This window comes from Panthera tigris, chromosome A1 (assembly GCF_018350195.1).
Source record: "Panthera tigris isolate Pti1 chromosome A1, P.tigris_Pti1_mat1.1, whole genome shotgun sequence".
In the NCBI taxonomy this organism is placed as follows: Eukaryota; Metazoa; Chordata; class Mammalia; order Carnivora; family Felidae; genus Panthera; species Panthera tigris.
Window position 1 is genome coordinate 116,121,721 of NC_056660.1, and position 69,409 is coordinate 116,191,129.

The following is a 69,409-nucleotide window of genomic DNA, read 5'->3' on the forward strand; positions in this document are numbered from 1 at the left end:
GGAGCACGCAACGCAGCAGCTTAAGCGTGCGCTTGAGGTGCTTGCTGTCCAAGACCCCGCGTATCAAATTCTCGCGGTGTGGGGCTTTCGCTGCTGCAGGACTAACCTAGAGGCCGTCCATGGGCTTCACGAAGCCACGAACTGCTGGCGTCCCCTTCTGCTATCTCGAGGGCGGCAAATCATCCTTTATAGTTGCGGGAGGGAGTACCCTACCTGTCAGCATCGATCAGGATGAGGGGAAAGGACTTAAAGGCAGTTCCCAACTTTAGGTGATTTGACCAAGGAGAGCAATGACGGTTGTGCCGTCTACCTGGCCAAAAAAAAGGGCCACGGCAACACGGGGAACTACAACTTGAGGACCAGGTCCCTGGGATGCACTACACCCACGATACCTGCAGCCTGCCGGGACTTTACGCGTCTTAGCGCCACTTCCGGCCCCGCCCCAAAGGCGGAAGGGGAATCTGGGCCCCTCCTCCAGCCGTGTGGAAGGGTTTTGGGCTTACCGGTGCACTCTTGAGCGGTCCGGATTCCTCTGGTGCATGGACCGCACGTGTGAGGAGAGGCCTGTGGAGGATGAGAACGACGAGGAAGACCCCAACTCCACGGAAGCCCCAATCCGCATCCGGGACACTCCGGAAGACATCGTGCTGGAAGCTCCAGCCAGTGGGCTGGCGTTCCATCCGACCCGCAACTTTCTGGCGGCGGGGGACGTGGACGGGGACGTGTACATGTAAGTGCTGGGCAGGGCTGGGGTCTGCCGGATCTGGAAGCTTCCCAGGGATAGAGGTGGGACGAGGAGAGAAAAGTTGCAGGGAGACAAGTTTTAGAAGACTGAAGTGGTCTTATTCGTTCAACAGCATTTGGTTTTAAACCAGTTAGTTACCTGACCCTGAAACAGGCTCAATGCGGTCCCCCACTTTGCTTCTTGCCTGTTTTAATCTTTCAAAAACACAGAACCCACCACCTCTCTTTCTTGATTAAAACCCTTCGATAGTTTACCTTGTTTTTAGGATTAGGTCCAAACTCCTTAATCTGGCTTTTAAAGTCTTGACTACCTGGCCCTCGCTCACTTCCCCCTTAACTGTGTTTTATTCATCCTCTTATCTTTTAAATGTATCTGTTTATTAATCGTTATTGCAGGCACACACATAAAATGCTGGTTGCAGCTCATTAATGGGTCATGAGTGGAGTTTGAGGAACACTTTTCTGTATTCTGTAGTCCGTTTTGTTCTCCGTTATATCTCCTGCTTCTAGACAAGGGTAGGTGCTCAATACGTGTTTGATTTTGAACTAGAAGTAGGGTGGAAGCAGTGAAAAGCCACTGAAGGTTTTAGCCAGAAGAGTTGTGCTGTCAGATTTACTTAATGAATTTAAACCTCAGCCTCCTCATTAGCTTCAGTCACCTTGGGCAAGTTAACTTCCATATTTTCGTCTTCAAAAATAGGAATAATAATAGAGGCTTACCTCTGAGATATTGCATGTTTGGCTCCAGACCATTGCCATAAAGTGAGTCATAGGAATTTTTGGGTTTCCCAGTGCGTGTAGTTAAGTTTACACGATAGTGTAGTCTATTAAATGTGCATTAGCATTATGTCTAAATAACAATATACATACCTTAATTAAAAAATATTTGATTGCTAAAAAAATACTGACTATAATCTGAGTGAGTCATAATCACGATCACAGATCATTATAACAAATATCATGAAAAACTTTGGAATTTTGCAAGAATTACCAAAATGTGACACAGAGACACACAGTAAGCAAATGCTATTGAAAAATGGCATGGATAGACATACATACCATAGAGTCGCTGCAGACCTTCAGTTTGTAAAAAATACAGTATCTGTGAGGCACAATGAAAGGAGGTATGTCTGTACCTATGTTGCAGAGTGTCAGGTGTATATACTACAGCACCGGAGTTCAACAAATGTGGGTTCTGTTCTACTGCCTTTCATACTTCATGCCATACACTTGGGAGTACCTCTGGACCTCCAGCTTTACTCACACCCTCATTGCGTCAGGTTTTTCTCCTCTTCTCTACTCCCAGCCACTGCCTTTTGGCAGGTTTCTGACTTCTCCCATGACCATTCCAAAGAGGTTCCTTTTCCCATAGGACTAAATTCATAATTCTGCTTGGCCTATGATCCCAAGTCTAGTCTAACTCATTTTTCCAGATTCAGCCATTCCACTCCTGCCAGTGGAACCCACCTCATTCCTTGTCTCTACCCTAGAAGAGACATTGATATGTACCTCCAGTATCTGCCAGGTGAATTGCTTTACATGACCCAACTCATTTCGTAACCTTAGCTTTCCAGGGCTCTCATCTTTAAGGCACTGGGACAGAGCAAACAATAAGCAGATACAGTTCTGCTCATCTGAAACTCACTGGCAAGCACTTAGTCATTGGTCCTTTTTGAAGATCTGCTCTGAGGTAGGCACTGGTAATACACTGTGGACAAGTATTTGCCTCAAAGCTGAGCTTTCAGTCTTGTGTTTCTCTGCTCCACCTCCATTTTGATCCTACCTCCTTTTCATCATGTGGCCATGTGGCCACAGTGTCCTGTAATCAGTTGTTACCCGGGGTACAAGAGCCCTGTCTTGTTGATTTTTACATTTCCAGCTCCTGGGGCTCTTCTGATTTCAGTAAATATCTCATGCTCTCCATAGTGGTCCAGATCTAGTATTTCCTGAGGCTGGGGCTTTGCTTTGTAATGATGTTGTGGGGTCAGCTTACAAAATCCTGAGCAAATACACTTTGAATTAACGTATATTGAATTAAAGACAGAACATTTGAAGCTCACTGAAAGCGGAAAAATGGGATGGCGAGCTCTTTGGGTTTGGTGGTGTGCAAGTGTGAGTTCCTAGGTATGTTGGAAGGTTGAGTAGTCTTTATGTTCCATGCTGCCAAGATCTGGGGTCATTCAGTCTCCTCCCCCCTTCCCCCCCCCCAGCTTTTCCTACTCCTGCCAAGAGGGAGAAACCAAGGAGCTCTGGTCTTCAGGTCACCACCTCAAATCCTGTCGAGCCGTGGTCTTCTCTGAAGATGGGCAGAGTGAGTATTGGGGAAGGCAGCCAGGGATACGGTGGCAAGGGATCAGTGAGCAGCACCATGACCTGAGCACCTTTTCCCCCAGAACTTGTTACTGTCTCCAAGGACAAAGCCATCCACGTTCTAGATGTGGAGCAGGGCCGACTGGAAAGACGCATATCCAAGGCTCATGGGTAAGGGGAGCCAATTGTGTGTTGAGGTCAAGGGTAAGTTGGTTAAGTCCCTACTGGAACAAAAATGGCTCAAGAAGCTCCGTACCTCTAGTGCCCCCATCAACAGTCTCCTGCTGGTAGATGAGCATGTCCTGGCCACTGGGGATGACACAGGTGGCATCCGGCTCTGGGACCAGCGGAAGGAGGGCCCCTTAATGGATATGCGGCAGCACGAGGAGTATATTGCCGACATGACTCTGGACCCAGCTAAGAAGCTGCTGCTGACAGCCAGGTACAGCCTCAAAGCTGCTTCCCCTTCCCTGTTAAATGTCTCCCTCACTGGGAGCTTTGGCCAAGCCTGCTGCTCTGCTCTCTCTACAGTGGGGATGGCTGCCTTGGTGTCTTCAACATCAGGCGACGCCGGTTTGAACTGCTCTCAGAGCCGCAGTCTGGAGACCTGACCTCGGTCACCCTCATGAAAGTACAGATGGGTATGAGAGTTTGGGATTATGCTAGCAATCTGGTCTGAAGGAGTGCCACAGACATGTTTTTCTCCATTTCCCTACAGTATGGAAAGAAGGTGGCCTGTGGCTCCAGTGAAGGTACTATATATCTCTTCAACTGGAATGGCTTTGGGGCCACAAGTGATCGGTTTGCCCTAAGAGCTGAGTCTATTGACTGCATGGTTCCAGTCACTGAGAGCCTGCTGTGCACTGGCTCCACTGATGGAATCATCAGGTGAGAGAAACTGGAGAGTCCTAAGATCACATGAGGGTCAGACCCAACCAGCCAGGACCCAACACTCTTTTCTCTCTGCCCAGGGCTGTCAATATCCTTCCAAACCGAGTGGTGGGCACTGTGGGCCAGCATGCTGGAGAGCCTGTGGAGAAGCTTGCCCTTTCCCACTGTGGCTGCTTCCTGGCCAGCAGTGGCCATGACCAGCGCCTTAAGTTTTGGAACATGGCCGAGCTGCGGACTGTGGTAGTGGATGACTACCGCCAGCGGAAGAAAAAGGGAGGGCCCCTCCGGGCCCTAAGCAGTAAGGCTTGGAGCACAGATGACTTCTTTGCAGGACTCAGGGAGGAAGAAGGCTCCACAGCTCAGAAGGAAGGGGAGGAGAGTGAGGATGAAAGTGATTGAGGGGATGAGGTGAATCTCAAGATGGGTCCTCCCTGGGGAAGTCTTGCTTCCTGGGCTGGATACCAGAGAGGCTATTTATTTATCATACTCTTGTGCAGCGCACAAGATGCATAGCTAGAGATGCAGGACCGAGGGCGCGCGTGACAAAGCACTTGCCCTGTAGCGGCTACTCTACCAGTGTAAGAGAAGCCCGCAGCTGGGGCAAGACAGCACGGACACAGGTGTACACCAACCAGGCGTTTAATATAAATACAACCAGCATAGAAAAACCCAACATCACACATACAGCAGAATGTAAAGTACTGGGGACATAAAGCAGATTTCTGAACCTTTGGCTCAGCCAGCCCCCAAATAAAATCAACAAAAATGACAAATCAACAAAATAAGAAGTGAGATTCATATTAAGCTGTGGGAGGAGGAAGGTTTGTGTATGTATCACACAGAACGGCCAAGGAATACCAAAGGGCCAAGGTTAGTCCCTGGGCTGGGAGGGGCATGGCAAGGTCCCTCACCACAACTTAGCCAAACCAGAGCTGTCCCAGGTGTACTGGGGCCCTGCCCCAAAGGGGAGGCTGTGTCAGAGGTAGGGCAGAGCCCATCTTCCTCCCCCTTTGAAATCTGATGGTGGCTGCCCAGGCCTGCTGGGCTGGGGACTGATGCAGGCTCTGTCAACTCGTTTGGGCTGCCTGTGAAGAGGACATGGTCACTGCTTAACCACGGTACCTGCCTCAGCCCCACCAGTCGGTATAAGACTGGCTCTAGAGGCACTCAGTGCCTCTAGCAACCTTGCAGACACAGCATCCTTAGCCATCTCATGCCCATTCTGCACATCTGGGGCCAGCACAACCCAGATGAGACCACTGAAGGGCACTGGATGCCCAGGGATCACCACCTGGTACCAGAAGCGGTGCCAGCCAGCAGGGCCCATGCCCAAACACTTGGTGAGGAACACAGGGCTGCCCAGCTTCATCCGCTGGCACAACAGTTGCAGGGCACCCCGAGCCCCTTGGGACTCTAGCTTGTCCCTGGCCAGGGCTAACCGACTGCCCTCTGGCTGTAGGCACTGCAGGGAGGGGCCCACCAGCTGCTGGCGGAGTCGCTGCTTCAGATCTGGCTTGAGCCACTCCACGGCCACCTGCTCTCCACAGAGGCGTGATTGCCCTGCAGAAAAAAGGCAGAGACAAGGGCAGGTCGAACCCCTGGATCCTGAGCCCCCAAGCCCTATCAACACAAGCCTGTTTAATTTCTAGCCTCCCCATTTCCTGGTAGTGTAACCTTGAGCAACTTCTCCAGGCTTCATTGTGTTTCTTTGTAAAGGGGGTGTAGTAACTGCTATCTCCTAAATTTCCTTGTTGGAATGCTGGTTGATGCAGGCTTTGTCTACCTTATAACCATCATAATAGCTAACCTTTACTGCAAATACCTGCCAAGAATCAGGGAATGTGCTAAGTGCCACCTAATTCTCAAAACAGCCTGAGGAAGGAAGTTCTACAGTAGATAAAAGGTAGACTCGGTAGGACTACCTTGGGCGAATCAATCTCAAAACTGTCTCTTTTCATATCTAAAGAGGAAGATCAGTCTGTGTGTGTCACTGGGATGCTGATTAAGTTACAAGATAATGCCTGGAAAGCTTTAAAGTTACCATAGATGGTAGCTGGTAGGTAGCACAAACGTAAATTTAAAAATCTCAGGTTAAATAGCATGAGGTCGAAAACTCAGGGATTCTTAACGCTATTATCTTGCTCTTTACACTATATGCTGACGTGTAAAAGTGCACGGCATAATGTGTTTGGCCCCAACCAGCGGCCCCCCCACCCCCTAGCTCCCATACCTTCCACTAGGGCTTTTTTGGCCATGGCGGCGGCGCGGTGCGAGTTGAACTTCAGCAGCGCAATTTGCGCGGGCGCTGGCCCAGGGCTGGGCATCAGCAGCGCCTCCTGCAGGCCGGGACCCAGGGGCTGCAGCGCGAGCAGCAACGCGCGGCGACTCAGCCCCGGAGGCAGCCCGTCCACACTCAGCTCGCACTTCTCAGTACTGCGGCACACGAGCAGCGGGCAGGAGGGCCGCAGCGGGTGATTGTGCAGCGTGGCGATGGCGGCCTGGGCGCCGCGCCGCGAACTGTAGCGGGCGTAGGCGAAGCCACGGTTTAGGCCGCTGAAAGTCATCATCAGGCGGAACTCGTAGAGCCGGCCCACGCGCTGGAACAGTGGGATCAGCTGGTGCTCGTACACGTCTTGGGGCAGCCGCCCGATAAACACCTCTGAGCCGGCCGGCGGCGGGCTGCCCACCCAGCCTGGGGGAAGTGGGTGGGAAAGGAGCACCGTCATCCTACCGCATGGTTCCAGGTTCGAACCCAGGAACCCAGCGCGAGAGAGCCCATGTGCAAACATCTGTGAAATGGGCGCAACACTCGCACCCCGACTCGCGGGCATAACTAGGCGCCCGAACTAACAACGGGGCTAGCAGAGTGGGTGCACCTTAAGACCGGCACCCTCCCTCGAGGGGGCGGACGGGCGGGGTGGGTGGAGAGCTACAGACAAGTTTTCTCAGCTTCTTGGGTGGAAGGGGTGCAACGGGTTAGAGGTTTCTGACTGCACAGCCCCGGGATAGAACACCCCCCCCCCCCCCCGCCCCGCCCGCCCCCAAGAGGGTGCCAGCCGGGACCATCAAGGATGGCGTAGGGTGGGACTACCGTACCTGGGGGTGGCCCGCCATACTTCCTCTGCCCGTTCACCTGCACCAGGCGGATGCCCGTCTCCCTGACCCATGCCTCCAAAGCTGCCTTGTTTTCCGGATTCACCCTCTCACACCACAGCTGAAGGGGAAAGGGCTGGTTGGAATGGCGGATCACCGCGCCGCCGCCACCTCGCCTGTGGAGCTGCAGCCCAAGGAGTCCCCACTCCCAGCGCTGGTGGCGCTTGTCGACCCCATCTCGCTAACCACCTTACCTCACATTCCCGCTTGGACTGCATGGCTATCCCGCCAGCTACTCTGTACTCGCTTTATAACCTCCTCCCCCGTCTGCCTCTGGAAGCTTCCCTACCCCTCCACCCCCCAAGCTCTCATTGGCTCTGAACACGACCCCGCCTCCCAAGGGGGTGGGGGTATCCACTGCACGTGCGCTGCGGAAACCTACCCGCAGGTGAAAGCTAGGAACCTTAGCGGGTGGATGTGCTCGCAGTCTCACCTCCTAGGGCATGGATGTGCGCTGGCTGGCGGCACCCTTCACCCTGGGGAAGAGCTCGTGGCGCCTAATGTAAGTTCTTCTCCCCATTTTACACCGCTTAAGTGGTTGAAATGGGAGGCCCAGGCTCCCACAGGGAAAGGCAGGGCTAAGCAATAGTGACACAAGCAGGCTCCAGTGGTTGAGTCATTTTATTGGACCTTTGACGGTTGGCTGTGGAGAGCATTCCCTCCATTTGGTTAGCATCCTGCAGGGGAGACCTTAGGATGGGTCCGTGTAGCGCAGACTGGACTAAACCCCCAGGACCTCCTATGAAAAATGGTGTAATACCTGACCATTTTGGCCTGTGATTACCAATAAAATAATGATAATAAAAAGTCTGTGTTCTGACCATTGTTCAGGTCTTCCTGCTGGAACAGAAATGTGCAAAGCTGCTGATGTACATAGGTAGAGTTCTGTCTTAGCTTCAAATAGTGCCAGTCCCACTTTCTCCTGATAGTGTGCTCAACTCAGCAGATGCAAAGGGCCGGGCTTGTTCTCCTTTTGATTTCTTCCACAAGGTCTTCTCTTCGGACATCCACCTGGCCAGGATGAGGTAAAAAGGTGGTATGAGCATCTGTGACTCCACTACTCCTGAGGGCCCACTCCTTCCTCTGGCCATCAGGCTTGGGTCAGCTGGATAAGGAAGGTAGGCAAACACCTCAGACAGACAGTGCTCCTTGGGGGGAGCCAGAGACATGGTATAGATGGAGATGGGATTAAGTTAAGTTAACAGGTTAAGTTCATTCTGAGTAAGTACTAACGGGAATGCCAGGGTTTTGCTCAGGTCTTCAATGGGCATTGGTCTGCCAAAATGGCATACATTCCCTGTCCCTCAGCCTTCCTGCCCACCTACGTACCTCTTCCCTACTGGCCACCGAACGAAGCTTGATGACCCCATCCTTGAGCTCCTGCTCACCAATGATGGCCACCAGTGGGATGCCTGCCTCCTCACAGTACTGCAGCTGGTTCAGCAACTTTGGGTTCTTCTTGTAGAGCAGCTCTGCCTGCAGGGGACCAGGGCAGATGATAAGAACTGGCTTCTATTGTCCTCAGGGACAACCTACTTGGGGCCCAAGTGCTTAGCTCTACTCCCAAGAAGTCACTATGGATGAGCTTTTACTTAGTCTGTGCCCAGCACTCCCAAGTTTGTTGCCTCCCTGGGGCTTGCCTCCTCTACCTTGATCCCAGCATCCCAGAGCTCCGAAACGAGTTTTAGTCTTTCCTCCAGCAGCCTCTTCTGTGCGGATGCCACAAGCACCTGTGTTTCTGTGGTCCGTACTTTTTCCTCCAAAGCCTGGGGAAGGGGCAGATAAAAGTCACAGAGCTGGGCTACCCTTTACAGTACTTTCAAGAAGCAAACAGAACAGGCTGTTTATTGTCAGGATTCTGAGAGACCAGGCCCAACTCTGGGAGCTTCATTAACACAGGGGCCCAGTCTTCTCTAGCAATTGGGCATAAGGTAGTGTTTAGAAGATGTAGAAAGGAACTGACTGGCTTGTACATATGACTTGCCAGAATAGATAATGTAGGGCAAGAGTAAAGGTAGTTTACATACAGTAACTTCAAACTTGTCTCCTTTTAGTACCTTAAGTGTTCACAAGAGCATTCACACAGAAGTGACACTGTGAGCTCACCTAGTTCTAATTCTCACTTACTATGTGCCCAGTCAAGAGACTGTCCCTCTTGTACTTCGGCCATAGGGCCCAACCCAGGGTGTGGGTGGTTGGGGGGAAAGGGAGAATGCTGCTGCTGTGCCTTGTCTTTTTCTTTTTCTTTTTTTTTAATGTTTATTTTTGAGACAGAGAGACAGAGTGCGAGCAGGGGAGGGTCAGAGAGGGGAGGGGAGACACAGAATCTGAAGTAGGGTCCAGGCTCTGAGCTGTCAGCACAGAGCCCGATGTGGGGCTCGAACTCATGAACTGCAAGATCATGACCTGAGCTGAAGTTGGATACTTAACCAACTGAGCCACCCAGGCACCCTGTGCCTTGTCTTTTTCTAGAAAACTATTTTCATAGTTCTTACAACATCAGATGACTACAAGATCAGGAACAGTGATCTCAACTGGGAAACATGGGTGGTTTCCATTCCAGAGAAAAGGATGGGAGCAGTGGGAAGGTTATTGCCAGAGCATTCCCCAGGGGAATGCAACCAGCCAGTTAAGAGCAGCAGCAAAGGAATGCTTGAGGCCCTGAGGGCCTTCCCTTGATTCTAGCAGCCAGAGAGTCAAGATAGCCACCTGGGGAATCCCAAGGTCTCAGACACATGCTTACCACTTGGAGACAGTATCAGAGTGGTTAGGAGTAAGACTTTGGAGTCATGCTGCCTGGATTCAAACTGTGACTCTGCTGCTTAAAAGTTTCACAACCTTGGGCAAATTATGATCTATAATGCTTTAATTTCCTTGCCTAGAAAATGTAAATAATAAAAATAGCTACTCTCAGAGGGCTGTGTAAGAATTTTACTAGATAATGCACAAAAAGCACCAAGCACAGTACCTAGCAGAGTAGTAAAATATTAACTGTTCTGTATTCTGAAGAAGATCTGGATCTTTGGATATACCAGACATGACTCCTAACAGCCCTGAGGGAAGTAGGGACCCAGAGCAAAGAATTCTGTGAAGAAAGAATGATCAGAGATCCATAAAACTGGCCTCTACTGGGGTGGGAGTGTATGAAGGACAGCAACCACCTTTTCTCCAGCTCTTTGCAAAGATGCTCCTTGCCCAAAACAGTACTACTTGCCCCCTTCAAGATCAAAGAAGATAGCTCATGTGCCACCAACTGCCCAGACTGCTTCTACCCTCCCCCAGGACTTACCTCTAGCCTCTGCTCCACAATGGAGAAGATCCGCTCCACCCCAATGCTGAGCCCCACACATGGCACCTTGCGTCCTTTAGGGTCAAACATGCCTACCAGCCCATCATAGCGTCCTCCAGCAGCCACACTGCCCACACCCAGGGGCTCTTCCCCTGGCTGGACTGGGGTCTGTAGCAGCACTGCCTCATAGATCACCCCAGTATAGTAGTCTAGCCCTCGAGCAAGGCTCAGGTCGAAGGAGATCTGTGGGGACAAGATCATAGTCAATACCAGATGAGAATCAACTATCTGAAACCCCAGAGCTCAGCTAAGGTGTCCACCCCCAACCTGACTCACCTTGTCAGCAATGCCAAACAGGGTCAAATATTCAAACAACAGTTTTAGGTCTTCCAGGCCCTCCAAGGCCTGTTTGTTTTGGGACAGTTTAGGATCCTGGAGCAGCTGTTCCACCAGGGATACCCCACCTGGGGAGATATATTTGTAAGCCAACTGACTGACAAGAGGAAAAAGGTAGAGGATTTACCTTTTTGCCTGACCTATACACGTATGTGTGCGTATACACACACACACACACACACACACACACACACAGAAGATTTTAAGTCAGATAGATGGCTTTTGGAGAGGCAGGGTTTGTGCCTCACCATGCTGCTGGACGTAGTCCCCAATGTGGTCAGCTACCTCGGGTGTGAGGCCCTTCTCTCCCACCATCTCATTCTTTACTTCCTCCCAGGATACCTAGGCAGACAGAAACCAGTAAGGGACCCTTAAGTAGCTTATCCACTGCAGAGCAAGTGTGGGCCATTCTGAGGGGGCATTTCTGGAGCAGAAGTTGCCTTTCAACCTAGATTCTGGGGCTAATCTCCTGAGGAGCATAGAGGCAGACCCCCCTCTCTCCTGATCTTGTTTTACATTTCTCAGAGCAGGGTGGGATCTGAGAAAAGAGGAGTGAAGTGTCTGGGTCATTACCTTGTCCAGCTTGTCCACTGAGGAGCAGATGGTACGGAACTTGCTATCAGGAACACCACAGATGGCAAACATCCCATCTAGGATGCGCCGATCATTCACCTGCAGGGACCCAAGGCATAGTGAGGAGACAACCTCTTTACGTGACATGAGCCTCAATAGTCTCGGTCACTTGGGCTACTGGTCTCTCTGCACAAAAATCTTCTCCTGTGAGAGGCTAAGCCCAATTCTGCTTTCCCAGACCCATTCAATTCTTACCTTGACCAGGAAGTCACCTATCTGAAGTGAACTCAGGATCTCACACATGATCTTCAGGCACTCTGCATCAGGGATCATGGGATCAAATTGTCCAGCAATGTCAAAGTCCTGCAGGGAGAAAGTAGCTACAGGTCCCCAGGGGTTTAACCTTCTTTTTAAAAATTTTTTTAATGTTTGTTTATTTTTGAGAGAGAGAGAGAGAGCATGAGCAGGGGAGGGGCAGAGAGAGAGGGAGACACAAAATCTGAAGCAGGCTCCAGGCTCTAAGCTATCAGCATAGAACCCAATGCAGCACTCAAACTCATGAACTGAGATCAGACCTGAGCCGAAGTCAGATGTTCAACTGACTGAGCCACTCAGGTGTCCCAGGGATTTAACCTTCTTAAGTGATGGTTTGGAGGGGGGACTCCTGGGCGCTCTGCTCTCTCTTTATGAAGGCCTGTTTGCACTCATGCACAGACCACTTTCTTCATTATCTGTGTGATCAGCAGCCCAGAGGAAACTCCCAGCATTCTTGAGTCTCTTACTGGTTTGGATTCCTTTTCGTCTACATTCCTTAATTATCTCACTCACTCACTTTGACTTATTTCCTCCTAACCCCGTGGAGGCAAATATATGGCCTTAGTTCTTAGTCAGTTTCTCTATTTATTCTGAAGCTTTGCCACCACCCTGGATGATCTGGATGATACGTCAAATCGTTTCCTCATCCTTTGCTGTGATTTGATCACTTTGGTTTAATATAAAGAGTACTGGACCAAAAGTTCTACTCCCGACTTTGGCTTTCTTATCCCTATGATCTCTTCATCCTGCTGAGTCTCAAGTTTACTCCTATGTAGAATGGGGAGAATAATTCCTACTCTCTAAATGAAAATATTAAAGAAATCTAAAGGTTAGCATTAGCTGGAACTTCCAGTTTGTTCAGTACACCATGAGTAGTCAGTAGATTCTACTAAGTTGAGGACTTAGTAGAGGGAGGACGAAGTTACCCATCATGCCCCACATACTCACACACTGGTAGAATTCCCGGTATCGGCCACGGGTCATGGCTGGGTTATCTCGCCGATATACTTTTGCTATGTGGTAGCGTTTAATGTTGGTCAGTTTATTCATTGCTAAATATCGAGCAAAAGGAACCTGATAACAGTTAAGGAGAAAGCCCCCTGCTCTCACAGTGTGGCAGTTGATTATCACCACCAACAGAAGCTGGGGTCTAATCTCTGTGTGAGTAAAACCACCCTCTGTAAGATAAAGTGCATTTCTGAAAGTCAAAAAGAATCAACTTTGTTACTACAAGGGGCAGCAGAAGTCTCAAAAAAGATTAAGGTTCCTTTCTCTTTGGTTAGCGTCTCCCTTGGGCAATGCTGAACATGGGAAGGTGCTGGGCAGATTGGCCAGAGAGTAGAAAGTCTCTGTGTAGGATTTCTGAGCAGATGATTCTCTGACATAGCTTAGAGATAAAGGAAACATTCTGTTGGTCAACTGAGGAGAACTTTGTCCACTGGACATGGCAGGGGAGAGATATTCTAGAGCCAAGGGATTAATCACTGAGTTGGAACTGGTTCCTGACATAACGTGGAGGTCTCACTCAGGATTCACAAGACTTTTAAGGCTATGTTCTGTTTAGCCAAAGTCCCATTCCTGGTTTAAACAAGTAACTTCCCTGATCGCCACAAGCATCATATTTAATCCCATCTATGTCTAGCTATCCCCATACCTGAGGTTAGAAATTAGCCTCAGCCCAATGAGAACCAATTGATCCAAAGTACCAAGAGCCCAGGTTTAGAAAGATACAGTGAGGTCATAGCGAAGGGACAACAGCTCTCCACCTTGGTCCTTCAGGTCATAGATAAGCTTAGAGTCTTCTCCATACTTTCCAGTCAGTGTTTCCTGGAGAAAATATAAAAAAATGTGGCCATGATGATAAATCTAACAAATTTATTTTTAATTTTAATTTTTTTAGAGAGTGTGAGCAGGGGAAAGCAGCAGAGAGAGAGAGAGAGAGAGAGAGAGAGCGAGCATGAGTGCAATGGGGCTAAGAGAGGGACAGAGAATTCCAAGCAGGCTCTGTGTTGTTAGTGCAGAGCCCAACAAGGGGCTTGAACTCACAAACCACAAAATCATGACCCGAGCTGAGATAAAGAGTTGGATGCTCAACCAGCTGAGCCACCCAGGTGCCACATATATAATTTAAAAAGAAATATTAAAACAAAAACCCACCATCCTAACATGACCAGTTTCAACTTGTCTGTGCTTCTGCTGTCTATCCCAATGCTTATATATTTGATGTTAATTATAATCAAAAGGAAATATCAATTTCGTTTTCTGCTTATCACATTTCCATTTTGTGACAGAGCTGAAGGTTTTTTTTTAAAATGTTAATTTATTTTTGAGAGAGAGAGAGGGAAAGAGAAAGGGCATGAATGGCGGAGGGGCAGAGAAAGTGAGGGACAGAGGATCCCAAGCATGCTCAGCAATGACAGCAGTGATCCTGATGTGGGGCTCAAACCCATGAACTGTGAAATCATGACCTGAGCCAAAGACAGACACTCAACTGACTGAGCCACAAAGGCACCCCTGAAGTATTATTTTTAAAAGCTGCATAATACTTCAGTGAGAAGCAGCTCTGTATTTCCTTCCTTTCTAGTGTTCTACTGTTAATTGTTTAGGTCATTCCAATTAAAAAAAAGTTCCCTAACATTTCAATAAATATAGTTCAGCATATAGTGTTTTCTTTTGAATATATAGTTTTTTGAGGCTTAACTTCTAAGAGCGGGTTATTAGATCAACACACTTAAATGTTTTTACGATGCCTGAGGTTTGAGCAATGTCAAAAGACAAAACTGAAGTAGTTCTTGCCATGTGATGCCTTCAGTAAGGTGATAACATATTTCACCTACCAGAACGGCAAAGTTTTAAAAGCCTGAAAATTCCCAGTATATAGAAACAGAAACACTCATATAGTGATTGGTGTTACGGGCTGAACTGTGTCCTCTTCAAAGTTCATATATTGAAATCCTATCCCCCAGTAACCTCAGAATGTGTCTCTACTTGGAGATAGGGTCTTTGAAGAGGTAGTTAAGCTAAAATGATGTCATTAGGATAGGCCCTAATCCAATATAACTAATGTCTTTATAAAAAATAGGAAAATTGGACACAGAAGATGATGTGACGACAGTGGGTAAAAGACACCATCTACAAGTCAAGGAGGGAGGTCTAAAATAGGCCCTTCCCTCCTCACCCTGAGAAAGAACCAACCCTGCTGATATCTTATCTTGGACTTCTAGACTCCTGACATTAAATTTGTTAAGTAACCCAGTCTATGGCACTTTATTGTGGGAGCCCTAGGAAATGAATACAATTGGTAAACATAAATGAGTACAACTTTTTGACACGGTAATTCCATTTCTACGAATTTGCCCTGCAGATGAATGCCCACCAGTACCAGATATTGTTCTAAGCACTGATTACACATCAGTGAACTAGTCAAAGGTAATCTGTGCCCTCATGGATCTTCCATACTAATGAGAAGAGATGGACAGTACACTAATGCAAAGTAACCAACGAACAGATACTTCCAGTTAGTGATAGCTGTTCGAATGGAAATAATACAGGTCCTGTGATAGACAAGGGCTACTTTAGACAAGATAGTTGGAGAGGATCATTTGAAAAATGGCATTTGAGTTTATATCTAAAATTAAAATCTTTCATCTCTAATCTGAAATTAAAGTCTAGGAGTTAGGGGAAAGGGAGTTCAGGAAGAGAGAAGAAAAAGTACAAGGGCCCTGAGATAGAAATATATTTAGAATGTTGCAGGAATAGAAAGAAGACCAGAGTAGCATAGTAGCCAAGGGGAAGAACAGCAAGGGAAGAGATGGAAAAGGTAGGCAAATGGCCAGATCATGTAGGGCCTCGTAAGCAGGAACAGACTTTGGATTTTGTGATAAATATAATGGGAGTCACTGGGTTTTAACCAGGAAGCAATCTGGTTTTTGTTTTGTTTTTTTTAAGTTTATTTTTGAGAGAGAGAGAGAGAGAGAAAGAGAGAGAATGCACGTGAGGAGGAGGGGCAGAGAGAGAGGGAAAGAATCCCAAATAGGCTCCGCACTGTCAGCATGGAGTCTGACTCAGGGCTTGAACTCACAAACCGCAAGATCATGACCTGAGCAAAAACCACGTGTCAGTTGCTTAACCAACTAAGCCACCCATGCACCCTGCGATGTTTTTTCTTAATAGTAAAGAACGAGAAACATTCTCAGGGTACATTAACAGGAAACTAGTTGCATATTTATACTTTATATGTATGGTCTGTGTGTATTTCAAAACATCCCAAGTAGATGTACCAGGGAATTCACTGTAAATAGGATCATAACAAATTTCACTAAAAAGAAGGGCTCTCTTTTGTAAGCCACCAGCCATTTACCAAGGTAGATAAAAGCAGGGCCTCTCCTTCACGACCAAGCCTGTCTCCTTTCTCACTGGAGAAAATATTGGTCTTTGTCCACAACAGGAAAGACACCCTTTGGGCCCTCACTGTCTCTTTATCTTCTTAGTTGTTTATATATCCACTCTTCCACCACGCAATTTCTCCTCACCCATCCCTCACCTTCAGTTCAAACACAGGTGTATCAATTACTTCTGCACCATGACGCTTGAAGCAGCTGATGATTACATCGAACACCTTCTCCCGAATGGCCATCTGCCGGGGACTGTAGTCTCTTGTACCCTTGGGAATTGAAATCAGCCACAGAATCAGGGATGGGATTTAAAAACAGAGAACATTAAGGCTTAGAAATATAAAAGCATGACCTCAGTGATAACGAAGGCAAACAATGTCCCAAACCTAGATTTTCCTACAGGCTACTGAGTTCTAAAGCAAGCACAAACAATTCCCTATTAATTATCACACCCATTTGCTAATACCCCTCTAAATTCCATCCCCTTTTTAGCTTGGTTCTACTTTCTAGAACGCTATTTTCTGAGAAGTTTTCCTAAAACCTTTTTATGTGATACCAGAACATTTCCCTGCCTAATAGAAAATACCTACCTGATGACATGTATAGAACCAAATGAAACTGGCTTAGCTAGTTAAATTCCAAATTTTATAAGAAATGTTTTCCCCCAACAAAACTTAAAAAAAAAAATCTAATAAGTATTATTTCTTCTCTAATTTGTTTCTAATAGCCCTTGATATAGGTGGGGCAAAATTATGGATGAATTACAGGATATTGAGAAGTTAAATCATTACAGCAGTTCTGTGGTGGTCAGGACTAGAATGCCGTTCGTTCAGGTCAGAGCTTCTATTCTGGGCATCTATGCTCTATTCTCAAGTCTTTGGTCTTAGGACCTCTTTAAACTCTTACCATTTCTTAAGGACCCCAAAGTGAATCATACCTATCAATGTTTATTATATTAGAAATTAAAACTATGAGGGGCGCCTGGGGGGGTTCAGTCAGTTAAGCGTCTAATTTCGGCTCAGGTCATGATCAGTTCATGAGTTTGAGCCCCGCGTCCGGCTCTGTGCTGACAGCTTGAAGCTGGAGACTACTTCATATTGTCTGTCTTCTTTCTCTCTGCCCCTCTGCTGCTCACACTCCGTCTCTCGCAAAAAATAAATAAACGTTAACAAAAAATTGAAAAAAAAGAAATTTTAGGAAAATGTAACTACTTTCCAAAACAAAACAAAACAAAACAAAAATTAGTGAAAAGTGTGATGCTGATTCACATTTTTGCAAGTCTTTAATGTCTGGCTTAACAGAAGACAACTGTATTCTCATACACACTTTATGCATTTAATTTTGTTGTGATATGTTGTTCTGGTTGCGTAAAGAAAACCTAGCCTTACAAAGATGTGTGACTGTAAAAGAAAGAATATTTTAATAAACTTTTCAGCTAACTGTAGATATTCTTCTTAAACTATACCAAAATCCAACAAATGGTGGTTTCTTTTTTTTTTTTTTAATTTTTTTTTTTCAACGTTTTTTATTTATTTTTGGGACAGAGAGAGACAGAGCATGAACGGGGGAGGGGCAGAGAGAGAGGGAGACACAGAATCGGAAACAGGCTCCAGGCTCCGAGCCATCAGCCCAGAGCCTGACGCGGGGCTCGAACTCACGGACCGCGAGATCGTGACCTGGCTGAAGTCGGACGCTTAACCGACTGCGCCATCCAGGCGCCCCAACAAATGGTGGTTTCTTAAAGACTGGTTGCAATGTGGATTCTGAAACTTCATTGATTACTTTTCATACTATTACATTAAAATCCATTATTTATATATAGTACCCAGAATTTATAGTGACAGAAAGTAGAACAGTGGTTACCTGGGACTAGAGGAATGGTAGAGTGGAGAGTTACTGCTTACTGGGTACAGAATGTCAGTATGGGATGATGAAAAGATTCTGGGGAAGAATGGTGGTGATAGTTGCACAACAATGTGAACCTACCTAATGCCACTGAACTGTACACTTAAAAATGGTTAAAATGGCAAATTTTGTGTTACATATATTTTACCATAATTTAAAAAATATCTATTGCTCCATGTTGTACTTAAAAAAATTTTTTTTAACATTTATTAATTTTTGAGAGACACAGAGACAAAGCATGAGTGGGGGAGGGGCAGAGTGAGAGGGAGAAACAAAATCTGAAACAGGCTCCAGGCTCTGAGCTGTCAGCACAGAGCCCGATGCGGGGCTTAAATTCACTAACTGCGAGATCTTGACCTGAGCCAAAGTTGGATGCTTAATTGACTAAGCCACCCAGGTGCCCCAGCTCCTTGTTGTACTTTAAATGGAGCTTTTTACCCATGCATGATTTTATAACATCATACGTTGGTCATAAGGAAAATACTGGTTCATTGATAAATTATACAGATCTTCCAAATATTTACACACTACATTATACAATATCAGAAAACACATTTGTTAATAGCAACACAGATCTCGAGAGGAAAGTCTTTACTGTATTGGGAAGCTGTCTAGTTCATGGTGGAAGATACAAGTTTCCTAAAACCCTAACTATCACTTGAGTGCTTGAATTTTATCACCAGTAGAAATATGGTCAGATATCTTCCTTGAGGTGACAAAGCTCACTTCATTCATTTTCATGAAAATGTCTGCCAAATACCCAAATCTTAAAAACAAAAGTTTGTCTTTCGGTTTTTCTCTCAAATAAAAAAGGTGTTATGTGAAAAAAGTACCTAGTCCAGCTTAAAACTCATACAAGGGTGTGTTTTTCCTACCTTAGAATGCAGAAGTGCTCTATGTATACTTCCCATTTCATGACGCAGAATACAAAAAAAGAGTGTACTCAAGGGTTGATATTCAATAAAATGAGTAATTTCTCAGTTAAGTTCAGCTCAGGTCATGATCTTGTGGTTCGTGAGTTCAAACCCCACAATGGGCTCCATGCTGACAGCTCAGAGCCTGGACCCTGCTTCAGATTCTGTGTCTCCCTCTCTCTCTGCACCTCCCCTGCCCGTGTTCTGTCTCTGTCTCAAAAATAAACATTAAAAAAAATTTTTTTAATAATTTTGACCACAAAAACCTCTTGAAAGAGTCCTGTCCCCATAATACTGAATTTTCTATTAATATAAATCACACTTCAGTGTGTTTCAACAAAGTGGATATTAACTCTCCAATATAGTCTCATTTTCTTTTAAAAGAGTATAGACATTTTCAAACACATATTATAGAGAAGAGTATAATAGACCACCATGTATCTATTACCCAGCTTCAATAACCATCAGCATCTGTTAATTTTATCTAAGCCCCAACATTTTTTTTTTCTGGAGCGTTTTAAAGTAAATCCAGACATCATACCAGTTTGTCAATAAATATTTCAGTATGATTCTGTAATGTACACAGTTAAAAAAAAAAAAAGCCAAAACACTACGTTTATTAAACCAAGGAAACAAACTGCAACCCTTTAATATTATCTAATACTCCAGCTCTGTTTAATTTTCTCCAATTGCCTCAAGAATATTTTTTTATGATTGGCTTGTTCTAATGAGATTCTAAATGAAGCCCATGCATTGTGTTTGTTGTCTCTTGTCTGCTTAATCTACAAAAGTTTCCTTTCCTTTTTTAAAGAAGTGTCATTTCTTTGTTGAGGAAATTGAATCACTTGTCCTAAAGAACTTTTCATATTCTAGATTTTATTAACAATATATTCAACGTGTCACTTAACACATTCCTCCATCTCCCTTATTTCTGGTAAACTGGTAGTTAGGTCAGAAGACCTGATTAGATTCAGGTTCAATTTTTCTTGGCAAGAATACTTTATAGGTGGTGCTGTGTACTTCTTATTGTATCACATCAGGAGCAACACAATATCTGGCTGTCCTACTTTTAGCGATGTTAAGACTGATTGTTAGATTTAAGTGAGGCCAGCCTGAATGATCACAAATTCCCCATTAATCTTCACCAAATAGTTTGAATAACTATTGATTATCACTGCTCTGTGATTTTACATTGTCTCTTTAACTGCTGAAATGAGTTGTGTGTGGAAAGGAATAGCTCAGTGAATTTAGGAGCCTAAAGAATTAACCTTAAAAGGTGACATCTCAACACAAGGAAGACCCCTCTCCTTTGGAATCCAATTTCACATACGTTTATTAAATATCTATTCAGTTCCAGACACCTAGTCTCAGCCTCTCAGAGTAAATAAACCATGGTAAATAGTTGTGCTTACAGAACTTACAAAGAGTGTGGCCTCTGAACTGAAATCCTTGAGGCTGGGCTAGTAATCCGCAACCTCATTCCATTCCACTGTACTTTCCCGCTGTATTTGGTTCTACTCATACGGGTCTTTTTCTAGTTCCTGGAAACTAGTAGGGTTCTTTTCTCCTTCAGGATTTCCATACTCCTCTAGCTACCTCCCATTTAAGTGTTATGTCAGTTAGTGTATCACTTCTTCAGGGATGCTTTTTCAAACTCTAGTTCTCTCTTATTTTTCTCAGAGAATTCTTGTTATTTCTTTATGTCATTTATCACAATTTATAATTACATATTCAAGAGTGGGATTATTTGTCCTAAGTCTGTTTCCTTCAGTAGAATGTAAGCTCCATGAGGACAGGCTGTATTGTTCACCATGGTATACTCTCACTACTTCCTACAGTGCTTGGCACATAGTAGGCACTCAACAAATATTTGCTGAATGAAAGAAGGAGTGGCAGTAGCTGGCATACTCCCCTAGGCAACCAGCTGGCCTAGTTTCTGCCATCCCTTTGCTATCCCAGAATGACTCAGGCTCCAATTCAGCCCACCACCCAGAGCAACTGTTCAGGGAAACAAGCACATCCACCATTAGGAGGGGAATTAAGGGCCCTCCCAGAGACTCTGAAAAGAAATTATATTTACCTTGGGGGTCTTGAGCACAAACTTCTGTTTCCCTTCATCAGGGCCCAGCTGTGCCTTCAGTTTTAGTAGTTTTGCCACTTCCTCCTCGATCTGTGGGGGTAAAGCAGGGGCTGGTCTATCACTCTGACACTCCCTTCCCTCTTCAGCCATTCATTCAGTATCCCTCCCTCATCAGAATCTAGCTCTCCAGGCCCAGCTTTCCTTCCCTCGTCCTACCCCGGCCACCTCCCCAAACAGGCCCTGCTCCTCTCCACTAGTCTGGTCTCTTTTCCCACATCTTTTTCCTCTATGCAGACCACCCAGCTCTATGTCCTCCCTGGCCCTAATTTGGCTTCTCCCCGCCACCTGGGTCGCACCTGCTCAGCGCTGGCCTTCTGCTGCTTGAGGCCCCGCACGCGCTCTCCCTGAAGTCGCACTAGCTCCTCCAGTGCTGCACGTTCTGCCATACTTACGCCAACTAGCGCTGACTGCTGTCTAGATCGTCTGGGCTTTCCGCAGCCTCAACTCGGATAACTTCCGGCTATCGAGTCACTGGCCCACACGCCTAGAGAGCCTCCGCCGAGCACAAAATCACTTCCGGCTACTACCGGAAGTACGGAAACTGGGCGTGAGCCTGGGAGGTCCGGGGCCAGCCAGTAGGGTTTGGAAGGTGCGGAAGTATTCTCTTTTCCAGGGTGGTAGGGCTACCTTCTGCAGCGCTCTGCACCCTTACTGGGTCCGACCTGCTTCGTTCCCAGGTTTTGGCGCCTGTCTCGGAAAAGCGCTTTCTTGCTACACGATGCCCCCGTTCGGATTCCTGCACATGAGGGTTTGGGCTTCACTGTTTGGCCAGCTTCTGCGGTCGCCCCGTGCTGTGTGCATCAGGGAGGTCCATTTTCACAGCCAGGTGAGCCAGGCTGAGTGGTCTGTCGGGGCAGGATCTCCAGATCCGGAGCAGGGATTCGCGACCTGCACTCCATTAGTATTGTCAGGGTTTTTTGAGTAGTTTAGGGGTACTAAGCTAAGCGTTTTAGATGCTTTGTCATTTAATCCTCATAGCAGTCTTGAGAGGTTGTGATTATTTCCATTTTATTGTTGAGGAGACAGTGAGCTAGGTTAAATGATTTATCTACGGATACATTTATAATATAGGTCCACAATCCCTTATGTGAACTTCTTGGGGTCAAACACATTCTTTTTTTTTTTTTTTTTTTTTATTAACGTGTATTCATTTTCTGGGAGACAGAGAGAGACAGAGCATGAGCGGGAAAGGGGCAGAGAGAGGGAGACACAGAATCTGAAGCAGACTCCAGGCTCTGAGCTGTCTGCACAGAGCCCGATGCGGCGCTCAAACTCACGAACTGAGAGATCATGACCTGAGCCGAAGCCGCTCAACCGACTGAGCCACCCAAGCGCCCCAGAGTCAAACACATTCTTAAGCAAAGTATGTGAATATTCCCATTAAGTGAGATGACTGAAGCCCATAAGTGGGCTGAGTTCACATTATAATTTACCTCAAAATGAGCAACGCCCATCCCTCCAAAAACAAACAAAACAAAACAAAAAAACATTTTCGGTTTTTAGAGGTTTTAGGATTTTGGAATTGCAGAGGAAGGATTGTGAACTGTCATCCTTTGGAGGAGAGAATCCGCCAAAATATGGAACTCTCACACCCTCTATATTTCAGAAAGGAGCATACAGCCTTCTGCTAATAAACAAACTACCGAATCTGTTTTACTTTGTCAAACACCCTAGCAGAGGCTTTGCTATCATAAATAACAGGGTTCAGATCTTGTTATTAATTTTCAGTCACAGCATCCTACCAATCTGGCTTTTTTTAGTTCAATTTGGATATCCATTCCTGTTCATTCCATGGGCATGTTTGTTTTGGGCTCGTTCTTTTCTGTCTTCAGGTTGCTTTTTCCGTGTCTCTAAGCCGAATGACTGCTGCTATCTTATTAAAAATTTATGGTTTTGCTCTTTGAGTAGGAATTGAGAATTGTAGGATCATACTAATCCCTACTCCTGGATGGTTGGTGGTGGTAGTGGTGGGTTGTTTTGTGCCTTCATTGTTCTCAGGTGCTTAAGCTTTTTCAGATGTTTAAAATCTCCAAATATAGTGAATACATTTAAAAACAACAACTATGATAAAGACCTGATCTCATATGTATTACATATATAATGCACATACAACATATGTTTTAGAGTGAGGCTGAGATTGGAGTAGATAAAACAGTGTTCAGTCTGCCTGATGCTCAGGGCCAAATGTCTTTGTAGGTCTGGACATAGGGCCAGAAGTGTCACAGGTCTGGACAGTCTTGAAAGGAGCACACCTCACATTCCTTTTTCTGACAGTTTGCAGAGGCAGTGTTAACATCCCAACTGAAACCACAACAAGAGAAATCAAATTTTATCATCAAGACCCCAAAGGTAATGCCCTTTTCCCTACCCTGTCCTATTAGGGTTCCTTGGAGGACTGCCCTCAGTTCTTCCCTCTGCTCTGCTTGTCTCTTCCTAATCCCTTTTAATGTCTTTTTAGACGAATCAAAAAAAAAAATTCCCTATTCTTTTCTTTTTTTTTTTTTTAACGTTTATTTATTTTTGAGACAGAGAGAGAGCATGAACAGGGGAGGGGCAGAGAGAGAGGGAGACACAGAATCTGAAACAGGCTCCAGGCTCTGCACTTTCAGCACAGAGCCCGACGTGGGGGTCGAACTCACGGACCGTGAGATCATGACCTGAGCCGAAGTCGGACGCTTAAACGACTGAGCCACTCAGGCGCCCCCAAAATTCCCTATTCTTGAGATATTTATGAGGATCATTCATCTGAATTCAAAGAGATTTCAACTTCAGACCTTCGATTATAGATGTTGTTTAACTCTTTGTCTTAAATGGACTTGTTTTTTGTCTTTGTTTTGGCCATGGCTCCTATTGGTTTCTAGGGCACCAGAGATCTTAGTCCCCAGCAGATGGTTGTGAGGGAGAAAATTCTTGATATGGTTGTTGGCTGCTTTAAACGTCATGGAGCAAAGAGGTTAGATACTCCCGCATTTGAGCTAAAGGTAAGAAGGAAAAACTTTTGGGACTCCATTTCTTCACCTGTCTTCAGTTTTTGAAAGAACTTTTAGCCTGTGTTTTGGAGTCCTTTGAACTGTGGCATTTTTTGTTTGATCCCTGCAGGAAATGCTCACTGAGAAGTATGGAGAGGACTCTAGGCTCATCTATGATCTGAAGGATCAGGGTGGAGAGCTGTTGTCCCTGCGCTATGACCTTACTGTATCTTTCTAAGTGTTGGAGACTGACATCTGTTTCCAAACCCAGACGACTTTCTTTGACAAAAGGGACAAAAGTGCCTCTGGGCCCCCTAGGTCTGTTTGCAGCAGCCTTTACTTCCAGTTCCTCCCAGAAAGCAATTCTGCCAGCAGAGCCTGGCCTGGAGCGTTGTCATTTAACTTTATTATGTTTCAGAATCTCTTGTGGAAGCCTGCAGAAATACAGATTTCTGGCCATTATCCCCAGATATTCTTAATTCTATAGCTGGAGTGGGGCTCAGCAATGTACATTGTAAACAGGCGTCTGGGGTCATGAAGGGGCAGGTGGTTTTTGACCTCTATTTTAAAAAACATCGACATAGTTGCAAGGAAATCCAGGTTCTGAAACTTGACTATTTTGAAATGGTTGAGAATTGGTCTGAATAGGAAGTAATAGCCCATACTTGGAAGTTCTTGGGGCATTTCTGTTTCATTCAGTGGCCAGTAGGCCAGCTTCCCCTGCTTTTTACTGAACTTGCACTTTTGCTTGGAGAGATTCCTTCATTCCTTTATATATATTGAATGTCAAGCACTGTTAGGCATTGGGAATAGTGGGAAACAAGACAGAGAAGGTCCTTGTTCTCATCCTAGTGGATGAGATCCAATTGATAATGGCCCATTCCTCTCAAATGTCTACACACTGGGCCTAAGCTTTGGATGTAGTATCCTTTCTCCTTAACTTATTTATGTGAGGTCCCTTTTGCTCGTTATCTGGCCATGAATAAGGTGAAGAAGATGAAACGTTACCATGTTGGAAAAGTGTGGCGGCGGGAGAGCCCAACCATAGTCCAAGGCCGCTACAGGGAGTTCTGCCAGTGTGTAAGTGACCTGATGGGGGCAGCATGGTTTGATAGTTTGGGAGGTTACAACCTGAGAACTGGCTACTCAGTGAAGACTTTTTTCCCCCATCTTTTTCGTTGTTGTAGGATTTTGACATTGCTGGTCAGTTTGATCCTATGATCCCTGACGCAGAGTGTTTGAAGATCATGTGTGAAATTCTTAGTGGATTGCAGCTGGGGGACTTCATCATTAAGGTGAGACCAGGGCTAAGGACTGAGGGGAAAAATCTGGATTTGGCCTGATTATGTCCTAAAACATAGGTGACCCCAGCCTTTAATCCTATAGATCTGGCATTTTCTCAGAACAGTTATTTAATTTTATGTATATCTATATAGTCATCCTATGAAATTTTTTTCTGTCATTTTTATGAGACAGGCTAGTAGGGACTGCAATTGTTTTGAGGGAAAGGGCATTGATGAGGCACTTGTGTTACTTCCACTGAGTTCCCAGGTCAATGATCGGCGGGTTTTGGATGGGATGTTTGCTGTCTGCGGTGTTCCTGAAAGCAAGTTCCATGCCATCTGCTCCTTGATAGACAAACTAGACAAGGTAACAAAAAAGACATGTTTTAATAGACCATATCCGAGTCTCTGCCCTGCCCTCAAATCTATACCCCTGTCGCTGGATTTCCTGAGCTGCCTCTGAGTTTGCTGAGTATAATGTTATGTACTCATGACATTTCCAGTTAGATAAAGAAGGATTTTGGAACTGGGCTAATATTTGGGTGTTTGCACAGATATCTTGGAAAGATGTGAGACATGAGATGGTGGCAAAGAAAGGCCTGGCTCCTGAAGTGGCTGATAGAATTGGGGACTATGTTCAATGTCATGGTAAGAACCAGGGTTTTGTGGGCTATGTGATAGAAGTGGAGTGAGGGTGATGGGTGTACAAACTTCTGCCTCTGAAACAGCTCCTTTCTGAAGATGTGTGACATCAGAACCTGGCCTGAATTTAATTTCACTTTTACTTAGTATAACCACTTTGTGTCTTCAGATGGCAGAAGCAGAGGTGAGTCTGGTCATAAGACATCAGGATTTTTTTTTAATTTTTTAATTTTTTTTAATGTTTATTTATTTTTGAGGTTTTTTTTTTTTTTTTTTAATAAGAAAATGAAGAGGAGTAGGAGCACCTGGGTTGCTCATTCGGTTAAGTGTCTGACTCCTGATTTTGGTTCAGGTCATGATCTCATGAGTCTGGGATCGAGCCCCGAGTTGGGCTGTGCACTGACTCAGCAGAGCTTACTTGGGATTCTTTCTCTCTCCCTCTCTATCTGCCCCTCCCCAACTGGCCCACTTCTGCATGCATTTGTGAGAGCTTACTCTCTCTTTCTCTCTCAAAATAAGTAAATAAACATCAAAAAATAAAGTAAGGAGGACTGGCTGGAACAAATTAGGAATAAATTTGGATAAAACAAATCTGGGTGAATAGCACAGACCTTATTTCTCCCCATATGTCTCCCTAGGTGGGGTTTCCTTGATAGAGCAAATGTTCCAGGATCCTAGACTATCACAGAACAAGCAGGCTCTAGATGGCTTGGGGGACTTGAAGCTGCTATTTGAATACCTGACTTTATTTGGAATTGCTGAGAAGGTAAGCTGAGTTGGCAGTGGACCTTTGGCTGAGCTTTGGGGCTCTCGGGGTCCTGAGTGTTTTCTGGGACTTACTATAGCCTTGTTCCCACAGATCTCTTTTGACCTAAGCCTAGCTCGGGGCCTGGACTACTATACTGGAGTAATCTATGAAGCAGTGCTACTACAGACCCCGGCTCAGGCTCAGGAGTCCTTCAATGTGGGTAGTGTGGCTGCTGGTGGACGCTATGATAAGCTGGTGGGCATGTTTGACCCCAAGGGCCACAAGGTGCCGTGTGTGGGACTCAGTATTGGGGTAGAGCGAATCTTCTCTATTGTGGAGCAGAGGATGAAGGTAGGTCTTAGGTTGGGCTGGAGTGGGGCTAGAGACTTAAACTCATGTTTTTGGATATACAGTGGGACTGTTTTTCTGATGATTCTTTTTGTCCTTTTTTTTTTTTTTTTTTTTTAAAGTTTCTGATGCACAGGAAGTTTTGGCTTTTTTTATTAGTTTTATGTTTTTCCTCTCTCTTTAATCAGACTTTTGGTCAGAAGATACGGACTACAGAGACCCAAGTGTTTGTGGCCACACCACAGAAGAACTTTCTTCATGAACGGTTGAAGCTAATTGCAGAACTTTGGGATGCTGGGATCAAGGTATGATAAATCTGATATCCAGGTCATCTAGGTATATGTGGACATTCAGGTGGCCATTTCTACCTTATGCAAGGTGGAACTTAAGAAATTTCTGGTCTTCACTAAAGTATCTTCTAGTAGAAGGGTTAAGTCCTTATTTCTTTGGCAATGCTTGTTCCTGGGGTTGAGTAATGTGGTTATTCCTCAGCCCCTTACTCTGTCTTCACTGTTTTCAGGCAGAGCTGCTGTATAAAAACAACCCTAAACTACTAACGCAACTGCACTACTGTGAGGACATGGGCATTCCACTGGTGGTCATTATTGGTGAGCAAGAAATGAAAGAAGGGATAATCAAGCTTCGTTCAGTGGCCAGCAGGGAGGAGGTGAGTGGGGGAAATGGAAGGAACCAAGGGTTTCTGTCTTTCTTAGATTCTTTTTTGTTTTTGTTTTTAATGTTTATTTTGAGAGAGAAAGAGAGAGAGCATACTTTGCAAGTGGGTGAGCAAGGGAGGGGTAGAGAGAGAATCCCAAGGAGGCTTCACACTGTCAGCATAGAGCCCAGTGCAGAGCTCAACCTCACAGACTGTGAGATCATGACCTGAGCCTAAATCAAGAGTCAGATGCTTAAATGACTGAGCTACTCAAGCGCCCCTAAAGATTTTATTTCTTCAGTAATCTCAGCACCCATCATGGGGCTCAAACTCAGAACTCCAAGATTAAGAGTCACATGCTCTATTCACTGAGCGAGACAGGTGCCCCAGGTGTTAGAATCTCTTGAGGGCATACATTGTCCAGTCCAGCTTGAAGCCCATACTTCTCCCTGTTGGTTGCATAAGTAGTGGGAGCAGATGCAGAGTAAAACGCATGTGGAAAAGCAGTGACTAAGAATCTAGTATCACTCTATAGTTTGTCACATGAAGGTTCTTTTATGTTACAGGTGGCTATTAAACGGGAAAATCTTGTGGCTGAAATTCAGAAGCGACTATCTGAGTCTTGACTCTTGCCTGATTGCCATCTGCTGCTCTTTCTAGAAAATGTTTCTTCTAGAACTGAGTTGCTGATGGACTTCACAACTGCTGGCCAGGATGGGTGACAAGTTCCTCTGCCTCCTCCATCCTTTCTGGGTACAGAACTGTGGAAGGCCCTGAGGACTCCTGGGCTAGTGCAAGCAGCTATTCTGCATGGGTGCAGATGGCTGGTATGTGAAAGAGACATGCTCTAACTGCAGAGGCAGAATTGAAGTGCCATTGAATGCTGCCAATAGGTACTGAGATGGTTGCTTTTAGCAAAGCTCTAGGAAAGTTGCCTAAGGCTGAGACCATTGAGACCAAAAGTCAGAATCTTAGCCTTCTACTGTGGCTTCTGAACCAGATTGTGGGGAATTTGTCCACAATCTGCCCTTGGCCTGCCCAGGGAGTTTTGGAAGACAGCAAAGAAGGGGGAACAGCAACTTTCTCTTTTGTTTGAGGACAGAGATGCTATCCTGAGGGCAAAGTAGTGCTCATACTGATATGGCATGTCTCTAGCCCATCCACATAGAGTGAGGCTGTCTGTTTAGTAATTTTGAATGTTGAATTTAATAGGTGACTTGATGCAATGGTCTAATCTTTTGAGATTTTGGAGACCATTTCCTGTGCCAGAATTACTACTCTGACTATATTCCATATTCTCCTATGGAGGTGACCTTTCTAGAAGTGATTGGATAATGTATTAAATAAAATATTAAATGAAGTAGCTTGGGTGATTTGTCATCAAGAGATTGGTTTGCATAGACCATAGAAAATGCTTGAGTGTACACTAGAGAATTCTGAGAGCTAGGAGCAACCTCCCTGGGGTGATGCTTCTGTATTCAGTGAATGGAGCAGTCACAGTTCCTGACTGCTGCCCATTAACCCCTCAACCCCCAACTCAACACATAGTGAGTCATCTGTCAGAGTTCTTCACCCTACAGAGTTGCTGATAACTGGCCTTTCCAAGTCCAATCATGTTAATTAAATTGTGCCCTATAGATTGAAAGACTGTAAGATTCCTCAGTTTAAGGAAAAATGAGTTAACCAAAGGGTGTTAGCGTTGCTTCAAAACAAGGAGAGAGTGTGCAAAAAGAATTTTGTATTTGTGCGCTGGGAAGGTTGCAACCTTTAAAAACACTGTGGTGTCAGGACCTTATCTTTAGTGCATACAGGTAAATGGGACACCTAGAACTCCTGATAACCGATTCAGCCTTAACGAAAACTTAGAAACTCTTGGCAAACGCACGCAAAATTGCTTAGATCAGAGGGCGCTGATCTGGACCGTTGCCTCGTTTGTAAAATAGATGAGTCGAACTAAATCAGCCCTTCAACGCACGTTTTGAAAGCCTGGGGAAAGAAACGTTGGTAGGCACCCTTACTTCCGTGTTGCTTCAAACCCCACCTTGCGCATGCGTCATTTTCTTGGGGCAGAGGAGGGGCCAACAAGCTTGTTTAAGAAGCCCTCCAGTCCTTATCTCGTTTAGAACACGAGACTCTAAGCTTATTGGAGGGCAAGCCTGCTTTACGGCTCAAGGCCGCTTTTTACGTCATTTTCCGGCTTCCCATTCACTTCGCAGTGAAGATGGCGTCCGGCAGTGGGGTAGGTGTTGTGTGTGTGTGTGGAGGCTTTGGTCGGGCGGGGGGCAGAGGGTGCCTTCTCAGTGCGGAATATCCTGCAGCCGGCTGGCTTCTCGACACCTCCTTGTGGTGTAATGGCCCGGATTCAAGAGCTTCCCCGTGGGGCTCTGGTTCAGGGTTTGTGGAATCGCGGAGGTCTCTTGGGTTTGGGTCCTGAGGCTACCTTAGTCTGGTGCGGTTCGGAGAGTCTTCGCTCTCCACAGGTCTCCGGGACGCCGTGCCGCGTAGACGCGGGTCTTTCTATTTCTCTAGGGGTCGGACGTGATTAGCGACGAATCTTGAGCGCTTTTTTCTCTACAGACGAAAAACTTGGACTTTCGCCGAAAGTGGGACAAAGATGAATATGAGAAGCTTGCCGAGAAGAGACTCACGGAAGAGAGAGAAAAGAAGGATGGTGCGTGCCTGCTCCGTCAAGGGCTGTGGGTATAGTAGAGGCGAAGCCATAGCTGGGAGCCGGTGGGGAGTTGAAATGCATTGACCTTTTACCCCGTGTAACCTCTGGCAGAGCGTTGCCTCCCTGCCCCTTGAGTTCTTAATGTATAAAACGAGAGCAAGAAGAAGGACTGAAGCGGTTTTGAGGTGTTTTCCCCTCTTTTTCTTCTACTTCCTTGCTCTCCTTTTGCTTGGCTCATTTCGTACTTTCCTGAAGTACAGATAAGAGAGTGGAATCCTTAGTAGTGACAGAAAAGAAGTGGAGTATTTTGTTGCTGTGCATTCTGCTATTGAGGCTGACTTCTTTCCCTTGAAGTCACTTAAGGGGAAGAAGAACTGCCTTAGTTAAGACCTTTCCCTGTAGTCTGAGAAGAGCAAGGGTACTACTAAGGAGTGTGTGATTTTTTTTTTTTTTTTTTAAGCTGATGCTCAGTAGTACTGCTCCCTATGTACAGTGTTGGGAGTTGGTGCTCCTCTCCTAGATAGAGATTCCACTGTACAAAAATAAATGTCTTATTTTCTGTTTTCAAACGTATACATTCTTCTTTCATTTTAGTTTCACACCATCTTGTACACACTAACCCTTTTAGTTTTTATGTAATTTGTACAGTAGTGCCAGCCACATAACAGGTATTTCCTGAATGTTGATCTCCTTTAAAAATTTTCCCCAGCCCTGTGAAGATTCTTTTCTGTGTTAATGCTTGGGGTATCTGTCTGAAAGTGTCTTTGCTCTTTTAAAAGTTCGCTTTTTGTGAAAATTCAGAACTCCTCCTTTCAATTCAGTTAATCAATAAAAAAAACTTTGCTTTTAGACTTGTTGGCTTTAAAGTGGATAAAAGCTGTACATAGTTTAGGGATTGCTTATCATTTTTCCTGTGTCGAGATTCTGTCTAGGTGCTGCTAGAAGTGCTCCTTGTGTCCCTGGCTTTGGGTTCAAGAAAGAAATGAGAGTAGACACCTGTATTTTGGGTATCATGCATTTCTTTTCCTTTCTGGTTCAAGAACTGAAGTATTGAAGAAACTTTCTCCTCTATTATACTTTAGGAAAACCAGTGCAGCCAGTCAAAAGGGAGCTCCTCCGGCATAGAGACTACAAGGTGGACCTGGAATCCAAGCTTGGGAAGACAATTGTCATTACTAAGACCACACCACAATCAGAGATGGGAGGGTGAGTGACGTTTCATCTTTCTCAGGAGCCAGGAATAGGTATAATAAACTCTCTGTTGCTTTTAGCAGGTGTTGAGGAGGTTCCCTGGCCCCAGGATAACAACCTTGTTGCCTACAATTCTACCTTTAAGTTTGTTTTTCTTTGTTCCCCCAAGGTCTCAACTAAACATAATAGTGTCTCTAGGAGGAGTCACTCGGTAGGCTTATTCATACAAGTACTGTAAGTGCTACTTAATATTTTAAAGAAGAAATGAGGAAAAGAACTACTGAAGAGATATTTAGGGGAGAGATTAGGTGGAGATAGAATGGAGCCTAGGAGCTGTTGAATTAAGGGAGTTGAGGTTCCAGACTGGCTGCAGAGGCTGTAGTTGTTATGGATTGCTTGGTTATACACCTTCCTCCTGACTACCTGCCTCCCGTGGTAAGAAGTGTCCTACAACAACTCTTTATTCTTTTGCCCACCACTACTACTTCCATGTTCACTTAGTCTTTCTAGCAGGAGGGCAAAACAGATAGCAATAAATGACATGTCTGAGTTGCTTAGAAAATCCACTAACGTCATTCCTCTTTGTATTAGTTCTCTCTTGCTTTGTAAGTTAACAAATCCAAAATTTAGCATCATGAGATAACAAATAGCTCACAATTTCTGTGTCTAAATAATCTGGGAAAGGCTTAGCGAGGTGGTTCTGGCTCAGGGTTTCACAAAGCTACAGTATAGGTATCTGGTGGGTCTGCCTTCATCTGAGGTGTAAGTGGGGCTGAATCATTTGATTGAAGGCTTTTTCACGTGGCAGTGCTTTAGAGGCCTCAGTTCTTTGCCCCATGGGCTTCTCCATAGTGCTGCTCACAATAAAGCAAGTGGCTTCCCCAGAGTAAGACATGGACAGACTAAGACAGAAGCCACTTTTTTTTTTTTTTTTAATTTTTTTAACGTTTATTTATTTTTGAGACAGAGACAGAGCATGAAGGGGGGAGGGTCAGAGAGAGAGGGAGACTCAGAATCTGAAACAGGTTCAAGGCTCTGAGCGGTCAGCACAGAGCCCAATGCGGGGCTCGAACTCACAGACCGCGAGATCATGACCTGAGCCAAAGTCGGACGCTTAACCGACTAAGCCACCCAGGCGCCCCAAGCCACTTTTTTTTTTTAATAACCTTATTTTGTAAGTGACATAGCATCACTTTTCACATTCTTTTAGTCACAGACTAACCCTAGTACAAATTGGGAGGGGACTACACAGGGTAGGAATACCAGGAATTTTGGCGTCATGGAGGTTGGCTACCATATTCTTCCAAGAGATAAAGCTTTATGAAAATCAGACGTGCCTTCTTGTAAAAAGAAAATTTACCTAAAAAATAGGAGTTTCTTGGCTGAAACATTAAGATCCTTATAGCTAGTGGGGCTCCTGGGTGGCTCAGTTGGTTAAGCGTCCGACTTCGGCTCAGGTCATGATCTCACAGTCCGTGAGTTCAAGCCCCACGTCGGGCTCTGTGCTGACAGCTCAGAGCCTGGAGCCCGTTTCAGATTCTGTGTCTCCCTCTCTCTCTGCCCCTCCCCTGTTCGTGCTCTGTCTCTCTGTCTCAAAAATAAATAAACGTTAAAAAAAAAAAATTAAAAAAAAAAAAGATCCTTATAGCTAGATTTGACCACAAGTGCTCTTTATTCTGTTTGCTAGGTATTACTGCAATGTCTGTGACTGTGTTGTGAAGGACTCCATCAACTTCCTGGATCACATTAATGGAAAGAAACGTAAGGCTTGGAGGTAGTTTATGCTTAGGGCTGGGTTTGGGGAAAGGGTAGTTTCTGTTGGATCTTTTTTTAATGCCTGAGAAATACTCCAATTGCTTCGGTACAGGGTATCCTTTACTTCATTATCTAATGTTTCTGGAGGCCCTGGATGAGACACTGTTTCAAGCTTTCAACAAGAAGACCATGGTCTTTTCCATGGCCTAGCTGTCCCCACTGGTATGCATTTGCTCAGTAAAGCCAGTTGAACACCACTTGGATCTTGCTATCTGTAGCTGCTGCTTCTGGGAACAAGTAAAGCCAACGGAGTTTTTTTTCCAGCCATAATTATTTTTGCTTTGTATTTTATGAGAAGTTTTTTTTTTTTTAATATAATGTCAAGAAAAGACTTTTTGAGGGACTGGGGATGTACTGACATTACCTTTTTCACTGTTGATCCCACCCAGATCAGCGAAATCTGGGCATGTCTATGCGTGTGGAACGTTCCACCTTGGATCAGGTGAAGAAACGTTTTGAAGTCAATAAGAAGAAGATGGAAGAGAAACAGAAGGATTATGATTTTGAGGAAAGGATGAAGGAGCTCAGAGAAGAAGTAAGGCTCTGCTGTTCTTCCATCTTTTATCCCCTAGCTTTGAGTTTTATGTTATGAATCATGGGGAAGCCTTCTTCCTCATTCCACTCCCACCCCCAGAGGATAATTGTATCCTGAATTTCTCTATATTGGGGGAAACCTTTACTGCCTTTGTTTGGGACTCCCATGATCTTAAGAATATGGCTGTAAACCTATTCTTTTTTCGTGGACTCTCTGGGCCTACTTACTTTTTTTCTTACTGCAGGAGGGATTAAATACACCTAGTCCCCAAGAGGCATGTGGAACCAGCCTGACTGGGTCAGAATTCTGTTTCCTTCACTTACTGGCTATGACTCTTGGGCAAGTTATAGAACTTCTCCATGTCTCGGTTTCCCCATATTAGAGATCTTAATATATAATCTACACAAAGCACATACACCAATTCCTGGCATGTGCTGTGTGCCCCAGGATGATAGGTACTATTATGTGGTTTTGCTTCCATAACCTTTTTTAAGAACCAGAGATAACCTGGAATGTAGGACTGAGAAGTGCTCTTCACAGGCTAAAATTTCTCTTTGTTGTTTCTTAAAATCTTTAGTGTGGCTTTTCTTCTGTTCTTAAAATTTTATTTGTCTTTAACTGCTTTCTCCTAAAGATAGAAAGGAATCTTGACCTCACTTGTCTCTTTCAATCTTTGGCTCAGGAGTCTGAACTGATTCTGAGTGATTTCCCCCCTAGGAGGAAAAGGCCAAAGCCTACAAGAAAGAGAAACAGAAGGAGAAGAAAAGGAGGGCTGAGGAGGACTTGACATTTGAGGAGGATGATGAGATGGCAGCTGTGATGGGCTTCTCTGGCTTTGGTTCCACCAAGAAGAGTTACTGAGGCTTTCTATGCTTGGCCCTTTGCTAACTTTGTGTGTGAGGGGGGTCATTTTTTTCCGGGGTACTTGGGAAAGTCCTTAAGAGTGGCAATGGGGAGGGCTCAAGGGTGGGTGTTTGTGGTTTCCCTCTACTTTGGGAAAGAGCACAGGATGCAGAGGAAATGCTGTGGCATTTCCTTCAGCCTCAGTATGTCACTGGAGTCACAGGACCTCTGCCTGAGTTCCCAATAAAAACCTCTTCTGAGGCTGCTTTCCCTAAACTCCCCCTGCATCTTTCCCTCTTCATCTGTCCAACCTCTTACCTGAGCATACTACATTGATCCTGTGTTCTCCCTTTGTTTTAATTTTGACTCTTGGCTTAGCCTGCAGCAGAAAGGTTCTCTGGGTCCCCAGTTTCCAGTTGCTAGCATATTTTTGACCAGCCTTCTATCCCCCTCAGCCCCCTCTGGTTTTCTGCCACCTGTGCATGCATGTGTATTTCTGCCTGGGTCTGGTATGTGCGGGCGTGTGTGCATGAATTTGTCACATAGGGGGAGCCTGAGCTAGAACCTCAGAGCATTGCTGCCTTGGGGCCTGATGTTCTTGGCTCCTTCAGTGCATGTAACAGGAAATTAAATGGGACGAGTGTTTGGTGTGGTTTTTGTCTGGTGAGTTTTTTAACCTTTGTTCTTCATATGTAGACTGTTGAGCGTTTCCTGTTTGTTTCATTTTATTGAGGATTACTCTTTTTTTTCTTCCTTGTGAGCAGGCTCTTGGAAGAACCTGTTTGATGCAAAAAAGAAAAAGGAAAAAAAACTTCATATGGGAGCCCTTGGGTCTCAGAGACTGTTCAACATGTATAATAAATGGCATTGACTGGGCCTATTCACATTTGGTGGGAACATTCCATATTCTTCCCTGTGTATTGTTTTTTTCTTCATACACTGAGTATTTACATATAGAGCTTATTCTTTCTTCTCCCTTCATTTGAGTCCTGTCCCTTTTTTTTCCCCTAGGTTCCTTCAGCACGAGTTGTATTTTCCTCTGATGGGATGTGTATCCGGAGGAGACTGAACAAAACTTTTTCTCTAATTTTAGCCTCCTTTGGTCTCTTTTTTGGAACAGCAGAGTTGAGGGTTGAACTTAGTGTGTTCCTTATTATCTGCAGTTAGACTAAGCACAGGGTTACTGGGTTTTGGCACTGTTGACATTTTCGGTTGGCTAATTCTTTGTTCTGGAGGCTGTCTTGTGCATTTTAGGTTGTTTAGCAATATCCCTAGCCTCTGCTTGTAGTGCACCTCCTCCCCAAGTAGGACAGCTAAGATTGTGTCCCCAGGATATGGTGAAATCCCTAATCCCAGCCCCATTCAGAACCACTGAGAAACTGCCTTCCCTACTTTGGTGTAACTTGAGCATTAGATCACACAGATTGCTGAACTAAAAAAAAAAAAAAAAAAAGCTTTGAAAATCCCTGGATTGGGTACTGTGCATCCCAGGGATACATAAGAAAAAAAATCAGTCCCTTAAATAAACCAACAATAGTTACACAAACTTCTGTATCCTGAAAAGAGGACTCTATGTGGGTTAACAAGGCTGCCACCATATATGCCTTGTTTACGTTCTCTGCCTCATGTAGCCCCCTTGAAGCATCTGAGTCACCTTTGGATCCCTTAAAGTACTATACTCTTTCCTTTGGACTTTTGTACGTAATTCCCTTGCTGTCAGGCATAACTTGACTAATTTGTTTCTGACGCTGAATCTTGCCACTGGGAGCATTATGAATGTTATCTACTGGCTCAAGGCCTGGTTCAAAGTATCTTCTACAATATTTGTTGGCCAATTGCAGGCAGATTAGTGGGTTCTTTGCTTAACAGTATTGTGTGCTCTACAGGTCCTTCAAGTCAGACTCTAGTAGATAGGGCTGTTTTGCTCACCCTTTTAAGGCAGGCTGGAGAAAATATCAGCGAGCTGAGTTCCTTCCATGATTCAGTACTCTTTAGGAAATCATCTAATTCACCTTGTCTTCACAGGATTTCCCTCCCTCTTTGGTACAGTGGAATCTTAACTCGAGTCACCCCTACTAAAAAAGCAATTCTGAATTCCAGGTTCTCTAAATTCTCTTGGGACTAACAAGTGGTTTGAGTCTCTAAGGGGTATGTCTAGGTAATGAGTGTATGAAGGGATTCAAGGCGGTGACTTGAAAAGGTGGAGGGTGGGGTTGGGGAAAGGAGGTGGGATGGAGGTGGGGTGGGGTGAGGAGGTGGGATGGAAATTTAGGAGCCCAGAGCAATCCCAGATAACTCAGAAATCTCTGGAAGAGAAACTTACTTGATGTTTGTGGTCTTTCTAAAATCCATGGAAATTTTGCATTTTGGTTGAGGAATATGCCTGTGACTTGCCTACATGTGTTCATTTATTCAGTGATTGCTGAGATGCTGACCATGTTCTAGGCCCTGGTATTGTTTTCTGGAGCAAGGCGTCAAGGCTCAGCTGTCATGGAATTTACATTCTGGTGGAATTGCCTTTTAAAGTACCTAGGGGACAAAAGATTGGATGGTTTCAGATCATTCTGTGGCTTCAGGCACCCCCTGGGACTTGAGCCTCTCCCATAGTCCCCCCTCCAAAGTCTTAAATGTGGAGACTTTAGCATTTCTACTCATGGCTGTCCTAAAAACATACCTGTGTATGTGTACATATACTTCTAAGGGTATTTACTGCAGGTTTATTTAACAGTGAAACATTTAAAATAAAACATACATTTATTCTTGAATATAGTGCAGCCATTACTATATATATGAATTAGATCTGTGTACTAACAAGAAAGATCAACAAGACCTACTGTTAAGTAAAAGCACAAAAACAATACCAAACTGATTTCCACAAACTTCTGACCCCCTTCATAAAATTATATTCTGTGTCCAGTTAAATATATCGATTGAGAAAAAGGTCTGGAAGATGCATAATGAAATTATAACTGGTTAACTGGAGAAAGTAGGAATCACGGGAAGAGAAAGGTTAGCTGTTTAACAGTACACATGAAAGGAATAGAATATTCATGTGGGTTTAAAATAATTTTTAAAAATAGTAACAAAATAATTATAATACCTATTATGACACTTGGGAGGGGAGCTCTGTGGTTTTTCTTTGGTTTAACTCTAGAGTTCCTAGTAAGGTCTGAAAGAACTTGCAGCTTGCAAAGATTTCACTCTTCTGACTTGGGCATTCCCTGTGGTTTGTCCTGGGAGCAGAGGGGCTGGAGGGCCTGTCCAGAGACTTGGGGACCAGGTGACTGTTGCCTGTAATAGAGAATAAGCTTGGAAGGCAACTTCTTGGTAGAGCTTACTAGCAGGTAAAGGAGACATGAGTCCTCATTGCTGTGTGTCCTCAGATGGGCACTTCGAGTGACTGAGTAAGAGCAATTTTTGGACACTAGAGCATACTAGATCACTCCTGTTTTGGTTGACTTATACAGTCTTTCTTGCCAGTCAAGATAGTGTAATCTAGAGGATGTGCCCAGATTGGCCGTAGCTGAGTGGTTTCTTCAAGTAAAGCATCTCCTAGCTACTCAAGTGGTTCAGGACTTGCTGGTACTTTCTAGCCCTTTTGCCACTGCCCCAGCTCTCTTCATTTTCCCAGTAATCAGCTTTGGGGAGAGTATTTTAAGACTAATGCCCTATCCAAAGCACCAGAGCAACTGGTTCTCCAGTGAATGTTCAGCTCCCTTTACACCAGGAACCAGGCTCCTTGGAGAATTGGCTGATGCTAGGACTGGGGAAGGAAATAAAGAGATGAACCTGGAGCGTCTTGTAGTGCCAGAAACAAAATACAACCCTAAACAAAAGACTCACTTTTAAAATTATGTTTGGTGTGTGGTAATGTTTGTGTTTTTATTCCAGTAGTTATGGTCAGGCTTGTATCTTTTCTCATGTCCTCAAATTTCCTTATTTGGGATGTCCTTTTTTTGTCAGCTATAGCTTGACTCCCTCTTACTATATAACCGAATTATTTTATTCTGTTTTTCCTTTTCTCTCCCATTTTCTTAGTCATGTTGTTTTTAGGAAACAATTTGCATACAGTTTTTCCACACTTGTTACCACCTTTACTTTAGAGATCTACAACAATATATTTAATGCTCACCATTGTAAGGTTTTCTGAATTTCCCCCTAGTTAGTCCTTATTGGGATGAAACTCATTCTTTAGTACTAAATTCCTCAAGAGAGGTTCCTGAATACTGTATTCTTGAGTTTTTGCATGTTTAATACTGATTTTTGTAGCTTTGGTATTTGAAGGACAGGTGGATATAAAATCTTCAAATTTCTTTCCTTGAGTGTTTTAAGTTTATTTATTTTGAGAGTCCTTGGTTTTTTAAAAACTTCTTTGCTGCCTTTCTTTGTACATTGTATGAATATATTGTATATTGTGAAAATACCAATCTGATTCTTCCCTTCCTAAATGATTTTGTCTTTTTGCCTGAGGCATGGGGGATTTTTTCTTTCAAATCTGATTGATTTTCGGAGATAGATCTCAGAGTTGACCATTCCATATCAATTTTCCTAGGTTCATGGAAGACCCTTTTGATGTGTAGATTCAAGTTTTATTTCCAGAAACTTTTCTTGTATTATAATTTTGAATATTACATCTGTTCCATTATTTTGCTTTTTTCCTTCAGAGACTACATATAATACATGTTGGGTTCTTTGCTTCTGTATCTATAACTTTCTATGTGATCCATATTGCTTTCTTGATTTTATTTGACTGTTTTTTTCCTTAATGTCGGTTATTATATTTTAAGTAAAATCGGTTTCCTGGGATATCTTATAACTTAGTCTTTTTTCCCCCCCGAGATGATTTGTCTTTTTCTTCAGTTTTTCCTGGTTTTGACTAACTCTTGTTTTGTATCTTTTCTTTTTCTGTCCACTTTTGTTCTGACTTCTCTTTTGTTCCCCCTCCCTATTTATTTATTTATTTATTTATTTATTTATTTATTTATTTTTAAATTTACATCCAAGTTAGTATATAGTGCAACAATGATTTCAGGAGTAGATTCCTTAACGCCCCTTACCTGTTTAGCCCATTCCCCCTCCCACAACCCCTCCAGCAACCCTCTGTTTGTTCTCTATATTTAAGAGTCTCTTATGTTTTGTCCCCCTACCTGTTTTTATATTATTTTTGCTTCCCTCCCTATGTTCATCTGTGTTGTATCTTAAAGCCCTCATATGAGTGAAGTCATAGGATATTTGTCTTTCTCTGACTAATTTCGCTTAGCATAATACCCTTTAGTTCCATCCACGTAGTTGCAAATGGCAAGATTTCATACTTTTTGATTGTTGAGTAATACGCCAGTGTGTGTGTGTGTGTGTGTGTGTGTGTGTGTGTGTGTGTGAATCATCTTTGACCATTCATCCATTGATGGACATTTGGGCTCTTTACATACTTTGGCTATTGTCGATAGCACTGCTATAGACCTTGAAGTGCATGTACCGCTTTGAAACAGCACACCTGTATCCCTTGGATAAATAGCTAGTCGTGCAATTGCTGGGTCATAGTGTAGTACTACTTTTAATTTTTTTAGGAGTCTCCATACTGTTTTCCAGAGTGGCTGCACCACTTTGCATTCCCACCAGCAGTGCAAAAGGGTTCCTCTTTCTCCGCATCCTCGCCAACATCTGTTGTTGCCTGAGTTGTTAATGTTAGCCATTCTGACAGGTGTGAGGTGATATCAATGTGGTTTTGATTTGTATTTCTCTGATGATGAGCATTTTTTCATGTGTCAGTTGGTCATCTGGATGTCTTCTTTGGAGAAGTGTCTATTCATTTCTTCACCCATTTCTTCACTGGATTGTTTCTGTTTGGTGTTGAGTTTGATAAGTGCTTTATAGATTTTGGATACTAACCCTTTATCTGATACATCATGGAGAGGTGTTGGGTGAGAAGTTGATGCGGCCGAGGTCAAAGAGGTTTTTGCCTGCTTTCTCTTCTAGGATTTTGATGGCTTCCTGTCTTATGTTTAGGTCCTTCATCTATTTTGAGTTTATTTTTGTGTATGGTATAAGAAAGTGGTCCAGGTTCGTTTTTCTGCTTGTCGCTATCCAGTTTTCCCAGCACCATTTGCTGAAGAGACTGTCTTTATTCCATTGGATATTCTTTCCTGCTTTGTCAAAGATTAGTTGGCCGTATGTTTGTGGGTCCATTTCTGTGTTCTGTATTCTGTTCCATTGATCTGAGTGTTTGTTTCTGTGCCAGTACCATACTGTCTTGATGATTACAGCTTTGTAATTCCTTGAAGTCTAGGATTGTGATGCCTCCAGCTTTGATTTTCTTTTTCAAGATTGCTTTGGCTATTTGGAGTCTTTTTTTGGTTCCATACAGTGACTTCTTTTTTTGATTCACAGTATTTTTTCATAACATCAAATGACTGTTTAAGGTTATTTAATTTGGTTTGGAGTGTTATGTTTGTTTTCCTTTTCATAGTTAGGTTTTAAACAATATTCTCATTTTTTGTTGTCTTTATATAATATAATGCCTGCCATTTTCTGTTCATTTCGAAATACCTTTATTTTCCAGTTTCAGCAATTGCAGATGAGGCAAGCAGTGTTTCTTATATAAAGAATGTGCTCTCCTGTTGGTAGTACGAAGTGCATTTTTTCCAATAGAAGGCATTTTTGGGGTGTGGAGCCCAGGCTGGCGTTATTCAGTGGGAAACTGAAAGCTACTTCCATTTTTTCCTGGACATTTTTTAATTGTGATGAAATACACAGACCATTTACCATTTTAGCCATTTTTAAGAGTACAGTTAGTTAATGATATTAAGTACATTAACATTGTTATGCAATCATCACAACCACCCATCTCCAGAACTTCTTTTATCTTGTAAAACTGAAACTCTTTGTCCATTAAACACTCCAATCCCCAGCTCCCAGCCTCTGGCAACCACCATTTTACTTTCTGTCCCAATGAATTTGACTACTCTGGGTACCTGATATAAGTGGAATCATACAGTATTTGTCTTTTTATGACTGGCTTTGTGCGTGTGTGTGTGTGTGTGTGTGAGTGACTAGCTTATTTCACTTTGCATAGTGTGTTCAAGGTTCATCTATGTTGTAGCATGTGACAGGATTTCCTGCCTTTTTAAAGGCTGAATAATATTCTGTGTGTGTGTGTGTGTGTGTGTACGTATGTGTGTATGTATATGTATATTTACACCAGAGTTTGTCTATTCATTTATTCATCGATAGACACTTGAGTTGCTTCCACCCCTTGGCTCTGTTGAATTAGAGCTGCTATGAAGATGGGTGCACAAGTATCTTGTCAAGATCCTGCTTTCACCCCACTGCCCTTTAGAGGTTAAGGACCTGTGGTCTGGAGGCATAGTACAGCAGTTCAAATCCTTATTCTCGAACCTCCATCCTCTGTAACCTTAGCTAAATAACCCAACTTCTCTGTTACACTGCTTTCTGATCTGTAAGACATTGACCTTTATAGCACCTATTTTGTGTTGTTGTATAGTTCTTGTGAAAATCCAGTGGATTGGGGTGTCTGGCTGGCTTAGTTGGTAGAGCATACAGCTCTTGATCTTGAGGTCAAGAGTTTCAGCCCCTCTTTGAGGGTAGAGTTTACCTTAAAAAAATCCAATGGAGAGGTGTCTTGCTGGCTCAGTCCATGGAGTGTGCAATTCTTGATCTTGGGGTTGTGATTCTGAGCCCCATGTTGGGTGTATAGAGTACTTAAAAATAAAATCTTTAAAAAAAAATTTTTTTTTAATGATTATTTATTTTTGACAGAGAGACAGAGCACGAGTGGGGGAGGGGCAGAGAGAGAGGGATACCCAGAATTCAAAGCAGGCTCCAGGCTCTGAGCTGTCAGCACAGAACCCGACGCGGGCCCGAACTCACGGACTGCGAGATCATGACCTGAGCCAAATTTGGACGCTCAACTGACTGAGCCACCCAGGTGCCCCAAAAATAAAATCTTAAAAAAAAATACGATTAGTACAAATAATATGCTTGGAACAGTAACTGGCTCATAATTAGTGAATTGTCATTACTGGTACATCACATAACTTAGGCAAGAGAGTCATTTTACCATGAGCACATCACTAAGCCACTAAAAATTACTGACATCAAGCCAGAATCAAGTGTAACTACTAAGTAATAAACAGGGCAAGATCCTGCTTTCAATTCTTTTGGATATATAACCAGAAGTGGGATTGATCGATCATATAGTAATTTCATTTTTAGTTTTTTTTTTGTTTTGTTTTGTTTTTTTACTTTTTAATGTTTATTCATTATTCAGAGACAGAGCATGAGCATGAGAGGGGCAGAGAGAGGGGGAGACACAGAATCTGAAGCAGGCTCCAGGCTCCGAGCTGTCACCACAGAGTCCGACGCAGGGCTTGAACCCACAAACTGTGAGACCATGACTTGAACTGAAGTCGGATGCCCAATCGAGTGAGCCACCCAGGCGTCCCTCATTTTTAGTTTTTTGAGGCACCTTTATGTAGTTATCCATAGAAGCAGCACTATTTTACTTCCCTAACAACAGTGCAGAATTCCAATTTCTCCATATCCTTGACAGTACTTGTTATTTTTTTTTAAATTTAATTCCAAATTAGTTAATATATAGTATAATAATGATTTCAGGGATAGAATTTAGTGTTTCATCACTTACCTATACGACCCAGTGCTCCCTCCAACCAGTATACTTCTTAATGTCCATTGCCCATTTAGCCCATCCCCCACCCAACACCCTACCAGCAACCCTCAGTTTGTTCTCTGTATTTAAGAGTCCCTTATGGTTTGTCTGCCTCTCTGTTTTTATCTCATTTTTGTTTCCCTTCCTCTCTGTTCATCTGTTTTGTTCCTTAAATTCCACATATGAGTGAAATCTTAGGATATTTGTCTTTCTCTGACTTTGTTTTTTTAATGTAGTAGTCATTTTAATGGGTATGAGGTGATTCCTCTTTATTCTTGCATGTTTATTTTTCTGTTATTGTCTGCATCCATAAAATGTTGATATTTTATTGGGATCATACTAGCTCATCTATTGATTTGGAGACAACTGACATCTTTATGATATTAAGTCAAAGAGACTTAACCCTAAGAACAGGGAATGTTTTCCATTTGCTCAAGTCCACTTATGGGCTTTTTAGAAGTGCATTTAATTTTTCCACACATGAGATTTTGTACATTTCTTAACAAGTTTAGTTTTAAGAATTTATCTTGTTCTGTTTATAAATAGGATCTTCTATCCCTTAATACTTTCTAACTTGTTATTATTCATATGTATATGAAGATTGTTGATTTTTGTGAGTAGTTTTTATGTCCTGACACCTTACTGATTTGTTTTAGTCTTCTTTTCCAATTTATATACCTTTATTTGTTTTCCTTTCTCTGATTGCATTGGATAATTTCTCCAATGTAATGTTACAAAGTAGTAAAAATAGAAAGCATCCTTTCCTGGTTCCTGACCTTTATTGGGATTCTTCCATTGTTTCCCCATTAAGTAAGGTATGTCCCTAACATGATTATGTATAATATGTATATGATCTATGATGTGATATAATATAATGTACATATACATGGTCAAGTTAGAGATACAGTCATCAATTCCTACTTTAATTATTTAAAAAATCTGGAATGTGTGTTGAATGTTACTGAAGGAGCCTTTTAGCACACAGAAATAATTATGACTTTTCTTAGATCTACTGATTTGGTAAATTATACTAATGCAATTCCTAATATTTCATTCTTGTATATCTGGGATAAATTCCACTTGGTCATGATGCCTTTTTTATATAAAGTGTTAGATTTTTATGTTGTATTTTATTTGCTAATACTTAATTTTTTTGTCTCAATAATTGAGGTTGATCTGAAATTATATTTTGATACTATTTTTAATAGACTTTATTTTTTTATTCCCCCCCCCTTTTTTTTTTAAGTTTATTTATTTATTTCTGAGAGGGAGAGAGAAAACCAGTGAGGAAGGGGCAGACAGAGATGGGGACAGAGGATCTGAAGGAGGCTCTTTGCTGACAGCAAAGAGCCCAATGTGGGGCTTGAACTCACGAACTCTGAGATCATGAATGAACTGAAGTTGGACGCTTAGCCCACTGAGCCATCCAGGTGCCCCTTGTTAGATTTTTTAGAAAACAGTTTTAGGCTGGGGTGCCTGGGTAGCTCAGTCAGTTAAGCGTCCAGCTTCAGCTCAGGTCATGATCTCATGGTTCTTGAATTTGAGCCCCACGTTGGGCTCTGTGCTGACAGCTCAGAGCCTGGAGCCTGCTTCAGAGTCTGTGTCTCTCTCTTTCTCTGCCCCTCCCCAGCTTGCACTCTTTGTCTCTCTCTCAAAAATAAATGAACATTAAAAAAATAAATAGAAGTTTTAGGTTTACAGAAAAATTATGCAGAAAATATACAGAAAACATATCCTCTCTCTTTGCACCTTTCTGTTTTCAACATCTTGCATTAGTGTGGTACATCTGTTGTAATTGATGAACTAAAATTGATACAGTAATATTAACTAAAGACCATAGTTTATTTTAGTGTTTAGTCTTTGTGTTTTATAGTTCTCTGGGTTTTGACAAATGCGTACTGTCATGTTTCCAACTTTAGAGTGTCATGCAGAAAAGTTTCACTCTACCTCCCCCACCCCTAAATCAAACTTCTGGTAACCACTGATCTTTTCCTTTTCCAGAATGACATATACTCGGAATCTTATATAGCCTATTCAACTGGCTTCTTTGACTTAGCAATATGCATTTAAGATTCCTCCATATTTTTTTGTGGCTTGATAGTTCATTTCTTTATCACTCAAGAATGTAGACATACCTTGTTTTATTGCCCTTAGCCTTGTTGCACTTCACAGATAATGCCTTTTTTTTTTTTTTAATAACAAATTGAAGATTTGTGGCAACCCTGTTTTGAGCAAGTCTATTGGCACCATTTGCCCAACAGCATTTGCTCACATTTGTTTCTGTGTCACATTTTTTGGTAACTCTCACAATATTTCAAATTTTCATTATTATATTCATGGTGGTATGATCAGCGATCTTTGATGTTACTATTATAATTGTTTTGGGCCACCATGAATTGTGCCAATATAAGACAGTGAACTTAATCAGTAAATGTTGTATGTATTCTGACTACACTAACTGGCTGTTGCCCCATCTCTCTCCCTCTCCTTGGGTCTTCCTATTACCTGAGTCACAACAATATTGAAATTAGTAATTAATAACCCTACAGTGACCTCTAAGTGTTCAAGTAATAAAAAAAAAAGTAAAACTAGAAATGATTAAGCTCAGTGACTAAGGCATGTAGATAATCAAGATAGGTTGGAAGCTAAGCCTCTTGAACTAAACAGCCACGTTGTGAATGCAAGGTAAGAATTCTTGAAGGAAATTAAAAGTTCTACACTAGTGAACACATGAGTGATAAGAAAGTGAAACAGCCTTGGCGTGCCTGAATGGCTCAGTTGGTTAAGTGTCTGACTTGGGCTCATGTCATGGTCTCATAGTTCGTGAGTTTGAACCCCATATTGGGCTCTGCGGTGACAGCATGGAGCCTGCTTTGGATCCTCTTATCTGTCTCTCTCTCAAAAGTAAATGAACATTTAAAAAAGTGAAACAGCCTTGTTGTTGATATGAATAAAGTTTTAGTGGTCTGGATAGAAGATCAAAACAGTCACATTCTCTTAAGCCAAAACCTAACCCAGAGCAAGGCCCTCACTTTCATCATTTCTGTGAAGGCTGAGATGGGAAGCTGCACAAGAAAAGTTTGAAGCTAGCAGGTGTTGGCTCATGAGGTTTAAGGAAAGAAGCCATCTCCATAACATAAAAGTGCAAGTAGACGTCAATAGATATTTTCCCAAAGAAGACATACCGATGACCAACAGACACATGAAAAGATCCTCAACATCAATCATCATCAGGGAAATACAAATCAAAACTGCAATGAGATATCACCTTGTGCCTGTCAGAATGGTTAAAATAAACACAAGAAACAACAGGTGTTGGCAAGGATGTGGAGAAAAGGGAATGCTCTTGTACTGTTGGGAATACAAACTGGTGCAGCAATTCTGGAAAACAGTATGATTCCTCAAAAAAGTTAAAAATAGAACTACTCTACATTCCAGCAATTGCACTATTAGGTATTTTCCCAAAAAATACAAAAATACTGCTTCAAAGTGGTATGTGCAACCCTTTGTTTATAGCAGGATTATCTACAGTAGCCAAACTATGGAAACAGCCCAAGTGTCCATTGACAAATGGATAAAGAAAATGAGATATATATACACAATGGAATATTAGCCATAAAAATGAATGAAACCTTGCCATTTGCAATGACATAAAGAACTAGAGAGTATTATGGTAAGCGAAATAAGTCCGAGAAAGACAAATACTGTATGATTTCACTCATGTGGAATTTAAGAAACAAAACAAATGAAAAAAGGGGGAAAAAAGAAGCAAATCAAAAAACAGACCCCCTAACTATACAGAAAAGAGTGATAGTTATCAAAGTGGAGGTGGATGAGGAGGTGGGTTGAATGGGTGATGGGGATTGAAGAGTCCACTTGTGGGCACCAGGTGTTGCATGGAAGTGTTGTATCACTATGTTGTATGTCTTAAACTTACACTGTATGTTAACTAATTGGAATTTAAATTAAAAAGTGCAAGTTGAAGCAGTAAGTGCTAATGGAGAAGCTGCAGCAAGTTATCCAGAGGATCTTGCTAAGGTAAGTCATGAAGGTGATATACCAAACAACAGATGTGCACTGTAGATAAAGTAGCCTTCTGTTGGAAAAAGATACCATCTATGACTTTCGTAGCTAAAGAGAAGTTGATGCCTGGCTTCAAAGCTTCAAATGACAGTCTGACTCTCTTGATAGGGGCTAATGCAGCTGGTGAATTTAAATTAAAGCCAGTGCTCGTTTACCATTCCAAAAATACTAGGGCCCTTAAGAATGATTTTGGGGCGCCTGGGTGGCTCAGTCGGTTAAACATCCTTCTTCAGCTTAAGTCATGATCTTGCTGTTTGTGAGTTTGAGCCCTGCATCAGGGTTGGAGCCTGGAGCCTGCTTCAGATTCTGTGTCTCCCTCTCTCCCCTCCCCTCACCTGCTCACGCTCTGTCTCTCAAAAATAAATAAACATCAAAAAAAAAAATTTTTTTTTTAAAAGAATGATTCTAACAGTCTGTGCTCTGTAAATAGAACAACAAAGCCTGGAAGACAGTGCATCTGGTTACAACATGGTTTACTGAATATTTTAAGTCTAGTGTTGAGACGTACTCCTCTGAACAAAAGATTTCTTTCAGAGTATTACTGCTCATTGAGAATGCACTGGTCACCCAAGAACTGTGATGGAGACGTACAATAAAATTAATTGTGTTTTCATGCCTGCTAACACAATATCCATTCTGCAACTCATGGATCAAAGAATCACTTTGACTTTCAAGTATTAACAATAACAATTGAAGAAATACATTTGTAAGTTTACAGCTGCTACAGATAATGATTCCTTGGATGAATCTGGGCAAAGGAAATCGAAAACTTTCTGGAAAGGATTTACCATTCTAGATGTCATTAAGAACATTCAGATTCATGGGAAGAGATCAAACTATCAACTTTAATAAAGGTTTTGCAAAAGTTGGTTACTGCCCTCAGGGATGACTTTGAGGGACTCCAGATTTCAGTGGAAGAAATAATTGTAGATGTGATTGCAATAGCAAGAGAACTAGAATTAGAAGTGGAGCCTGAGGGCGCCTGGGTGGCTCAGTTGGTTAAGCATTCGACTTTGGCTCAGGCCATGATCTTGTAGTTCATGAGTTTGAGCCCCACATTGGTCTCTGTACTGACAGTGTGGAGCCTGCTTGGGACTCTGGCTCTCTGCCCCTTTTCTGCTCATGCTTTCTTTCTCAAAAATAAATAATAAAAAAGAAGTGGAGCCTGAAGATGTGTCTGAATTGCCACAATCTTATTGTAAAATTTTAATGATTGAGGACTTGGTTCTTATGGATGAGCAAAGAAAATGGAGTGAAAATTCTGTGAAAATTGTTGAAAGGACAACAAAGGATTTAAAGTGTTGCATAAACTTAGATGATAAAACAGTGGCAGGGTTTGAGAGGATTGATTACAATTTTGAAAGAAGATCTCTGGGTAAAATGCTATCAAACATCACCACGTGCTACAGGGAAATTGTTTGTGAAAGGAAGAGCCCATTGATGGGACAAATTTCACTGTTGTCTTATTTTAAGTAATTGCCACAGCTACCCCAATCCTCGGCAACCACCATCCTAATCAGTCAGCAGCCAGTCATTGAGGGAAGGCGTTCCACCAATAAAAAGATTACAATTCTCTGAAAGTTCAGATGATGATTAGCATTTTTTTCCTAATAAAGTAGTTATTGAACACCCAAGAAATCAATCAGAGGTCTAAGAGAACAAAAACTGCAAGTCTATAAGTAGAAAAGTGATCACTTTGTATAAAATTCTTTTAACAGGCAGACCAAAACACACCAGGATCTAGTTTTATTGTTTTAGTTTTTTTTCTTCTTTTTTCTGGACAAAATGATGAGATGGAGAAATTGACCCTAAAAGAAAGAACAAGAAGTAAAACTCATGACCAGGGATTTAATCAATAAAGATATAAGTAAGATGTCTGAAGTAGAATTTAAAACAATGATTTCAGGGATAGTAGCTGGACTTGAAAAAAGCATAGAAGATACCAGAGAATCCCTTTCTGCAGAGGTAAAAGAACTAAAATCTATCCAGGCCAGAATTAATGTTGTAACCAAGTTACAAACCCAAATGGAGGCCATCAAAACAAGGATAGACAAGGCAGAGGAGCAAATTAGTGATATAATAAAATTATGAATAGATAAAATAATGAAGCTGAAAAGAAGAGGGAAAGTAAGGTCATGGATCATGAGGGCAGACTTAGGCAACTCAGCGACTTATTAAAATGTAATAACATTTGTATCATAAGAGTCCCAAAGATGAAGAGAGAGAAAATAGGGGCAGAAGGTTTATTTGAACAAATCATAGCTGATTTGGGAAAGGACACAGACATCAAAATCTAAGAAGCACAGAGAACTCCCATTAAATTCAACAAAAGCCAGTCATTGCCAAGGCATATCATAGTCAAATACACAAAATACTTAGACATGGAAAGAATCCTGAAAGCAGTAAGGGAAAAAAGTACTTAACCTACAAGAGGAGACAGATCAGGTTTGCAGCAGATCTATTCACAGAAACATGGCAAGCCAGGAAGGAGTGGCAGGAAATATTTAACATGTTGAATGGGAAAAATGTGCATCCAAGCATTCTTTATCCAGCAAGACTGTCATTCAGAATAGGAGAAATAAAGAGTTCCTCAGAAAAAAAACACACACAAGCACACATGTGCACACACACACACGCGCACACACACACACACACAGTAAAGGAGTTCATTACCACTACACCAGCCCGGCAAAAAAATTTAAGGGGGACTCTTTGAAGAAAAAAAAAAAAGCAACAAACACTAGAAAGGACCAGAGAGCATCACCAAAAACACCAACTGCACAGGTAACACAATGGCACTAAATGTCTTTCAATAATCTGAATGTAAATGGACTAAATGCTTCAATCAAAAGACATAGGGTATCAGAATGGACAAAAAATACAAGATCAACCTAGTGCTGCCTACAAGAGAATCATTTTACACCTAAAGACACCTGCAGATTGAAAATGAGGACATGGAGAACCATCTATCATACTAATGGTCGTCAAAAGAAAGCTGGAGTAGCCATATCAAACTAGATTTTAAAACAAAGATTGTAATGACAGATGAAGGGTATTATATCATAATTAAGGGGTCTATCCATCAAGATCAAGCAATTGTAAATATTTATGTCCCCAACATGGAAACACCCAAATATATAAATGAATTAGTCACAAACATAAAGAAATTCATTGATAATACAATAATAGCAGGGGATGTTAACACCCCACTTACAACAATGAACAAATCATCTAAGCAGAAAATCACAGAAACAATGGCTTTGAAGGACACATTGGACCAGATGGATTTAACAGATAAATTCAGATTTCATTTTATGTATGTATGTATGTATGTATGTATGTATGTATGTATGTAAGTATGTATTTAGAGGGCTCAAGTGAGCGAGGAGCAGAGAGAGGAAGAGAGGGAGAATCCAACGAGGAGCAGTGGGGGGGGAGGGGAGTAGGGGAGAGGGAGAAGCTTGGCTCACCCATGGCTCATGTTTTACCAGAAGCAGGGATCGTGTTCACCTGATGTGGGGCTTGTGCTCACTGAAGTGGGGCATGAGCTCCCCTGAAGTGGGGTCGTGCTCACCCCCTGTGGGACTCGAACTCACCAACTGTGAGATCATGACCTGAGCTGAAGTCAGATGCTTAATGACTGAGCCACCCAGGCACCCCCAGAACATTTAATTTTAAAGCAGCGTAATATACCTTTTCAAAAGCATATGGAACATTCTCCAGAATAGATCACACACTGGATCACAAATCAGTCCTCAATAAGTACAAAAAAGATCAATATCATACCATGCATATTTTCATATCACAACTCTTATGAAACTTGAAGTCAACCACAAGAAGAAATTTGGAAAGCCCCCAAATACATGGAGGTTAAAGAACATCCTACTAAAAAATGAATGAGTCAACCAGGAAATTAAAGAAATTAAAAAAAAAAATACATGGAAACAAATGAAAATGAAAGCATGCCAGTCCAAAACCTTTGTGCTGCAGCAAAGGCAGTCCTAAGAGGAAAGTATAAAATTGCAATACAGACCTATCTCAGGAAGCCAGAAAGGTCCCAAATACACAACCTAACCGTACACCTAAAGGATCTAGAAAAGGAAGAGCAAATAAAGCCTAAAAGCCAGCAGAAGAGGGAAATAACAAAGATTAGAACAGAAATAAATGATACAGAAACAAATAAACAAAAACCCAGTAGAACAGATCAACAAAACTAAGAGCTGGTTCTTTGAAAGAATTAACAAAATTGATAACCCCCTAGCCAGACTTATCAAAAAGAAAAGACAAAGGACCCAAATAGATAAAATCGTGGATGAAAGAGGAGAGATCACAACCAACGCCACAGAAATACAAACAATTATAAGAGAATACTATGAAAAATTATATGCCAACAAACTGGGCAATCTGGAAGAAATGGACAAATTCCTAGAAATTCACAAACTACTAACATTCAAATAGTAAGAAGTAGAAACATTGAACAGATGCATAACCAGCAAAGAAATGGAATCAGTAATCAAAATCTCCCAAGTCCTGGGCCAGATGGTTTCCCAATGGAATTCTACCAGACATGTAAAGAAGAGTTAATATCCATTCTTCTCAAACTGTTCCAAAAAATAGAAACAGAAGGAAAACTTCTAAACTCATTCTACAAAGCCAGCATTAACTTGATTCCAAAATCAGACAAAGACCTCCCTAAAAAGAATTACAAGTCAATATTCCTGATGAACATGAATACAAAAATTCTCAATAAAATACTAGCAAATCAAATTCAACAGTACATTAAAAGAATTATTCACCATGGTCAAGTGGGGTTTATTGCTGGGCTTCAGGTCTGGTTAATATTTGCAAAACAATTAACATGATACACCACATTAATGAAAGAAAGGATAAGAATCATATGGTTCTCTGTCAATAGATATGGAGAAAGCATTTGCAAAATACAGCATGATAAAAACCCTCAACAAAGTGGAGATGGAACATACCTAAAGTTCAATAAGGCCATATACAAAAGACCCACAGCTAATATCATCCTCAAAGGGGAAAAACTGAGAGCCTTTCATCTATAGTCATGAACAAGACAAGGATGCCCACGCTCACCATTACTATTTGACAGAGTACTGGAAGTCTTAGCCTCGGCAATCAGACAACAAAAAGGAATAAAAGTCATCCAAATCAGCAAGGAGGAAGTCAAACTTTCACTACTTGCAGATGACATGATACTCTATTTAGAAAACCTGAAAGACACCGCCAAAATATTGCTAGAACAAATACATGAATTTACCAAAGTCACAGGATATAAAATCAGTTACAGAAATCTGTTGTATTTCTTACACACCAATAACAAAGCAGGATAAAAAGAAATCAAGGAATTGATCCTATTTACAATTGCACCAAAAACAACAAAATACCTAGAAATAAACCTAACTAAAGAGGTAAAAGATCTGGGCTCTGAAAATTATAGAACCTTTATTAAGGAAATTGAAGAGGACACAAAGAAATGGAAAAGCATTCCATGTTCATGGATTGGAAGAATAAACATTGTTAAAATGTCTATACTAGCCAAAGCAATCTATACATTTAATGCAATCCGTATCAAAATACCAACAGTATTTTTCACAGAGCTAGAACAAACAACCCTAAAATTTGTATGGAAACACAAAAGACCCCAAATTGCCAAAGCATTCCTGAAATAACAACAACAACAAACAACTTGAGCATCATGGTTCAGGACTCCAAGCTATATTCCAAAGCTGTAGTCATCAAGACAGAATGGTCCTGGCAGAAAAGCAGACACATGGATCAATGGACCATAATAGAAAATTCAGAAATGGACCCACAAAAGAGTCTCTTCAAAAAACACTGTTGGGAAAACTGGATGGTGACATGCAGAAAAATGAAACTGGGTCACTTTATTACGCCATAAACAAAAATAAATTAAAAATGAATGGGAGATGTAAATGTGAGACAGGAAACTTTCAAAATTCCAGAGGAGAACACAGGCAACAACCTCTTTGACCTCAGCTGGAGCAACTTCTTACTAGACATGTCACCAAAGGCAAGGAAATCAAAAGCAAACACGAACTATTGGTGCTTAATCAAGCTAAAAAGCCCTGCACAACAAAGATACAATCAACAAAACAACAAGGCAGCCTATGGAACTGGAGAAGATATTTATAAATGACATATCAGATAAAGGGTTAGTATCCAAAATCTGTAAATAACTTATCAAACTCAACATCCCCCCCACCCACCCACCCAAATAAGCAATGGCCAGAAGACATGAATAGACACTTTTCTAAAGAAGACATCCAGACGGCTAACAGACACATGAAAAGATGCTCAGCATCACTCACCATTAGGAAACTACAAATCAAAACCACAATTAGATACCACCTCACACCTGTCAGAATGGCTGAAATTAACAACGCAAGAAACAACAGGTGTTATTGAGGATGCAAAGAAAGGGGAACCCTCTTGTGCTGTTGGTGTCAAAGCAAACTAGTGCAGCCACTGGATAACAGTATGGAGGTTCCTCAAAAACCTAAAAATAGAACTGCCCTATGATCCAGTTGCACTGTTAGGTATTTACCTAAAGAATATAAAAATACAGATTTGAAGGGGCACCTGCACCCCAATGTTTATAGCAGCTTTATCAACAATAGCCAAACTATAGAGAGACTCCAAATGTCCATCAACTGGTGAATGGATGAAGAAGATATGGCATACACGCGTGCGCGCGCGCGCGCACACACACACACACACACATACACACACTTGAATATTACTCAGCCATCAAAAAGAATAAAATTTTGCCATTTGCAACTACATGGATGGAGCTAGAGTGTATTAGGCTGAGCGAAATAAGTTGGAGAAAGACATACCATAGGATTTCACTGATATGCGGAATCAAAAACAAGAACAAAAACAAAAAACAAAACAGATAAACATGGAGATGGGGGAAAAAGAGGAGAGAGGGAAAGAAACCACAAGAGACTCAACAATAGATAAACTGAGGTTTGATGGAGGGAGGTGGGTGGGGAATGGGCTACACGGGTGATGGGTATTAAGGAGGGCATTTCTTATATAATGTAAATGTAACTTTTATATGCACTGGGAAATGAGAAAATTCATTTCACTCACTTTATTGTGGTGGGCTGGAACCAAACCCGCATTTTCAAGGTATTCTACCAATGTACCATGTTTTGTTTATCCATTCATTTATTGAAGGACATCTGGATTGCTTTCAATTTTTGGTAATTATGAATAAAGCCACCATAAATATTTGTATACAGTTATTTTTGTGGACAATTTTTCCAACTCATTGAGGTAAGTACCTAGAAGCACAACTGCTAGATCATACAGTAAGCCTATGTTTAGTTTTGTAAATAACTGCCAAAGTGTTTTATGAAATGGTCTTGTTCCTACCAACAATGAATGAGAATTCCTGTTGCTTCACATCCTTGACAGCATTGGGTGTTGACAGTATTTTGGATTTTGGTCATCCTGATGGTTGTATAGTGGTATCTCATTGTTTGTTTGTTTGTTTGTTTGTTTAATATAAAATTTATTGTCAAATTAGTTTCTTTTTTTAATATCATCATTGCTTTTATTAATGATTAATTTTCTTTCTTTTAAATGTGAAGTGAATTGTCAAATTGGTTTGCATACAACATCCAGTGCTCCTCCCAACTTTCCTCTCCCTCCCATCCCCCATCAACCGTCAGTTTATTCTCAGTTTTTAAGAGTCTCTTATGGTTTGCCTCCTTCCTTCTCTGTAACTCCCCCCCTCGGTATCTCATTGTTTTAATTTTCAATTCCTGAATATTATGTGATGTTGAAAATCTTTTCATATGCTCTTTTTTGTTGTTGGCTGTTTGTATATCTTTTTTGGTGAGACAGATGTGTGTTCAGATCTTTAGTCAATTGAGTTTGTTTTATTGTTAATGTTTTTTAAAAATTAAATCCAAGTTAGTTAACATATAGTGTAATAATGATTTCAAGAATAGAATTTAATGGGGCGCCTGGGTGGCTCAGTTGGTTAAGCAGCCGACTTCGGCTTAGGTCATGATCTCGCGGTCAGTGAGTTTAAGCCCCGTGTCGGGCTCTGTGCTGACAGCTCAGAGCCTGGAGCCTGTTTCAGATTCTGTGTCTCCCTCTCTCTGACCCTTCCCCGTTCATGCTCTGTCTCTCTCTGTCTCAAAAATAAATAAACGTTAAAAAAAATAGAATTTAGTGATTCATCATTTACATATAATACCCAGTCCTCATCCCAACAAGGGTCCTCCTTAATGCCCATAGTCCATTTAGTCCATCTCTCTACCCAACACTCCACCAGCAACTCTCAGTTTATTTTCTGTATTTAAGAGTCTCTAATGATTTGTCTTCCTCTCTGTTTTTATCTTAATTTTGCTTACTTTCCTCTATGTTCATTTGTTTTGTTTCTTAAATTCCACATATGAGTGAAATCATGATATTTGTCTTTCTCTGATTTATTTCGCTTAGCATAATACACTCTATTTCCATCCACGTTGTTACAAATGACAAGATTTCATTCTTTTTGATCTTTCATTCATCATTTGATGGACATTTGGGTTCCTTCCATACTTTGGCTATTGTTGATAGTGCTGCTATAAACACTGGGGTGCATATGCCCCTTTGAATCAGCATTTTTGTGTTCTTTGGATAAATACATAGTAGTGCAATTGCTGGGTCATAGAGTAGTTCTATTAAAAAATTTTAAATATAATATTGTCAAGTTGGCTAACATACAGTGTATACAGTGTGCTCTTGGTTTTGGGAGTTGATTCCCGTGATTCATCGCTTACCTACAACAGCCAGTGCTCATCCCAACAAGTGCCCACCTCAATGCCCATCACCCATTTCCCCCTCTCCCCCGTCCCACCATCAACCCTTGGATTGTTCTCTATTTTTAAGAGTCTCTTATGGTTAGCCTCCTTCCCTCTCTGTTTTTAACTATTTTTACCCCTTCCCTTCCCCCATGGTCTTCTATTAACTTTCTCAAGTTCCACATACGAGTGAAAACATATGATATCTGTCTTTCTCTGACTGACTTATTTTGCTTAGCATGATACACTTTAGTTCCATCCATGTTGTTTCAAATGGCATAATTTCATTCTTTTTGATCACAGAGTAATATTCCATTGTATATATCTACCACATCTTCTTTATTCATTCATTGGTCAATGCATATTTGGGCTCTTTCCATACTTTGGCTATTGTCAGTAGTGCTGCTATAAACATTGGGGTGAATGTGCCCCTTCAAAACAGCAACCTGTATCCCTTGGATGAATACCTAGTAGTGCAATTGCTGGGTCATAGGGTAGTTCTATTTTTATTTTTTTTTCAAATATTTTTTAATGTTTATTTATTTTTGAGACAGAGAGAGACACAGCATGAACGGGGGAGGGGCAGAGAGAGAGAGAGACACAGAATCGGAAGCAAGCTCCAGGCTCTGAGCCATCAGCCCAGAGACTGACGCGGGGCTAGAACTCGCGGACCGCGAGATCGTGGCCTGAGCTGAAGCCAGACGCTTAACTGACTGAGCCACCCAGGCGCCCCCTATTTTTAATTTTTTGAGGAACCTCCGTATTGTTTTCCAGAGGGCTGCACCACTTTGCATTCCCACCAGCAATGCAGAAGTGTTCCTCTTTGTCTGCATCCTCACCAACATCTGTTGTTGCTTGAGTTGTGAATTTTAGCCATCTGGACAGGTGTGAGGTGATACCTCATTGTGGTTTTGATTTGTATTTCCCTGATGATGAGTGATGGTGAACATTTTTTCATGTGTCTGTTAGCCATCTGGATGTCTTCTTTGGAGAAGTGTCTATTGATGTCTTTTGCCCATTTTTTCACTGGATTATTTGGCTTTTGGGTGTTGATTTTGATAATTTTTTTAAAATAGATTTTGGATACTAACGTTTTTTTCTGATATATCATTTGCAAATATCTTCTCCCATTCTGACGGTTGCCTTTTAGTTTTTCTGAGTATTTCCTTTGCCATGCAGAAGTTTTTCTTTTTTTTTATGTTTTTTCTTTCTATAATTTATTTTTTTATAATTTACATCCAAGTTAGTTAGCACATGGTGCAATAATGATTTCAGGAGTAGATTCCTTAAGCCCCTTACCCATTTAGCCCATCCCTCCTCCCAAAACTCCTCCAGCAACCCTCTGTTTGTTCTCCATATTTAAGAGTCTTTTATGTTTTGTCCCCTCCCTGTTTTTATTTTTGCTTCCCTTCCCTTATGTTCATCTGTTTTGTATCTTAAAGTCCTGATATGAGTGAAGTCATATGATACTTGTCTTTCTCTGACTGACTAATTTCACTTAGCATAATACCCTCCAGTTCCATCCACATAGTTGCAAATGGCAATATTTCATTCTTTTTGGTTGCTGAGTAATACTCCATTGTACGTGTGTGTGTTTGTGTGTGTGTGTGGGGGGGAGTATATACACCACATCTTCTTTGTCCATTCATCCATCTATGGACATTTGGACTCTTTCCATATTTTGGCTATTGTCAGTAGTGCTGCTATAAACATTGGGGTGCATGTGTCCCATTAAAACAGCATCCCTGTAGCCCTTGGATAAATACCTAGTAGTGCAGTTGCTGGGTCATAGTGTAGTTCTATTTTTAATTTTTTGAGGGGCCTCCATACTGTTTTCCAGAGTGGCTGCACCACTTTGCATTCCCACTAGCAGTGCAAAAGTGTTCCTCTTTCTCCGCATCCTTGCCAACATCTGTTGTTGCCTGAGTTGTTAATGTTAGCCATTCTGACAGGTGTGAGGTGATATCAATGTGGTTTTGATTTGTATTTCTCTGATGATGAGTGACGTTGAGCATTTTTTCATGTGTCAATTGGCCATCTGGATGTCTTCTTTGAAGAAGTGTCTATTCATGTCTTTTGCCCATTTCTTCACTGGATTATTTGTGTTTTTTGGGTGTGGGGTTTGATAAGTTCTTTATAGATTGTGGATACTAACCCTTTATCTGATACGTCATTTGCAAATATCTTCTTCCATTTTGTTGGTTGCTTTTTAGTTTTGCTGATTGTTTTCTTCGCTATGTAGAAGATTTTTATTTTCATGAGGTCCCAGTAGTTCATTTTTGCTTTGGTTTCCCTTGCCTCCAGAGGGGTGTTGAGCAAGAAGTTGCTGCGGCTGAGATCAAAGGGGTTTTTGCCTGCTTTCTCTTCTAGGATTTTGATGGCTTCCTGTCTTGTGTATAGGTCTTTCATCCATTTTGAGTTTATTTTTATGTAAGAGAACTATTTATGAAAGAGAATTATTTTATGTAAGAGAATGGTCCAGGTTCATTCTTCTGCTTGTCCCTGTCCAGTTTTCCCAGCACCGTTTGCTGAAGAGACTGTCTTTATTCCAATGGATATTCTTTCCTGCTTTGTCAAAGATTAGTTGGCCATATGTTTGTGGGTCCATTTCTGTGTTCTGTATTCTGTTCCATCGATCTGAGTGTTTGTTTCTGTGCCAGTACCATACTGTCTTGATGATTACAGCTTTGTAATACATCTTGAAGTGCAGTATTGTGATGCCTCCAGCTTTGGTTTTCTTTTTCAAGATTTCTTTGGCTATTTGGGGTCTTTTCTGATTCCATACAAATTTTCAGATTGTTTGTTCTAGCTCTGTGAAGAATGCTGGTGTTATTTTGATAGGTATTTCATTGAATATGTAGATTGCTTTGGTAGTATTCACATTTTAACAATATTTGTTCTTCCTATCCAGGAGCATGGAATATTTTCCATTTTGTGTGTGTGTGTCTTCTTCAATTTCTTTCATAAGATTTTTATAGTTTTCAGTGTATAGATTTTTCACCTCTTTGGTTAGATTTATTCCTATGTATTTTACGGTTTTTGGTGCAATTGTAAATGGGATCAATTCCTTGATTTATTCCTCTGTTGCTTCATTATTGGTGTATAGGAATGCAACCGATTTCTGTGCATTGATTTTATGTCCTGCGACTTTGCTGAATTCATGAGTCAGTTCTAGCAGTTATTTGGTGGAATCTTTTGGGTTTTCCCAAAATAGTATCATGTGATCTGCGAAGAGTGAAAGTTTGATCTCCTCATGGCCAATTTGGATGCCTTTTATTTCTTTGTGTTATCTGATTGCTGAGGCTAGGACTTCCAATACTATGTTGAATAACTGGCGAGAGTGGACATCCCTGTTGTATTCCTGACCTTAGGGGGAAGCTCTCAGTTTTTCCCCATTGAGGATGATATTAGCAGTGGGTCTTTCATATATGGCTTTTATGATCTTGAGGTATGATCCTTCTATCCCTACTTTCATGAGGGTTTTCATCAGGAAAAGATGCTCTGTTTTGTCAAATGGTTTCTTTGCATTTCTTCGTTCATGTGGTTCTTGTCCTTTCTTTTATTGATGTGATGTATCACATTGATTATTTTGTGGATATTGAACCAGCCATGCATCCCAGGTATAAATCCCACTTGGTCATGGTAAATAATTTTTTTTAATGTGTCCTTGAATCCTGTTGGTATCTTCTGAGGCTCTTTGCGTCGATGTTCATCAGGGAAATTGGTCTATAGTTCTCCTTTTTAGTGGAGTCTTTGTCTGGTTTTGGAATCAAGGTAATGCTGGTTTCATGGAGTTTGGAAGTTTTCCTTCCATTTCTATTTTTTTGGAACAGCTTCAAGAGAATAGGTGTTAACTCTTCTTTAAATGTTTGCTACAATTCCCCTGGAAAGCCATCTGGCCCTGGAGTCTTGTTTTTTGGAAGATTTTTAATTACTAATTCGATTTCTTTACTGGTTATTGGTCTGTTAGAATTTTCTATTTATTCCTGTTTCTAGTATTGGTAGTTTATATATTTCTAGGAATTTGTCCATTTCTTCCAGATTGCTCATTTTATTGGCGTATATTTGCTCGTAATATTCTCTTATTATCGTTTGTATTTCTGCTGTGTTGGTTGTGATCTCTCCTCTTTCATTCTTGATTTTATTTATTTGGGTACTTTCCTTTTTTCTTTCTGATTGAACTGCCTAGGGGTTTATCAATTTTGTTAATTCTTTCAAAGAACCAACTTCTGGTTTCATTGATCTGTTATTTTATTTTATTTTTTTGGTTCTGAAAGCATTGATTTCTGTTCTAATCTTTATTATTTCCTGTCTTCTGCTGTTTTGGGGTTTTATTTGCTCTTCTTTTACAACACTTTAAGGTGTAAGGTTTGGTTGTGTATCTGTGACCTTTCTTCCTTCTTTAGGAAGGCCTGGATTGCTATTTACTTCCCTCTTATGACTGCCTTTGCTGTGTCCCAGAGGTTTTGGGCTGTGGTATTATTATTTTCATTGGCTTCTATGTACTTTTTAATTTCCTCTTTAACTTCTTGGTTAGCCCATTAATTATTTAGTAGGATGGTCTTTAGTTTCCAAATATTTGTTATCTTTCCACATTTTTTCTTGTGATTTCGAGTTTCATAGCATGTGGTCTGAAAAGATGCATGGTATGATCTTGATCTTTTTGTACTTGTTGAGGGCTGATTTGTGTCCCAGTATGTGATCTATTCTGAAGAACGTTCCATGTACACTGGAGAAGAATGTGTATTCTGCTGCTTTAGGATGAAATGTTCTGAATATATCTGTTAAGTCCATCGGGTCCAGCGTGTCATTGAAAGCCATCATTTCCTTGTTGATTTTCTGTTTAGATGATCTGTCCATTGCTGTAAGTTGGGTGTTGAAGTCCCTTACTATTATGGTATTATTATCAATCAGTTTCTTTCAGGTTGTGATTAATTGATTTATATTTGGATGCTGTCATATTTTGAGCATAAATGTTAACAATTGTTAGATCTTCTTGGTGGATAAGCCCCTTAACTATGATATAATGCTCTTCTTCATCTCTTGTTACAGTCTTTATTTTAAAGTCTATATTGTCTAATATAAGTATGGCTACTCCAGCTTTCTTTTGGTGACCATTAGCATGACAGATGATTCTCCATCCCTTACTTTCAATCTGAAGATGTCTTTGGATCTAAAGTGGGTCCCTTATAAACAGCATATAGATGGATATTGTTTTCTTATCCATTCTGTTACTCTATATCTTTTGACTAGAGCATTTAGTCCATTGACATTTAGAGTGAGTACTGAAAGATATGAATTTATTGCCATTATGTTGCCTGTAGAGTTGGAGTTTCTGGTTGTGTTCTCTGGTTGTTTCTAGTCTTTGTTGCTTTTGGTCTTTTTTTTTTTTCCCCCCGTCTTTCCTCCCTTTAGAGTCCCCTTTAAAATTTCTTGCAGGGCTGGTTTAGTGGTCACCAACTTCTTTAATTTTTGTTTGTCTGGGAAACTTTTTATCTCTCCTATTTTGAATGACAACCTTGCTGGATAAAGAATTCTTGGCTGCATATTTTTCCTCTTCAGCACATTGAATATATCCTGCCACTCCTTTCTGGCCTGCCATGTTTCTGTGGGTGGGTCTGCTGCAACCTGATCTGTCTTCCCTTGTAGGTTAAGGATTTTTTTCCCTTGCTGCTTTCAGGATTCTTTCCTTACCTGAGTATTTTGTGAATTTGACTATGATATGCCTTGTTGATGGTTGATTTTTGTTGAATCTAATGGGAGTCGTCTGTGCTTCCTGGATTTTGATTTTCCAGGGTAGGAAAGTTTTCTACTATGGTTTGCTCACATAACCCTCCAACCCCTTTTTCTCCCTCTTCATCTTCTGGGACCCCTATGATTCTGATGTTCCTTTTTAATGAGGCACTTAATTCTGTAATTCTTAAATCATGCTCTTTTGCCTTAGTGTCCCTCTTTTTGTCTGCTTTATTGTTCTCCATAAGTTTGTACTCTATATCACAGATTTGCTGCTCTGCCTCATCCATACTTGCTTCTGTAGCATCTATTAAAGATTGCATCTCATTTATAGCATGTTTTATTTCATCCTGACTAGATTTATCTCCGCAGAAAGGGATTCTAATCTGTTTTCAACCCCAGCTAGTATTGTTATTATCGAGATTCTAAATTCTGGTTCAGACATCTTGCTCGTATTTGTGTTGATTAAGTCCCTGTCTGTCATTTCTTCCTGTTCTTTCTTTTGGGGTGAATTCCTTCATTTCATCATTTTGAAGGAAGAAAATGAATTAATAAGGTAAAAAAGTTAAAATTAAAAAAATTAAAAACAACACAAAAAAATCAAGTAAATGATGCTAGACCCTAGGTGTGTTCTGGTCTGGTTGTTGAAAGGAGCTTGGTAGATTACAGAAAAAAGGGAAAGATAAGAAAAGGAAAAGAAAAGGAAAATGTTTGAAAATTTGAAAAAATGATACAATGAAATAGAATGAAATGATGGAAGTAAAAAAAAATAGAATTTGAAAAATTTACAAAAAAGAAAAAATATAGTAGAAAAAAATTAAAAAATTATTTTTAATAGAAATGGGATATAAAATAAATTTTTTTCTCTTTCTGTGTTCAAGAATAAGAAAAGAAAAAAATTGAATAGATGTACCAGCATACAGACTGAAGTATGATTGAAATTACATTGGTTTCCCCTAGAAGTCAAACTATGAAGCACTTTATAGTCTGTATACTAAGTAGGCAGAGAGACTTGTATTGTTCCTAAAGAGCAATGTTGGCCCAGTTGGGTGGGGCTTAGTGTAATGGCTCTGTTCTCCACTAGATGGCTCTGCTTAGCTTACTGGGGTGGATTGTTGTGGCGACTGTTCATGTGCATGTGCATGTGTGAAAGGGTTGAAAATGGCCTCACCCCACTACCCAGTCTCTACTATCACAACTCTTTGCTCTCCCCGACCAGCAGTCACACACCCCTCTTTGTCTCCAGCTTCCATCCACTCTCTGCTTTTACACGTGTGTGACCAAGCTGTCAGGTTGCCAGGCAGTACCTTTCTCCTGAGTTTTATCTCACATGTGGCTGTGTTTCCCAACCCCTCACTTCTGAGGGACTGTGGCTTTGACCTGCTCAGACCTCCTGGGGGAGGGTCTCACTGAGCAATGACCAGGTACTGGCCTGTCCCCAGGAACATTTGGTAGACCATGCTGCTGCTGATGCCCAGAGACTGCAGCTGGTTCCCAGCCTGCCCCAGAAAAAAGTTAACGCGATCATGTAGCAGCAGTGTTTCAGGGATTATGGAAAATCACAACACACATCTGACACCAGGCTTCCCCCTTAATGTCCTTGTTCCAGCACCAGCGAATGTGGTTGTTCTCTGGGGTCCACTGGGACCTTTGGCTGTGGGGAGGCCTCACAACCTCTACCAAATGTCCTCCCAGCAGGGGAACTGCCTCTCCTCGTGTTGCCTGAGGACTCCAAGGACCTTGTTCTCTGCTCCTGGGGATTCACACTTCCCACCAGAGCACCCCCAGGTATTGAGCTGCAGAGTTTCAGACTCTGCACTCCCCTTGTTTATGGAATCTTAATGGAATTTAAACCCTCTCCTTTCTCCTTTCTTCCTTTTTTGTTCAGTCCCTTGTGTACTCTTTCTTTTGTCTCCAGCTGCTTTCAGGTGGGGGGGGGGATGTTTTCTGTACTCTCCTCCCATCTCTGTCCAATCTCAACAAGCGAAAACAGCTCCCTGCCCTCTGCACCTTTCTCCCCCAGTTCACCTCTCTGTTCCATGTGCCTGCTAAGTTCTCTGGTTCAGGTTGTGCAGATTATTATATTAATCCTCAAATCAGTTTTCTAGGTGTGCAGGATGGTTTAGTGTTGATCTGGCTGTATTTCAGGGAAGAGAGATGCAAAAAAAACAAAAAAAAAAAACAAAACAAAACCCAAAAAACAAAAAAAACCTTCCATGCTGTCTTGCCATCTTGGTCACTCAGAATTTTTTTTATCTTTATGAGGCCCCAATTGTTCATTTTTTATTTTGTTTCCCTTACCTCTGGAGACAAGTCAAGTAAGAAGTTGCTGCAGCCTAGGTCAAATAGGTTGCTGCCTGTTTTCTCATGTAGGTTTTTGATGGTTTCCTATCTCACATTTAGGTCTTTCATCCATTTTTAATTTATTTTTGTGTATGGTGTAAGAAAGTGGTCCAGTTTCATTCTTCTGCATATCGTTGTCCAGTTCTCCCAGTACCATTTGCTAGAGACTGTGTTTTTTCCATTGGATATTCTTTCCTGCTTTGTCAAAGATCAGTTGGCCATATGTTTCTGGCTCTATTTCTGGGTTCTCTATTCTGTTTCACTGATCTGAGTATCTGTTTTTGTGCCAGTGCCATACTGTCTTGATGATTACTGCTTTGTAATACCATTTAAAGTCTAGAATTGTGATGTCTCCAGCTTTGGTTTTCTTTCTTTTTTAAAAAGTATTTATTTATTTTTTAAATTTATATCCAAGTTAGTTAGCATATCGTGAAACAATGATTTCAGGAGTAGATTCCTTAATGCCCGTTACCCATTTAGCCCATCACCCCCTCCCACAACCCCTCCAGCAACCCTCTGTTTGTTCTCCATATTTAAGAGTCTCTTATGTTTTGTTCCCCTGTCTGTTTTTATATTATTTTTGCTTCCCTTCCCTTATGTTCATCTGTTTTGTATCTTAAGTTCTCATGTGAGTGAAGTTATATGATACATGTCTTTCTCTGACTAATTTTGCTTAGCATAATACCCTCTAGTTCCATCCAAGTAGTTGCAAATGGCAAGATTTCATTCTGTTTGATTGCTGAGTAATACTCCATTGTGTGTGTGTGTGTGTGTGTGTGTGTGTGTGTGTGTGTGTGTGTATGGCATATATATATGCCATATATATATATATATATATATATATATATATATATATATGTGGCATAGATGTGGCATAGATAGATAGATATATAGATATAGATATCTATATATATATAGATATCTATATCTATATATCTATCTATCTATGCCACATCTTTATCCATTCATCCATTGATGGAAATTTGGGCTCTTTCCATACTTTGGCTATTGTCAATAGTGCTGCTATAAACATTGGGGTGCATGTATCCCTTCAAAACAGCATCCCTTTATCCCTTGGATAAATACCTAGTAGTGCAATTGCTGGGTCGTAGGGTAGTTCTATTTTTAATTTTTTGAGTAAACTCCATACTGTTTTTCAAAGAGGTTGCACCAGTTTGCATTCCCTTGCGTTCTCTTGCAAAAGAGATCCTCTTTCTCCACATCCTCACCAACATCTGTTGTTGCCTGAGTTGTTAATGTTAGCCATTCTGACAGGTGCGAGGTGGTATCTCATTGTAGTTTTGATTTGTATTTCTCTGATGATGAGTGATGTTGAGTATTTTTTCATGTGTCGGATGTCTTCTTTGGAGAAGTGTCTATTCATGTCTTTTGCCCATTTCTTCATTGGATTATTATTATTATTATTATTATTACTATTGTTATTTTTGGTTGTTGAGTTTGATAAGTTATTTATAGATTTTGGATACTAACCCTTTATCTGGTATGTTGTTTGCATATATCTTCTCCCATTCCGTCAGTTGCCTTTTACTTTGCTGATTGTTCCTTTGCTGTGCAGAAGGTTTTTATTTTGATGAGGTCTCAATAGTTCATTTTTACTTTGGTTTCCCTTGCCTCTGGAGAGGTGTTGAGTAAGAAGTTGCTGCGGCCGAGGTCACAGAGGTTTTTGCCTGCTTTCTCCTCTAGGATTTTGATGGCTTCCTGTCTTACATTTAGGTCTTTCATCCATTTTGAGTTTATTTTTGTGTATGGTGTAAGAAAGTGGTCCAGGTTCATTTTTCTGCATGTTTTCCAGCTTTGGTTTTCTTTTTCAATATTGCTTTGGCTATTCGGGGTCTTTTGTGGTTCCACACAAATTTTAGAATTGTTAGTTCTGGCTCTGTGAGGAATGTTGGTGTTATTTTGACAGGGATTGTATTGAATGTGTAGATCGCTTTGGGTAGTATTGATATTTTAACAATATTTGTTCTTCCAATTCATGAGCATGGAATGTTTTCCATTTCTTTGTGTCTTCTGTAATTTTCTTTTAATATTATTTTGTGATTTTAGTATTAGAGTAATAAATGTCTTATAAAATGCCTTAGGAAGTGTTCCTTCTGTTTCTATTTTTTTTTTTTGGAAGAAATTGTACAAAATTTGTATAATTTCCTCTTTATATTTTTGGTAAAATTTGAAACAATTTGGGCCTGGTGATTTCTGTTTTCGAAGTTTATTAATTGTTCATTCAATTTCCTTAAAAGATATACACTTATTCAGATTATCTGTTTCTCCTTGGATGAGTTTTGTCAGATTGTGCCTTCCAAGAAATTGGGCTATTTCATTTAAGTTATCAAGTTAGTGGGTAGAGAATTATTTATATTTATTATCATTTCAATGTCCATGGGATTACTACTAATGGTGACTTTTTCATTTCCAATATTAGTAATTTGTGCCTTCTTTCTTTTTTGCTTGCTTAGATTGGTTAGAGGTTTATCACTTTATATTTTTGAAGAATCAGGTTTTGGTTTCATTGATTTTATCTGTGGTTTACCTGGTTTATACTTTCATTGGCTTTTACTGTAATTTTAGTTTTATCTTTTCTTTTGCTTACTCTAGATTTAATTTGCTCTTATTTTTATAGTTTTATAAAGTGGGAGCTTAGATTATTGATTTGAGGTTTTTTTCTTTTCTAATATATGTTTTCAATGCTATAAGTTTTTGTCTAAGCACTGCTTTTGCTGCAACCCACACATTTTGCTATGTAATATTTTCATTTTCATTTAGTTTAAAGTATTTTAAAATTTATTTTGTGACTCCTTATTTGACTCATATTATTTAGTTGTCTTTTGTTTAATCTCTACATACTTTGGGAATTTGCAGCTTTCTGTTAGTAATTTTTATTTCAATTCCACTGTGGTTTGAGAGCTTACTTTGTCTGATTTCTATCCTCTTAAGTTTGGTGAGGTGTGTTTTATGGCTCAGGGTGTGGTCTGTCTTGGTGAATGTTCTATATGATATTGAGAATTGTGTATTCTGTGGTTGTTTAATAACATATTCTATAATTCTATAAATGTCAGTTAGATTCAGTTGATTGATGATGCTTTTAGTTCAACTGTGTTCTTACTATTTTTTTCTGGATCTGTCCATTACTTGTTGAGGGGTTTTGAAGTCTTCAAATATAATAGTAGATTTGTATATTTCCTCTTTCGTTTCTATCAGTCTTTTGCTTCATGTGTTTTGATGCTCTGTTGTTGGGTGCATTCAGGATTACACATTTAGGATTGTTTAGTCTTCTTACAGAACTGACCACTTTTTCATTGTTTAATTCCCATATTTGCCCCTCATCATTTTCCTTGCTCTGAAATCTGCTTTGTCTTAAATTGAAATGGCTATTCTAGCTTTATTTAGATTACTGGTAGTGTGGTATATATATATATATCTCCATATATCTGCTTTTAACCTATCTGTGTGTTTCTGCTAAGTGGGTTTCTTGTAGACAAAATATAGTTTGGTCTTGTTTTTTATCCACTCTGATAGTCTGTATTTTTTTTTAAGTTTATTCAGTTATTGAGAGAGAGAAAGAGAGAGAGAAAGAACACACAGGTGGGGGAGGGGCAGAGAGAAAGGGAGAAAGACAGAATCCTAAGTAGGCCCCATACTGTCAGTGCAGAGCCTGATGCAGGGTTCAAACTCCCAAACCATGAGATTGTGACCTGAGCAAAAACCAAGAGTAGGACACTCAACTGACTGAGCCACCCAGGTTCCCCTAATAGTCTCTCTTTTAATTGGCATGTTTAGACCATTAACTTTCTTTTTGGATTTCTTTTTCCAAATGTTTATTAAATTCTAGTTGGTTAACATATAGAGCATTAGTTTCAGGAGTAGAATTTAGTGATTCATCACTTACATACAACAGCCAGTGCTTAATATAACAAGTGCCCTCCTTAATACCCATTACCCATTTATCCTCCCCACCTCCTCCCAACCTTCCATCCAGCAACCCTCAGTTTGTTTTCCTCAGTTAAGAGTTCTTAGGGCTTGCTTCCCACTCTTTTTTTTTCCCTCTTCCTTTATGTTTGGCTTTTTGTTTCTTAAATTCCACATATGTGTGAAATCATATGGTATTTGTGTTTCTCTGCTTGACTTATTTCACTTAGTATAATACACTCTAGCTCCATCCACATTGCTGCAAATGGCAAGATTTCAGTATTTTTGATGGCTGAATAATATTCCATTATATATGTATAATATATATATATATATATATATATAATGTATATTCCATTTTATATGTATAATGTGTGTGTGTGTGTGTGTGTGTGTGTGTGTGTACACACACACAAATATACACATACCACATCTTCTTTATCTGTTCATCAATCAGTGGATATTTGGGTTCTTTCCATACTTGGGCTTTTGTTGCTAATGCTGCTATGAACATCAGGGTACTTGTATCCCTTGGATCAGTATTTTTTTTAATTAGAGAGATATAGAGCACAAGTGAAGAAGAGGTGTGCAGAGAGAGAGAGAGAGAGAGAGAGAGAGAGAGAATCTTAAGCAGCCTCCACACTCAGCACATAGCCTGACATAGGGGTTGATTCCATATATCTCCATATATCTGATTTTAACCTATCTGTCTGTTTCTGTTAATTGGGTTTCTGCTAAGTGGGTTTCTTTCTGTTAAGTGGGAATCATGACCTGAACCAAAATAAAAAATTAGGTACTCTACCGACTGAGACACCCAGGGGCCCCTCAAGTAAGTATTTTTGTATCCTTTGGGTAAATATCTAGTAGTGCAATTCCTGGCTTGTAGAGTAGCTATATTTTTAACTTTTTTTTTAATTTTTAGAGAGAGGGTGCATGCAAGTGGTGGAGAGGGGCTAAGGAGGAGAGAGAGAAAGAGAATCTCAAGCAGGCTCCACAATCGGCATGGAGCCTGATGTGGGGCTTGATCCCATGAACCTGGGATCACTACCTGAACCAAAATCAAGAGTTGG

At 41.5% G+C, this 69,409-nt stretch overlaps 5 protein-coding genes across 6 annotated transcripts; 3 read left to right on the forward strand and 2 right to left on the reverse strand.

The window, feature by feature from the left end:
• The first annotated feature begins 439 nt into the window (after positions 1-439).
• WDR55 (WD repeat domain 55) lies at positions 440-4,598 on the forward strand. Its single transcript, XM_042985392.1, has 7 exons — positions 440-730; positions 2,955-3,055; positions 3,138-3,225; positions 3,317-3,496; positions 3,586-3,685; positions 3,773-3,942; positions 4,026-4,598. Exons 1-7 carry the CDS (start codon positions 540-542, stop codon positions 4,342-4,344), a joined length of 1,149 nt encoding a protein of 382 aa, XP_042841326.1. The 5' UTR covers positions 440-539; the 3' UTR covers positions 4,345-4,598.
• Positions 4,599-5,044: 446 nt separating this feature from the next.
• DND1 (DND microRNA-mediated repression inhibitor 1) lies at positions 5,045-7,371 on the reverse strand. The gene is made up of 4 exons (XM_042985398.1): positions 7,293-7,371; positions 7,042-7,159; positions 6,176-6,637; positions 5,045-5,505 (listed from the first exon to the last, which is right to left on the reverse strand). Exons 1-4 carry the CDS (start codon positions 7,314-7,316, stop codon positions 5,048-5,050), a joined length of 1,062 nt encoding a protein of 353 aa, XP_042841332.1. The 5' UTR covers positions 7,317-7,371; the 3' UTR covers positions 5,045-5,047.
• A 315-nt stretch (positions 7,372-7,686) lies between these two features.
• On the reverse strand, positions 7,687-21,502 carry HARS1 (histidyl-tRNA synthetase 1). Of its 2 annotated transcripts, none has more exons than XM_007077903.3 (13): positions 21,417-21,502; positions 20,965-21,054; positions 16,215-16,334; positions 13,403-13,498; positions 12,620-12,745; positions 11,612-11,719; positions 11,357-11,455; positions 11,032-11,125; positions 10,724-10,851; positions 10,388-10,630; positions 8,748-8,864; positions 8,428-8,574; positions 7,687-8,109 (listed from the first exon to the last, which is right to left on the reverse strand). In XM_007077903.3, exons 3-13 carry the CDS (start codon positions 16,305-16,307, stop codon positions 8,038-8,040), a joined length of 1,323 nt encoding a protein of 440 aa, XP_007077965.1. In that variant the 5' UTR covers positions 16,308-16,334; positions 20,965-21,054; positions 21,417-21,502; the 3' UTR covers positions 7,687-8,037. The 2 variants fall into 2 exon arrangements, with proteins under 2 accessions (XP_007077965.1, XP_007077962.1); XM_007077900.3 differs by having other exon boundaries at positions 21,321-21,475.
• Positions 21,503-21,550: 48 nt separating this feature from the next.
• LOC102958152 (histidine--tRNA ligase, mitochondrial) lies at positions 21,551-29,032 on the forward strand. Its single transcript, XM_042985363.1, has 14 exons — positions 21,551-21,613; positions 21,702-21,850; positions 23,299-23,373; positions 23,886-24,005; positions 24,124-24,219; positions 24,948-25,073; positions 25,181-25,288; positions 25,545-25,643; positions 25,831-25,924; positions 26,557-26,684; positions 26,778-27,017; positions 27,203-27,319; positions 27,535-27,681; positions 28,236-29,032. Exons 2-14 carry the CDS (start codon positions 21,743-21,745, stop codon positions 28,293-28,295), a joined length of 1,518 nt encoding a protein of 505 aa, XP_042841297.1. The 5' UTR covers positions 21,551-21,613; positions 21,702-21,742; the 3' UTR covers positions 28,296-29,032.
• Positions 29,033-29,815: 783 nt separating this feature from the next.
• On the forward strand, positions 29,816-36,218 carry ZMAT2 (zinc finger matrin-type 2). The gene is made up of 6 exons (XM_007077906.3): positions 29,816-29,908; positions 30,247-30,340; positions 31,423-31,546; positions 33,219-33,292; positions 33,736-33,881; positions 34,599-36,218. Exons 1-6 carry the CDS (start codon positions 29,891-29,893, stop codon positions 34,740-34,742), a joined length of 600 nt encoding a protein of 199 aa, XP_007077968.1. The 5' UTR covers positions 29,816-29,890; the 3' UTR covers positions 34,743-36,218.
• Positions 36,219-69,409: the final 33,191 nt, after the last annotated feature.

What these genes read in the sequence shown, in the direction of transcription:
- LOC102958152 (XM_042985363.1), top strand. Translation starts at nt 21,743, where the DNA reads ATGCCCCCGTTCGGATTCCTGCACATGAGGGTTTGGGCTTCACTGTTT. An exon ending in TTTGGGATGCTGGGATCAAG is followed by an intron (nt 27,320 to 27,534) that starts GTATGATAAATC and finishes CACTGTTTTCAG; the next exon opens with GCAGAGCTGCTGTATAAAAA. An exon ending in CAGTGGCCAGCAGGGAGGAG is followed by an intron (nt 27,682 to 28,235) that starts GTGAGTGGGGGA and finishes TTTATGTTACAG; the next exon opens with GTGGCTATTAAACGGGAAAA.
- DND1 (XM_042985398.1), bottom strand. Translation starts at nt 7,316, where the DNA reads ATGCAGTCCAAGCGGGAATGTGAG. An exon ending in AGTCCAAGCGGGAATGTGAG is followed by an intron (nt 7,160 to 7,292) that starts GTAAGGTGGTTA and finishes TTTCCCCTTCAG; the next exon opens with CTGTGGTGTGAGAGGGTGAA. An exon ending in GTATGGCGGGCCACCCCCAG is followed by an intron (nt 6,638 to 7,041) that starts GTACGGTAGTCC and finishes CACTTCCCCCAG; the next exon opens with GCTGGGTGGGCAGCCCGCCG.
- WDR55 (XM_042985392.1), top strand. Translation starts at nt 540, where the DNA reads ATGGACCGCACGTGTGAGGAGAGGCCTGTGGAGGATGAGAACGACGAG. An exon ending in GTGGACGGGGACGTGTACAT is followed by an intron (nt 731 to 2,954) that starts GTAAGTGCTGGG and finishes CCCCCCCCCCAG; the next exon opens with CTTTTCCTACTCCTGCCAAG. An exon ending in CCTCGGTCACCCTCATGAAA is followed by an intron (nt 3,686 to 3,772) that starts GTACAGATGGGT and finishes ATTTCCCTACAG; the next exon opens with TATGGAAAGAAGGTGGCCTG.
- ZMAT2 (XM_007077906.3), top strand. An exon ending in CCACAATCAGAGATGGGAGG is followed by an intron (nt 31,547 to 33,218) that starts GTGAGTGACGTT and finishes TCTGTTTGCTAG; the next exon opens with GTATTACTGCAATGTCTGTG. An exon ending in TGAAGGAGCTCAGAGAAGAA is followed by an intron (nt 33,882 to 34,598) that starts GTAAGGCTCTGC and finishes TTTCCCCCCTAG; the next exon opens with GAGGAAAAGGCCAAAGCCTA.
- HARS1 (XM_007077900.3), bottom strand. Translation starts at nt 21,410, where the DNA reads ATGGCAGAACGTGCAGCACTGGAGGAGCTAGTGCGACTTCAGGGAGAG. An exon ending in AGAAGGCCAGCGCTGAGCAG is followed by an intron (nt 21,055 to 21,320) that starts GTGCGACCCAGG and finishes TTACCCCCACAG; the next exon opens with ATCGAGGAGGAAGTGGCAAA. An exon ending in TTGTGGAGCAGAGGCTAGAG is followed by an intron (nt 8,865 to 10,387) that starts GTAAGTCCTGGG and finishes CCCCTTCCCCAG; the next exon opens with GCTTTGGAGGAAAAAGTACG.